This window comes from Ceratosolen solmsi, unplaced genomic scaffold (genome assembly GCF_000503995.2).
Source record: "Ceratosolen solmsi marchali unplaced genomic scaffold, CerSol_1.0 scaffold4, whole genome shotgun sequence".
NCBI classification, from domain to species: Eukaryota; Metazoa; Arthropoda; class Insecta; order Hymenoptera; family Agaonidae; genus Ceratosolen; species Ceratosolen solmsi.
Window position 1 is genome coordinate 1,013,740 of NW_011948449.1, and position 70,658 is coordinate 1,084,397.

A 70,658-nucleotide genomic window follows, 5' to 3' on the forward strand; every position below is an offset into this window, starting at 1 on the left:
GTTATATTTTTATAAATATATATGATATGAAAATATATGTATATATTTTATTTTATCAAAATTTTTTAAACTAGGTATTGCTTAGGCTAAGAAAACTGATAAGGATAAATTAAAAATTCATTTTTTATTTTTACAATTTCTATATTTTACAGATTATAAGGATAAATTTTACAAGTGGGACTTTATAAAGCCATCGCAATTATACCATTAAAACATCGATTAAATGATTGTTTTACAATACCGTAAATTGATTGAATTTAGCATTGAAAAATTTGATGATCTAAAAAATAAAAAACAAATACTCAATTTATTCATTACGTAAACATAAACTTTAAATTTAATCGAAGGAGATGAGTTCAGCAATCTCCGGTGACTTTCTTTCATCTTCAATTTTCGGTGTTTGTATTACTTGTTGCGGGGTCTGTTGTCCTTGCTGTTGCTGCTGCTGTTGTAATTGTTGCTGATGCTGTTGTATTTGCTGCTGCATTTGTTGTTGCTGTTGTTGCTGTTGCATAAGTTGGGTCTGCGTAAGAGGAATTCGCATGCCTTGGAGCGCCACCATATTCGTCCCGGGTATTCCCTGAATCTGCTGTGGTTGCTGCATTGATCCGTTTGCCGATAGTACCATTTGGCCAGGACCTAAATAAATGTAACATTAACATATTCATTAATATGAAAAATTTTAATTGTTCGAAATGAACAATGGCTGACGATGTAAATAATTTTGAAATTCTATAGTCACATATGATCTCCAGTATAGAATTTTGGTAAAAGTAGATAAGATAGAAATGAAGAAATGATAGTAAGCAAATGGTTCATTTTTTTCAAAAATTTAAATTTGGCAATTCATTTTTCGGTGTAAAATTAATACAAATAGAGTCAAATGAGTGTCGCAAAACCCATATTCTGAAAATATGTGAAAATAATCATTACTTCTGACTAACGTTTTAGTTTTAATATTTTAGTAAAAAAACGATAATAAAAATAATGTACGAGATTTTTTCTAAATTTATGTATTATAATTGAAATTGAATTTATTTGCTTTCATTTTTTATTTTCAGAATGTAAATTACAAATTATAACAATTTATATTAATATTTAAAAAATTTTATTTACATGGAAAACAGAATTAGAAGATGAGTGCACACTACATAGAATTGCTATAAAAGTATATTGTGTGGCAAATAAAAAATACTTTTCAAAATATTTATACAATTATTATTGACAATATTAATAATATTAATTTTTCAAAATTTATTTTAAATTAAAACTATACCAGAATCTTCAAATATAATATTTACCGTTTGAAAATTTGTAAAAAAGTAAACGCTGAAAGGAGCGAAAAATGAGAAAATAAAAAAAATACTTAATTCTATTTATTCCTTACTAGGATTTTTCAAATATAATAAAAATTAATAAAATATGTCATCTCATCTAAAAAATAATGTTTATGTTAATACAAGAAGAAAAAAACGAAAATAAATTGATAAAATTCCTGTACTGTGCATTTATTTATAATTTAATAGACATTTATTAAGAAGATTAAGGCATTTATTAAAAATGATGTTATAATTGATAAAAGTATTTTAAAGCAAAGGCAAATTAACAGAGTATTTTATCAATGACTCACCTGCCATGGGCATCCCAGTGCTAAGAGGATGGGATTGGCCCATTGGTCCGGCCATAGGCATCTGTCTAGCTATGCTCTGAGACATCATTTGTTCATGACAGGATTGTCCGATGATGATCTGCTGTCTCTGTAGGAGTCCATTGGGAACCATATGGACAGGCGCTTGTGGTCCAAGAGAGTTCGGAACCGAGTGGCTCAGCATATGACCCGTAGTGGATTGACTCTGACCCAGGTGTTGAGGAAGTAATGCCTGAGCAGCAGCCATGTGGCCTGTTGATTGTGGCACTGTTGTCGGTATGTTGCCTGACCCTTGAAGCTGCTGTTGTGCCACTGTACCCGACATCACAGGCATTTGCTGATTATACCAAACACTGTATTATTTATCATTTTCATTATTTACGATATCAAATTTAGACTTCTTTTAGTTACACTTTATTTTACAAGTTAATTTTAAAAATATCAAATTCTATCATTTTATATTCTATAATCTATAATTTTATAAAGTACTAAATATTTTTGCAAAAACAACATTATATCCAGTTATGTCAGTAAAAAGATACAATACTATTGACAACATTTGATATTCTAATTTTAAGAAATTGCACTTAAAAATATAATTTTATTATGCTATAATTTCATTATTTGCAACTTCCAATATACATTAGACATCGACTATAGCAATTTAATATTAATGAAAGTTATATCACAAATCTAAGTAATTCTAATATTCTTGTATAATCATAAATTAGATTATTAATTTCATTACAATACTTGCTTGAATTGTATAGTGATAACACGAATTTTCTTTATTTATTTCATAAATAATATATCTCTATTATTTTAGATTTTTTTTAGTACAGAGAAATTAGTCAATAAATATATAAATTATTAATACTTGCATTAATTGCTTTGAAAAAATTTATATAAAGTTTTATCAAATTTTCATTATGGGATATTGTATTAAAGATATTTCATAGAATACGTTAAGTATAGATTTTCTGAAATAATTTTAGTCTATGTTTAAATTTTTAATAAAATATTTTATATATGATTAATTTTAATTTTTTTTATTTTACCGATTGTACAGATAATTAAATTTAAAAAACTGATTAAAACTTTTTATTCGAATTTTAATTTTCAAATAAATGTCTTCATAATTAGTAATAAATAATAAAACCTATTTAATTATTTATTTAAAAAATATGATGAATAACATGAAATCTGTGAAAATAAGAAATAATATTTTTTGGTGGTTTAAGTTATTCATAACCATGAAATAGTTTTTTACTTTATACTTAACGTTTAAACTTAAATTTATAATTTTTTAAATATATTATTTTGTAAAATGCAGAATTAATTTATTTTTCTGTGTGTATAATTTTAACTATAGACAATCATAAAAACAACTGAAAAATATATTTTTTTAAATACTTTCTTTTATAATTGCAATTTATATATATTTTAAATAAACATTTGTAAATTATTATTTTTTTTACTAGTAATTAAAGTTCAACGTAAAAATCAAGCAGTTAGAATCACCAAGTAAAATAGAATTCAAATATATATTGCCTGTTCAATGTAAAAAGTACTTTATATAATATATTAAATTTAATTTCTTAAAATTCTGAAACATGTAACGTATTAAAAATTAATTTAAATATGATCTTTTATGCTATCTTTACAGTTTATTTACAGTTTTTTTATAGTTTATATTATCTGCACTGAGTTTAATTATAAAAATTCCTTAAATTCACATAGAAAATTTATTGATATTTTTATACAATTTTATAAAAAGACTTTTTATTAGATAGTACATTTTTATTTTGCCATCACAGTTCCAGATTAAAAGATAATAATTTAATTTTATTATAGTTATGCTGAAAACCTTTCAACTACGAGCATCATTACTTTATTTCATATTTTGTTAATGTTCATAAAAAGCACATTTTTCTACAGTATTATAATACAATTTATGAAGACATCAAATATTAAAATAAAAATTTCAAAATATTATAATAGTTATTTTCAATTTCTGAATCATTTATGTTTCAATAATAGGTATTGAATGTACTTTTAAAAATCGTTTAATATTTCATCTATATTAATAAAATAAATATCTTGAATCATAAATTGATTTAAGTTTTTCATAATATAATCCATCTATCTATTGAACTACTTATACAACTTTTATTAAAATATATTAATAATTATAAGACATTGAATTTATTTTAAATGAATATACATTGAAATCACATTTTGATTGTAGTTCTTTTTATAGAGAATATTTATAAATAAAAATTTTAAATACTTTATTATATTATATAATGTTTTATTAATGTTATTAATGAAATTAGTCCGATTTTTACTTTATACAAAATAATCTTTTACAATATACTTGGCGAAATGTTTTAAATATTAAATGAGTTATATCCAATATATATTTACATATAACCACTGCTTTAGTTTTAAAATTTGTTCCATTAACCATTCAATTAAATTATGATGCACTAAACTATTTAAAAGTAAGCAATGAAAATTAATTTAGATTATTTTTAAAAGTACTTTTTTTATTTAAAGTAGATATGAATATATAGTCTACAATTTTTTTTATAATAAATGGCCTTGAATATTTATTACTAACAAAAAAAGAATAAAATATATTCAAATAGATATTTTCATAAATTATATTACATTAATTACATTAACTATGTACACTAAATATATAAAACAATTTTTATAGATAATAATAATTATAAAAAAAATTAATATATAAAAATTGTTTACTACATGCAAAGATAATTCATTAAAATTCTATATTTAATTTTAAGTTGTAAGACTTATAGAACCTGATAACGATAAAAATCAGTAAACATGTAAATCTATTATTTTAAAGTAACGTCTGAACCTGTTTAAGTCAATGTATATTATTTTTTTTTTTTTAATTAAATTTTTTAGCGCACATATAACATTTTATTTTTGCTATGAGAAAAAGATCCACTTGCATATTTGAATCGATGTCATGCAGTAGATCTATCATGAATAATATATTTCTTAAATAAAAGACTGGTTTTTAATTTTATAAATATTAATTTATTCCTGTAGCTACATTTTAATATTTATAAAAACCTTTCATCTGTTTTATAAAAATATCGAAAATTTTTGTTTTACTTAAATTACATTTTCATTCATAACTGTAACAATATTACGTAAAATGTTTTGAAAATATCAGAAGTAGGAAAAAATAAACATTAAAAATAATATATATTTATATTTTATTTTACTATTAATAATAAAGATGTTTATGTACACTTACTATCCCTGGTCCTGATACTGTCACTCTACCAAGGCTTTCTTGACTTTGATTAGGTTGACTGTCAACCGTCGGCAGTTTTGATTCTGAAATGGCTGACGTATCTATAAGCTGTGTCTGATGCGGATGTTGTATTATAAAACCCGTTGGAACAGAATACGTGCCAGTGGCTCCGGCTGCATAAGTGTAAACGCTCTGCGTCTGATTAGTCGTAGGCATGGAATTATAGTTTCCTTCGGGTCCTGAATACTGAATTTGTCGAATAGGAGAACCTTGACTTGGCGGACCCATGAAACCAGCAACCGTTTGATAACCAGCTAAAATACGAAAGAGAAAATTATGATTAACCAAAACTACGTAAAATTAAAATTTTTAATGTAATAATATTGTACCGATTTTGTATTGCTGTTTCTGTTGTTCCTGACGCATTTGCATCTCCCGTTCCTGCTCTTGAATTCTACTCAACGCCAACTGACGTTGGTATTGTAAATACTCCTGTTTTTTCTTTCGCATGATCTCCAGTTTTTGAGCCATTTGCATCTGCTTCTTTCTATCAGCTTCTTGTTTTTCTCTCAACAATGCTAATCGATGTTCTTCACGAAGTGCATCCAAAGCACCCCTTGCATCCTTTATTTGGGTTAATTTATCTTGCAAACCTTCAAAATATACTCTTTTATCTTCTTGTTCTTGAATGTATCGCAAAAGTCTAAAATGATTTTAAAATTTATAAATTTATTAACAATAAATGATTTATTAAACTAAACATGATTTATTAAATATAAAAAATTTGAAATAAAATCTTATAATTTTATATATTCATTTAAAAAAAAATACCTTGAATGTAAAGCAGTTATATTCATAAACAAGGTTTGTACTGAACTATCATTGGCTATCGATCGTCCTCTGGATGAATCACTTTTCATTCGATTTACAAAAATCTCTACTTGCGACCTTAAATTATCTACAAAACTTTTCATCTCTGGGTCAACTTCACCATTTTGTTGTTTTATAGTAACAACTTTTTGAGGCATTGGGCTACTTATGTTAGGTGCTGAAGGACTTGTTACATTTAACCTTGAAGTTTGCTCTTCTAAAGCACTTTGTCGTTGCTCCCAATATTGTCGATTTAAATATTTTGCAAGTTCTGGATCAACATCTTCTTCTTCTTGAATTTTTGAAGGACTCGGAATCTATTATTTTAGTCAACCATAATTTAATTTTAAGCACTTCAAAATAACAACTATGATTTTACTTACATTATCATTCTTTAAACTTATAGGAGACGGTGGTGGTGAGTAATTAATTTTAGTAAAAGCACTAGAATTCGAAATGATTGCACTTGTAACTCGCTTTTTTTCTTTCTCTTTATGTTCAGCTTCACTTTGACTCAAAGCAAGTGCAATTTGTAATTCTTCTTCTTCTCGTAATTCTTCATCACTTTTCCTTGGTGGCACCTATTATTTAAAAATAATATCACTTTTAAAATTTAAATATGAAAACATAAATTTTAATACATTAAATAATAAAAAACATCTTTTTTAAAATATAATATATTTAATGTACAATGTTAATATACAATATTTACTTGTTGTTGTTGAGCTAAAGAACTAGTAAGATATTAAGCAGGAAGATCTGTTTCTTTTGTTGTTATAACAGGTCTGAAAATACATTAAATAATAACATCAAAATTTAAAAACTAAAATATAGATTTTTAATTTGTAAATATTTTTATCTATTACTGTTGTTTTCTATCTATTTATTAAAGTATAATAATGAATATAATTATAAATATGATTATGAATAAAAATTTAAGATTATGATAAATATTTTATTTTATAAACATTAAATTCAAAATTGAGGAGCCCTTGTAAGATTACAGTAAGATTTTACATTAATTTAATAAATCATTTTTATATATCAAATAAAAGTTAAAAAAAAATACTTTTAAAATGACTTAATCTAAAAACTGATGCTACCACAAACTACAAATATATATATTTATGTTTTAGCGTGTATACAGAAGCGTATAATAACTGACTTGTTCACTTGATCATAGCATGTGTCACATACGCGAACTTCTTTTTCAATGCCATATTTAGGTAAAGTAGAAGATTTGGCTGAACATTGACCACAAAAAACCTGACCACATGCTCTACAGTGGTGCTTTCGCATAAAAGTACTAAAAGCTACTCTACAGCGATGACATTTATCTCCATCAACCCATTCTGGTGCATTATCAGCAGTGAACATAGCATCACTTTCTTGAAAAACAGGGAATTCAAAATTTTCAGTCTTCATAATTCGCATCGTATCCTAAAAATAAATTACATGCGTTCAATGAAAATAATAGTGCTATATCAATGATAATTATAATTTATTTTGAGAAAATAGAAATTTGTTATAACACTTTATCAATTTTAAAATGTATGAAAAGTACCTGCACTGCTCTGTATTTAGATGAATTTCGAAAAGCATAAGCCCAAGCTTGAATGAGTTCTAATATTTTATTCCTCACTGCTTCTTGCTGTGTAGTTTTTGCTATTTCCTTCAATTGTTCCATGTATGGCTTTGTACAGACTTCATCATGAATTAGAGATCCACAATTTTTTACACAAGATTCCAAAACCTTATAAATATAAATTTCTCAATTAAATATTCATAAACACTATTATTATAATATTTATTTATAAGTAAAAAATAAACAAACCAACAAACCAAATACAGCTGTATGTGGGTTATCATTTGTAATCTTCTTATTTATTGCAGCAAGTGCATTTTTTGGTCTAAAAAATTGTATGTATATAATTTTATTTATAAAAAATAAATATATGTATTTTCATTTAAACACATACACACACGCACACACACACACGCGCGCGCGCGCGCGCGTTTATATGTTTTTATATATATTTAAATAAATTTATACTTTTATCCAAACACATATGTTATTATTAAAATTATGAAGCTGCTTACATTTATTATTAGGAATGAAATAAAATATAATTATATATACATATATATAAATATATATATTTATATATAATATAATATAGGTTAATAAGAAAGCAATAGTATACACAATTATTGAAGGTTATAATGTAATATTTAGAAAAAAATACAAGATAACTACTTACGGAACGTCTCCTTGACGTATTAAATCACAAATGCTCATAATTGTTAACCAATCTGATTCCAGATTGAGGTTACTTGTAGCTTTTTCTACAAATATTTATAAAATATCCAAATGTAAATTTATAAATCTTAAATAATTATACAAAGGATCTTATCAAGAAAATTATACAAACCAAGCAGTTTATTAAAATTATTACTCAAGCCGATAAGGGGCATCATTTTCACAAAGTTCGATTTCAATTACAAACGAGTAGGAATATTAACAGATATTTCCTTAATATTATATATATTCTGTAGAATAATTACTTAATTAACTATAATTTTAATAATCCTTATAATTCGATATGAATCACTCTTTTGCAACAGTATTAATAACACAATTCATCACAAAATATGATCTTAATATTTCGAATGTATACGTCACTAATCTCGGTTCTCAATTCGGCCATCATAACTGAACGTAATTCATCTTGGATTGTATAAATCTGTTTTATCGACTGTGTAACCATAGACAAATTTAATAATTACTTTCAGAAATGAAATAATAAAATTTTACATTACAAATCTAAAAATGCAATATATTTACACAGTGTTAGATATTAAATTTAAAAATATATCCATTTTAATAAAATACTTATAAAAATAAATAATACATTATTAACAAACACTTGATATGTAATTCTTCTTTAATTTTATAGAATTCAAAATACATTGGTAAATTTAATTATACCATATATTCCTACTCTTTATTTTTTAGGTTTGTATTTGTAAAAATATATAATAAAAATAAATAGACGATTTAATCAATCAAAAATAAAAAAAATTTATAGAAATATTTTAAAAAAAATAGTCAATACGTTTAACGCATTTTTAATACCAAAACTTTTACAGAAGTTGTTTTCCGGCGTAAAAGAGAAAATCAAATTGAAATAATTTTAATTAACTTGTGTAAAGCTTTATAAATAGCTTAGTAATAGCATTTAAAGTTAAAAAAAAGATCATTACAATGAAATATAAAAATATAATATCAAATTCTCTTTGCATAATTATTTTATAAAGAAAAATTTTAAGAAATTAACTATCTATTTGTTAAATATACATGTTCTTAAATTAATTAAGCATTTTTATATCGAATCAATATACAGAAACAATTAACAAAATCGTATTCACCAGGGTGTTCTACATTATTCAATTATACTCCTACATTTTTTTACTCGAAATGTGTTACTACAAAATAAAATTTGAATTTTATTAAATTAAAATTTTTTAATTTATAAATACTTACAAGAATTTCTTTTTAAAACATCTTAATAATAAAGTAATAATTTGTCAAAATTTAATATTAATTGTTAGTATAATTAAATTGAATATTTTGTAAATAATCAAACGTAAATCTGTTTGAAGTTAAAACGAATTAACTAAAAGTCTTTTTGAAATTAATTTAATTTAAATAACATATGAATATAAACATTTTTTGATAAAAATAAGTGTTTTTAATGAAGCTTTCTCAATTGATTAATAATGTTCTACCTTATATAGATATAGATAATATTATTTTAAAATTCAAAACAATTATTTATAATTTATAATTTATAATTTATAATTTAACATATAATAAAATATATATTTTATTTACCTTTAATTATCAAATGAACATTTAAGTAATATTTCTGATTAGTTTGTTTCTATCTTTTGGCAATAAGTTATAAATAAAATTATGTATTTAAACTACTAATAGATTCATAAGCAGTTTTACACATGTGCAAATCTTCGATATACGTATTCATAAAATTATATGAAAACATTTTTGAAATATTGAATATATATTGAATACATATTGACATACTTTTCAATATATCATTATTATTCATGTTAAAAGTGTACAGGATGTAAAAGTTAGACAAGTATCAGAAATATTTTTTTACTCAATTTTTAACAAAGAATAAAATTTAAGTTTTTTAATTGTATATATAAATACAAATATAATTTATATGAACATTTTTAAATAATAAAGTGCAAATGGCACACTTTGCGGTTTATAATATTATATAAAAAGAATTATTAATATATTTTTATTGCTTAATATATTTTTAAAAACTATGACTTTTTTGAAAACTTTTTACTTATTTGCAAATGTTCGTATATTTCATTAAAATTCTGTGCTGTATTTGAAAGTTTGTATAGATTTTATTTTTTATTGTGATATCACGCCAAAAAATTGGTTACAATATTTATGATATTTAAAATAATTATACATTAAATACCAAGATTTGATTTTCTTACATTGTTACATTTCTAATTATAAAATTTCATTTTACAATTATTACAAAATATAATTTACATTATAATTTATTACATAGATTGAAGCTGCGTTTGACATTTACAATTTTTATTTAAAAAACAATAATATTTGTTAATTAAACATTTCAAACCTCAGTTTTTATAATCGCTTAAAATAAATGAAAACATTTTTCTAATATCTCAAAATATTTATTTATTTTTGTATTTTTAATGCCCATGAATATGGTATATTAGATAGTGAGAAGCTAATGAATTTGATAATATTTAATTAACTTGAAAGTTTTAATGGATATTTGAGTTTTACAATAATTTTTGTAGATCAAAAGATATGATACTCTTTAATATACTATTTTTATAATTTAATATTTAACTAATTGTAACTTAATTTTTCATTATTTGACAGTTCTACTTAGTTTTTAAGTATAAATATACAAAAATAATTGATTATATAAGTTTTGTACTTTAATACTTATAATAAAAGGTATACGAACAATTTTTTTTCCTAACTTGATATTTACGTATGCTATGATTAGTCTACTTAATTAAATGTATATATACACGCATTTAATGAAAGTTTTGTTAGAAATATGTACGTAAATTTTTTTCTACTAGACATATTTATTATATGTATAAATTATTATATATATGTAAATATTATATTAAAGTTTTTTAACCCTTAACCCTGAATGTCACATTCAATTTTCTCATCTCCACTATTATAAGCAATCGGGAAAATCAAACGGAGATTCATTAAAAACTTGTTTTTTATAGAAAAATTATATAAAAAATGGTCACATTTTCTCGAATTCCCATTGATATTTATTTTTTGAATTTTCTTGATTTAATTTAGTCAACTCTAAATTTACTCATTTTATCATTTTCTATACAATTTTTCCATTATTAATTGACGTATATAAAATTTCGTGATTAATTATATTTAATTTAATCTAACTATTATAGATTCTTTTTGTTAATAAAACAATATTTTATACATAAATACACTATTGTAAATTCGACATCTTTCTGTATCGTAACAGAATTGTAATTTAAACAGAAACAAGACTGTAAGAATATACTATTTTTAACAAAAACCTACAAAATTTGTAACAACTAAAAAAAAATATTTTATTTTCCATTTTGTCAATCAAAGAATAAATAATAATAAATGGAAATTGTATGCAACTTAAATAAAATATAATCCATACTATTAACATGTAAAAAAAGTATAGTAATTAAACATTCAATGAACATGTGTGTCAAGTTGCATATATTAAACTTCGCATTACTATTCCATTATAAAAAATTATTTATAAGAATAAATTAATGACTTTACTTTAGCAAGAATTTATTTTTGTAAAACCAAAGTAATTAAATAGTACTTTACTTTAATCTTTATACATATGCAACTGATAGTCACTTAGTAATGGAAAAGTGACCTGGCAGAGAGATTTCGATCTTCAACCGGGATCTCCCAACGATTCTTCCAGTTTTCATTTTCGTTCTCAATTTCATTTGACATTTTCGTGCACATGGGTAATCTTGATATTCGTTCACAGCGCCTCGACACCGACCAATACACGAAGTACTTCGGACACTTAAAAAGGTAGCCTTCAAGGTCATATCTAGAGTTACGTCCACATTTATAAAAGATATTGCTGCAGCCGTCTCTGTACGGAAAGTGGCCTTCTTCTGGACACAATGGCTTTTTTGATACCTCGATCTACAAAAACATATTTCTTTATTTTATAATAAAAATTATGTTAATTTTTCAATATGGAAGAGTTATCTTAGCCATTGAAGCCGTTTAAAATTATAATTAATAAATTTAATTAAATATTAAATTAATTAAACTTAAAAAAAATTTTTTAATTAATTTTTTTTATTAACAAATATCTTATGAAATAATATAATGTTATTTTGAAATAACACAACTACAGATAGTTAGGAATAGAAAGACGGAAATAGATAAACATAGATTTACTCATGAATTAATTTATTCAAGATACTAGATAAAAAATTATAGTGTACTCATATTCCAAAATTTAATTCAGTACGCTTAATAACACATGCATGAACGTTATACGTGGTTATTATTAATAAATTAAAACCATTTCTTACTATTGAAACGCTGTATAAAGTAATAATGTTAGTTATTTTAATTAATCAATCAAGCCCGTTGTAACCAGAAAAAGAATTTAAATACTATTTTGAATATAAAGGAAGTATACAAATATTGGAAAAGAGTGGATTACACAGAGAAAAGTTTCTTAAATGCGTACTATCAAAGGGTCAATCGAGGTGGTCAACCTTGTATAATAATGACCATTATTTCCTTAGCATACCTACCTCTATTAACAATTACTGAAAAACTTTATTGTCTTGTAACATCATCTTAAAATTTTGATTACACACCGTTAATTTATTTATAAAAAATGTATTACAAATTTAATTCATTTAATATATTTAAATAATTTAAATTTATTTTTCATATTATTTTAAATTACTGTATTCAATTTTGAAATAATTTAATGTTTATTTAAAATTGTATACTTCAATGCTTTTAATATTATAATAAAATATAGTATAATACAAAAAAAGTAAATAAAATTGATTTATAAATTGCAATATTTTAGTGTTTGCAATTACGGAGTTTTTATATTTATCAATCGATACAGCTAATAAATTACAATAACTTACCAAAGATGTAAACTCCTTATTAACTCCTCTTTGTATTCTCTTTCCAGTAATTGTTCCTTTGCAAGGTTTACTACTTTCAGATTCTGGCAGACATTTGTTCGTTTCTTCATCAAATATTGTACCTTCAGGGCATTTGAGTATAAGAATCTTGACTTCCGTATTTCCAGACATTGTACACTGATAAAATAGGTTACATAATTTAGGATGTCTTCTGAATCCAGTTGGGCACACAAGAACTATTTGTTCATCTGTGAGATTTGTTGGTGTTGGACAATTATCTGAAACTGTAGGCTTTTCGTTGGAAATTATTGTTGTTGATTCTTGAGACCCTACTGTACCCGAAGAAGCAGATATTGTTTCTTGAGTTGCAATATCAGTTGTAGATTGTTCTGATACAGATGAATTATCGGTTATACTAACTGTTGTTTCTGTACCTGCATTAGTTGTCATTTCAATCGAAGTTAATGGAAGTGCTGTTGTAGTAGATGTTTCTTCTAATACGGTTGTTTTTGTATTAGATATAGTTGTTTCGAAACCCGATGTAGTTACGTCGGAGCTTGTTATTTCAGATGTAGTTCCGTCTGAATTCAGTGTTATTGATTCGGAATTTGATATTGATTCAGAACTGGATGTTGTTTCTTCTGAACTTATTGTAGTTGTTTCCGAACTTGATATTGTAGCTTGTGATTCCAATGATGTTGATGTTGAACTTGGGTTTGTAATTTCCGAATCTGATGATGATGTTTCAGAATTAGATATTGTTATTTCTGTATTCAATGTCGTTGATTCAGAATTCATTGTCATCAAAGTAGGGCTGCCTTCTATTATACCAATAGTTGATGGTTCAGTAGTCACTAGTCCTACTGAAGAAGGTTCAGATGGTATTTCAGATGTAATAGTAGTTGTAAAAATACCATTTTGAGACTTTGTTGTAGTTTCTATACTCGTAATTCTTTGCGTTGTTGATGACTGAGATTGCGAAGAAGTACTACTTTCAGATTCACCAGTTCTACAATCTCTAACTGGATAAACAGATTCTGCATAGTTACATACTTCAATACTTGGATCAAAAATCGTTCCAACTGGACAATCAAAATAGTAGACATTAAATCCCTTCCCATTATCTACACAACGATAGAATTTATTACAGTGTGTTGGATGAGGATAGAATCCCGCATTATTGCATACAATTGTGTTGTTAGTTTTTGGTGTAACACAATCTAATTTGGTAGATTGTTCAGAGCTATCTTCTGTACGGCTTGTAGATATAGTTGAAGATGAAATTCCTGTAGACATTGATGTAGTAAAAGATTCCTGTGTACTATTGAAATTTTCTGAACTAAGGTTGATATTGATTGTAGATTGAAAGGAGTTCATTGTACCGGGTTTATATTCTGTCGGTCTTTGAGTGACAAAAGATGATTGTAAAAATGGTAACGTAGAGGATTCGCCAATAGATTCTGGTTGATTAGAATTAACTACATTTTGTAATCGATTACAAGTTGTTATTAGAGCAATATAATTACATGTCAAGAGAGATTGATCCCACGCTGTTCCCGGAGCACAATCAAAGTCATATTTAACATAACCTGAATAGTGACTGACACACCGATAGAACTTCTGACACTCATTAACATTAGCGAAGAATCCTTCACTTTGACAATTATTCTTATTAAAAATTTGAGGCTTGTTACCACTACTTGGTGAATTGATTTGCTGTTCAATACTTGGGGGTTTTTGAGGTTGTTGATGATTTGTAATTTCAGATGGTAATGTTAAAGTAGTAAGACTTGGTTTATTACTTCCAGAGTCTATATCAGTATGAGGATTTTGATTTACAGAACCAAAATCTGGTAAATTTATTCCTGATTCAGAAGGTCCACAACCTGAAATAGAATTTACGAAATTGCACGTTTGCAATTGTTGGTTCCAAGTAGTTCCTGTTCCACATTCAAAAGAGTATTGACGAAAAGATCCATTTTCGTTAACACATCGAAAAAATTTATGACAATCTTCGGGATTAGGAAAAAATCCCTCTTCTTTACAATCTTTTATAGATCCTGTAGAAAAGCATGGTTTAATGCCAGTATCTAATACTTCATTTCCATTATTGCTATTAGAAGACGATGAAGTATTTATTGTTGTTAATTGAGGCGGAATATATTCTGGACCATTTGTACTTTGAAATTGCATTGGATTTACTGGCCCCTGAGTAAGTGAAGAAATAGGGTATGTTGAATAAGTGGAATGTTGCGAATATGTTGATTGAATTGGATATTGAGTTAATTGTGGAGGAAGATACGTTGGATTTGTCGAGTTTTGAATGGATTGTGGGAAAGGATAGGGTATACCCATAGATGTCAATGTAGAGCTATTAGAATTGGACCATGGAAATTGACTAGTTTGTGTAGATGGTGGTCTAAATGAAGTATCAGATCCTGCAGTTTGGCTTGCAATTACAGATGGCTGTGTTTGATTTTGAGTTACATGATCTAAACTACAGTTAGCAACATTATATTCATGATTACAAGTTTGTATTGTTTGATCCCAAGCTGTTCCTACGCCACATGTAAAGTCGTATCTTTTTAAAATGGAGTTTTCATTAACACATCGATAGAATTTATGACAATCTTTCGGATTAGCGAAAAATCCTTCTTTCGCACATTCTGACGATGATGTGCATGACACACCTTTTATTCCACTACATTGAATTACCTCAGGTAAATCAAGATTAGATGGATAAGTTGCATGTTGAGAATCTGTTGATGATAAATAATTTATTTGCTGAGTTGTTTGTGTCTGTAAATTAGGCTCCTTCTTTTGAGTTTGTAAGTAAGAGGTTGACTGTTGAGGTTTTTGAGCTTGCACTGAATAATGCTGATATTGCGGTTTTTCAGTTTGTGAAGGATAATTAGGATAGTAAGGTTGCTGAGTCTGAGAAGGATATTTAGTTGAAGAAGGATTATGAAAGGGAGAACTAATTTCTAATTCATAATTCCAGCTGTGACTACTGCTTGATTCATTAGAATCAATTTCGTTACTTGGTTCACAACATTCTGGCCGATTACTATCGTTTGGATGTACACAAATATTGCCCTTAGATGGAGAAAAGACTGTACCAATTCCACATTCAAATTTAAAAGGCGTTAATGGACTATTATTTCCCCATTCAACGCATCTATAAAATATTCGGCAATCATTACGGTCTGGATGAAAACCTTCAGATTTGCATTCATATGAAACGCTGGTTTCAATAACATCTTGATTGCTACTTTCTTGGCGATAATAATCATAAATTTCATTATCAAAATTGTAGAAACCTACGATAAAAATATTTTAATTATTATAAAAACAAAGTGTGAGCTTTAAAATAAAATCCAAGCATATAAATTAAAAAGTAAAATAAATTGATCGTAAAAATATTGCAAGTTTTTTAAATAAAAAATTATTCTGAAAACCATAACCTTTCCTATAATTCATGAAAATCTAAAAGGGTTTAATGAATCACTTAATTAAAGTGATTAACAGTAAATAACGCGCAGCAACATAATGATAGGTCAGTGTCATGTGTAATGAATATCGTTTTGAACTCAATCATTGTCGTAAAAGAAAAGGAGAGGTAGAACAAAATGCAGACAGGGGAACAACAAGAGCCAAGTATTCGTATAAGAAAAGGTAGGTAATCGCAATCATATAATCGTAGCTCAGGTACCGGGAGTATCAAACATGAATTCCTGGGAGCGTTATCTCGCCAAGTACTGCCATTTGTGCAATGAAGATCTTGTTCTTTTTCCCCTTTATGCGTCGACTCGTAAAAAGGCATCTATAGAAAACCAGTTTGACGACAACAACGAGCGCAAAAGCCTCTCGGCTGCTACTACTAGCGGACGCCTACAGTAATTGATCGACACGAGAACGAATACACATGGAGCGTCCCAGACGTCCTTTTAATCTTTCTTTCTATACTCCTGTTCTTAAGATCATTTACGTTTGAACAATTGTACATTTAGAATAACTTCTATATAATGCTTTTTCATTACCTCCTTCTAGATTTCGTTGTTAATATTTAACTTTTCTTTCATTCAACACTATTAAATGTAATAAATATTCAATTAAATATGAATGGATAAATTCTATTATTAAAATACTGATTTGGTCGTATAATTAATGTATTAACTTTTAAATTTATATCTAGAATTTATTATGTAATATATTATTTATGATCTACTTACATAAATACTATAATTAATAAATTAATTCATTACATTATAAAAAAATATTTTCAATTGAATTTTTAGAAAATTTAAACAAAACTGTTGAAGCAGTGCGATCGCAATGATTGATTTCACTAATGAACAAAGATCATAACTGATGGAATAGTGGATATTTGTTATCAATATATATTTATATATCTGTAATAAATAATTCGAGAAGTTGAAATATGAAACTATAGACCCATGTTTGAATATCAATATAAATAATGAAGCCCTGGATGCATTATTGAGTGAAATTACCAATTCTGTTACTATGTACAGTCAATTAACATTTGAATAAACATCCATAAAAAATACTGAAAGTTTGCATACAATATTATTTCAGGGGGGAAGATTTCAAACTTAAAAGCTAATAAATATTTTAAAGCTTTATTCAGTAAATAATAAAATATTTTCAAAAGCTATTTAATTAAACAATATAATATTTTACATACTTGATAATTGATTGATTGACATAAAATGATAATTTTTAATGAAAATAATTTCTTTATACCTGCAATTAATTCCAAATCAATTATTGTTTTAAATTAGTGAAAACTTCATAATTTCAATAATGATATTTAAATGAGTATTTAATATATTTTAATATTATTTGATATACGAACTTTATATATAAATAAATTTTATTACATAAAAATAACTCATTAAAAAATATCCTATACGTTAAATATAAATTATTATTCTCTTAATCAAAAATAAAAAATGTTATTTTTTATTCCTTTTTTTTCTTGTTATTCTTTCTTTTATTATTCTATATTAATTTGTAAACTATTTATAGTAAAATATATACCCGAGTGTTAAAAGTATAAATAAATAAATATAAAATATATATAAATTAAAAAAAATAACTTCAAATACTTTAAAAATTGAAATATAATTAGAAATTGTTTGCTATGCTTACCGCCACTCTTAACGGGTCGCAAGAACGTAAGAGCTCCGAGGAAATATAGTAAATTTAGAATTTTAAGCATGATGTAGAATTACCACTTCTGTAAAGAAAAAAAGTATATTATTAACTAATAAAGAATTATATTTAATTGAATTAAGAAGGATGAATTACAGAATTATATAAACCAATGTATATCAAATCAACATTTAAATCAAAACATAATTAAAAATATAAATCTGCTGTGTAGTTAAGTGTTTTGCACAAATGTATAAAGCTTTTTAGTATAGAATTTGAAATTGAAAAATGTAATATAATTTAATTAATCAAAAGAATCATCAAATAAATCATAATTAAAACAAGTATTATGAAATATAATAAAGAAAAAATAAACATTTGTAAATGTATTTATTATGTATCTATGCAATGTATTGTCTTGAAAATTATTAGACATTTATAAAAATTTATAAAAACGAAATTACTTGCAATATTAATTTTATTTAAAAAATTGTTAATTATGATTAATTATGATAAAAATAAAAATAAAAAATAAAAAGCCATTGAAAAATATATTATTTATAAATCAAATTGGTATATAAACAAAATTAATTTAAGATGCCTATAAAATTTAAGATTACATAAATGAAACTGTAATTCATTTTTTAAAATATATTTCTTAATATTCATATATTATTCATAATAATTCATATTCATAATAATGAATATTCATAATAATATATTCATTTTTCTTATTTATTATTTGAACGAAACTAACTTTAATAGGCGAACTTAAGAAATTTGCATTGATAAAAATAAATATCTTTATCAGAAGAACTCTAAAAATGTATATAAATGTAACATAAAATTTATATATATAAACATATATATTGTATAGACACAACTTTTCATCTCATGAATAATAGACGTATCGATTAAATATTTTATAAAATAAAAAGGGCATATATATATATATATATATATATAGATTTGGATAAATATTTGTATTAAATTTGTTATTTTATATTAAATAATAATTATTATCTAGGTTTCTGCTTTTTCTTTAAAATAATATACATCGTTTGTTTCCTTTTTTTTATTACGTATAAGTAAGTTAAATTGGTTAAGCTGACTTCGAAAAACAAATCTTTAATCATAGTAAAACTGAAAGTAAGACTTCGGCCAATGCAACACCACACTCAACTGTTTTTAATTCTTTGAAAATAGTTCATTGTGCAGTAAATTAGACAGAAAAACTATTGTGATGCATACAAAGTATGTTACGGAGCTCTTCTGTAATTATTCAAGTTTTCAAAAATCTTGAAGTCCCAACTTGTATACGAGTTCAGAATCGCTAACTCTGCTCTAATGAAATGTCGCGATCCGCTTGGCGTTAGTCCAGCCTGATCTTATCTACTTATCGTGCAACGGTGATTTTTTGCTTCCTTCTGCACCGTCTCTTCGTCGTCTTCGTTGTTTTTCTCCTATACTTCGACGTTCGTTAAGCGATATATCGTGCAGGCCTAGCATGATGCATGAGAGGAACGTTATTGGCCATTAGAGTCGTTATGGGGAGCCGATCGTGTCGCTTGAAAATTCACGATTAACACGCGCTTAATTTAATTCTAAAACTCGTAATCATGTTGCCGCATCAACAGTTGAATCGGTATTAATTATGTTTAAGATCAACACATTGCTTGACGTGGAGACAATTGGGCGCGACTTGATGAATCTTCAAAAGTTTGACTGCGTAATGCCGAAATTATTAGATTCAAACACAGTACACACACGCTTGGACATTTATAAATATTACATTACGATAATGAAGTGATAATGTGAACATTTTACTATTATCAATCTGTCAACAGAACTGCCTGTTTGACTTCACATTCCCATTTTTTTATAGAAGAGGGTATAGAATTAGATTTTAATTAATGAATAATAAAGTACAGTTTTTACATAAAAAGATAAATTTTATTGAATAAAAGCTTTAATGATAACATGAGATTTATTAAATTTACATTTTTAAATATTAATATGAAAAATATATAATTACTCTCTAGTCTGTCAATAATACAAATTACTGTATTTTAATGGTATTAAAATAATAAAGTTAGCTATGAAAATTAAATTTGAAATGTAAGTCATACATATGTAACTGAATATAAAATATGTCTATAAATATATATTGATTCAATTTTTGATTCAATTATTATAATGAAGTACATTCAATTTTGTAATATCTTAGTAGAATCAAATCAATCAAATTTTGCATTCTCAGTTTTCAGCAATTTCACAGCAAGCATATTACCAAATATTGAATTAAATAAAGTTGCCGATAAAATAAAGTGTCGGGAATGAGTTATTATAAGGACCGCGATCAGCATCAGTAGCAACTCGTAAAAAACAAAGACCAACGAGCTCTGGCTAGAAGCTAACAGTAAATACGAAGTCCAGAATCCAGGTAGGATGAGAAGAAGTTAGCAAAGGGAGCAAAGGACTCGGACAAAAGGACGAACTGATGGGAAGACCTCGATAACTATTCGATAGCCATATCTTTGATGTTTCAAGCGGAATTTATGCGCCAGCATCTGTACTCGACCTGGTCTTCCTAGTTTCGGCACGGCTCCGACTATCATCGACGATCGCTATTAACATGTTTCACGCTTCTCAATTTTACGTTACGATTCACAACAGCTTCCGATACTACCCGGAATTCACGTAATTGTTAAAAACCTATGCGAATTTCAAAATTACAATGAATATATTGTAATATCAATAGAATATCACACAATTGTGATAAAAATATAAGAATATTCTCCTTGGAATTCGAATACTTCAGTTTATACTTTTGTCAAACTTAGAAGGAACTAATGCATATAATTCGATAAAAAATTGAATATTATTTCTCATAAATGTTAAGTAACACAAATATTACTATTTTAATAATGTCATAGTTTTATTTTATATTTTATCTTATTTACTGAAATAAAATATCTGCCATTGATGATCGATTTTTCAAGTTATGGTAACAAAACATTCTGGATAAAATGATGAATAATTATGACATTATATACTTACTGTAATATAAAAAATACATTAGGTAAGTATTGTACATTCAAATAAATGTAAAAGATAATTCGAGATCATTTTATTATAAGAGAAAATCTTACACTTATCTGAATAATATAAGCTTTTATAAATCCAATACTAATGGAAACATAGGTTTTTTTGTTTTTTTATTAATATTACATATTATCGGAACTTATTTTGATTACAAAAAAATTTCATAATCGAAATTATAACTTTTGGTATAAAGTATAAAGTATTCTTAAAAATGGTTTTAATAAAAAGTGAAATATTAAATAAATTTATGTACTATGATTAATAATGTAACTGAATATTAATAGTAATGATTGTTTTTTATTATTGATGTAAGTAATATCTATAAATAATAATTATCTACATTATCACGTATGACTTTATTAATCAATAAAGCATTTATTGTCTGAATTATCTTAATTTATAAAACGCTTTTTTTTTAATAAAATAATTCGATCTTCTTTCTATTTATTAGTAATTTGCCTGTGGTAATTATACCACATCATAAATTTCCAGAAATTTGTCCACTAATTCATTAGTTAATTTTACAATCTTTTAACTCATTAATTATTTTTAGTATATATTATGTATGAAGTACGTATGTGCCTAGAAAAAGGATCGTTTTATATACGAACTCAATAATATACACTGAGACGTATTAGTATTCTTTTCCTAATAAATCTTTGTTATTAAAAAGTTTTGCATATTACGAATTTGCATTATAATATAATAAAATAAAAAGTATAAGTAATATTTGGTTTAAATATAATTAAAATAAAATTATACCCGCAAGTTGGTCTATGAGGAAAAACTGAGCCGAAAATTCACTAATCACTCGTATAATTGAAACAATCATCAAGATAGTAAATATTTATTGGACTGACCACGTAATAAAATTTAGCAAGTTTGGTATCGAAAAAGAAAATTTTTCAAGCGACTGAAACATTCTTGCCTAATTTTAAGTTTATTTATAATATCAAAATCTATAACAATTTGAAAAAAAAATTATAGCATCAAAATCGTTGTACATTGAATTGTTATTTAGATGCACACTATATTAAGAATGAGTCTTTTAAAATTAAAAAATCTATTCCTTACAAAAGTATTACTATTTATATATATTTATGTATATAATAAAACTCAAATCTTAATAAACCGTAGTCAAATATTTAATTATAATATTTATTACTCATAAAATATATTCAATTTTTGCATTTATAATAAAATATTCATTCGTACTCTAGCACAAGATGAAGACGAAGTAAAGACTGAAAAAAGAAAAAGAGATTTTGCAATACCTTGAATATTTATTTCTTTATGAATGATTGATTGATTCTATGCAGAAATGCATATAATGTAACATAATTCGAAAATATCCATGATATCAAAAAATGAAAACTGTGCTTATTTTCCGATTTTATTATCAAAGCTAAAATGTATATTCTCTCTTTCTCTCTCTCTCTCTCTATATATATATATATATATATATATATATATATATATATATATATATATATACTTTTACGTTGATTATTTATATATTTAAGTATCAAGTTTTTATGTACGCACAAACTACAGATTTAATTCATTTCAATGGATTATAAACATTTCTAGAAAAAGTAATGAATACTCAATGCAATTAGAAATTTTTAAACAGCATAAAATTTCGAATTTTATTCGCCAATAAAATATAATTATTAATATATATATGAAAATATTGAGGAAAATATTTTATATAATATAATTTACGGTTAACCACAAAGATATAAAATTAAAATCGAAAATAAAAAGAAACTTTTTATACTAAAAAAATATCAGCGTGTTTAATAATTCATAATTTGATCTACTTTAGTTATAATATTTATTTGATCTTATTTTGAAATATTAGTTTAAATAAACAATGTTGAAATACATATTCACGAAGTAATTTTCAAAAAATAAGAAAATGCTTCTATTAATTCTGTTATTTATATATTCTCTTTTATTTTCATACAAGTATACAAGATTCTTTAAATACGTATTTTGAACCTGTTAAAAATTAGAAATATTCTATTACCAATTTATGTTTGTATTATTTGAATGATCATGAATGTGATGATGAATTGATATATTTTGTGAATGCAGGTAATAAAATAATAAAATATTTTTTAATTGAAAATATGAATTGAAGGAATAAAATAACTTGTTTGCAAAAACTGACAATGCCAATATTCAAAAATAGAAATTAAATCAACCAAACAATTGAAATTGCAACATTAAAATTGTAATGTAGTTATCCTAAAAATTGTAGCTTCATATTTATTAAAATTATCAGACTCCGTTATAAACTTAAAATGAATATAATATTAAATTATTTTTATCAACAAATAATCAAATGCATCAACTTTTTGGTGTAATAAATAAAAAAACTAATTATAAAGGTTTACGTTGAATTAAAAAAGGATCAGATAAAGTTAATCTATTTTTAAAAATTCGGTTAAATGTTCCAATCGAGAATTAAATGTCCATAATATAAACCATCAAGTATTTATATCATGAGAATGTCAAATGTGGTTAATGCCGCTTATTACTCTAATTCATATTCAGTACTTTACAGTAATACAAATAGATATGAGACATGCTGTAAAATGTACTATTTTAATTTTTGTTATTTATCTGTATCGATCTCTTTTGTTTTTTCAAATTCAATAGTGAGGATATAAGCTTTGCTTAAATATATTCTAAAAGTATCGTGATACTCATTATAGAACAATGGTCATCTATAAAAACGTGAAGATTTTTTAAAAATAAAAACTATACGTTCTTAAGTTAATTTTCCGTTTTTATTTATTCAGAATTATATAAGTTATACACATTGATATTTATAAAGTTATATTATAATATTGTATATGAAGTAATTGTATAATTTTAATACTATATAAATACAAATTACTCACGAATCTCATATAATTATACATAATCACAAATAAAAATTTTTATACTTAAAGTATATTATTGGTTTTTCTATTTCTGATAGATTGGAATTTTATTTTTTGTTAATTCATCATAAAGGAATGTTATAAATATTTTTTTCAAGCTCACAATAAAAGAAAATATGAAGAAGTTTAGAAAATTATATATCATTGATTTTTTTAAGATAATCTAATCATGAGCTGTAAAGTAGCATTGCCTTGTGCGTGCGCCAATTATATCATAATTGTTTTCTATAAAAAGCGATCGCATGTCATCTGATGAATATGCACATTTGTAGAAATGAATATGAATACATTTTTAATAGGATAATACATTATTTTTGTGACTAATGTTTATTCGTAATTACGGGCATATTTTTATAAATGTTATTTATATAAATTTTACTTTTTACATAAATAAATGATAGTGTATAAAATAATGTAAATTTTATAAATATTTAAGTTAAAAAAAAAAATTAATATATCATTATAACCACATTAAAAACTTTTTATCAAAAATTTATTTACTTAAAATGTGAATATTTCTTTTTATATTGTTCTGTTTATTCAATAATTCAGTTTATATTGTGAGTTCAAATAATAATGTTTTGGATTTTGTATATTAAAATATATATTATTAAATAATTTTATTAGATATTAGATAAAATATTATATTCGTAAATAGATCGTAATTATAAAAAAATAATATATTAATTATAAATAATGTATGTATTTATTTATATATTATTAAGCAATATTACTAACTTTTATTGAGTTTACTTCTAACTAATTTCTAAATTTAAAAGAGTAGAAATTGTAATTAGTTGATTTTTATAAATTTAATAAATTAATAAAATACAAATCTTTGATGTTAATTTATTATTTAAATAATGGATATAAAAAAAACTGGTCAAATGAAACGAGAAAAATACAAGCAACTATAGTTTTATCAGAATTGTAGATCTCTAGTATATTTACAAATTCATATTCACATTTACTAGTACACCAATGAATCATCATAATATTTTTATATTCAATCTGTATAATCAATGATCAATTTATTAAAAGCCTTTATTTCTAGTTAGATGTATAAATCTGCAAGGTAAATCATCATATACCTCCAGATTCTTCATCCACACAATATTATGCATTTACAAATTTATTTTAAACGTTGATTTTAATTATGTATACTTACATTCATCTTTCTATCATAATTAACATTCATACATTCTATCTTTCATTTCACACTGATGAAAGTTTTTAGTAATTGTTTTTAATTTAAAATAGTCTTAGTAGAATTCATAAAACAGCGCAACACGAACGCAGCCATTGTAAAAATGACAACCTCTAAATATACATTGAGTAAATATTGGCGATGATTTTCCATTTGAGATATTGAATAATTTCTTCGTACTATGCCATTAATTCATCGATAACACATGTATACCTAAATGAATACCACTAAATAAGACTGCGTCCAATAATATATATTGCTATTAAAAATAATAATAACAAATAGATATGGTAAGTTTAACGAACTAAACAATTATATCATAATAATGGGTGTGTGCTTATTATGTATTGCACGGAAAAATCGATAAAACTCATAACTGATTTTTAACGTAGCCTACTTACAAGTACGGATAATAGAAACAATGCCTTAGCAATTTTATTTTCGTTAAGACTTAGTTACTTTGCAATCTTTAACTGAAAGTCATAAGTTTGGACCTAAAGAGTAGGTATCAATAAGTACGTGGTTTTCGTACAAAATTATAAAAAAGAAAAAAATGAGATAATCGTACTTTATAAGATACGAAACTGTTGAAATACGTGTCTATATAAATTTAGAATATAATATTACAAAGAGATCTCTGAGACTAAGCAGGAGCCACGCGATTAAAATGTTCATTACATGCTCTCGGTGATAGTGCCATAGCCGACCGTCAATAATATCTATAAATAAACTTTATTTAAGTTGTACTTCTTTTATGCAACTTTTTCACTGATAATGTTTTTACAGCGTTACATAGGTGCGATATATTTGATTAAAACAACGGTATCTTTTCTTAGAAGTTGATTTATTGATTATATCTACATTGAAAAAATATAAAATATAAACTACAGTTGCAATATTTTTTGTTGATAATAATTTTTATTATTTTATAATGGTATTTATTATATTGCAGTCAATGATATTAATTATACATTTATTAAATGTTTATTATTATTGTCCGAAATATCCTTTTAAAGTAATATGCTTGAGTAAACTTGGTTAATGTAACAAAAATATTATGTTCTTAAGTATCACTATAATAAATTAAATTTAAATACAGTGGGTGTATGAAATAATGGTTATTAATATGCTCCTCAAAACAAGCATACTTTATATTAAATGGGAAATATCAATAGACAGTAATAATTTTATTCGTTCTCTTTATGTGAAAATTCAAATGATAGAATTATAAATTACACAGTTAATATGATTTCATTTTGTATATAAGAAATATATTCCTGCATCTCATACATTAACTACCTAGAAAGTTCTAAACAATAATACTGTATAGTGTGAAATTATGATTGTCCAAAGTATGCTTAAATTATATGCAATAAAACAGAGAAATATTGGGATATAAAAACTAATAATATTCACAATTATTATTTTCCAATTGATTCTTTACTTTGGCAACGAAATTGAATGAAAAATTAAATGAATATTGATTACATTGTTTATATACTCATTTGGCATGTGGATAACTGAGTAATATTTGATTTAGTTAATAAAGATAAAGTTAATACAAAGAAATAAAACTATAAAAGCAGATGGTCACTCGTTACATTCTGCCTCTTATAAATAAATGCTACTATTCTCGCGACTTCTCAATAACTTAATATTACACACAAATATTTTTCTGTTTTATTCTTCCTCTACTAGTTATCATAGTATTATTATATTGGTATAATTAATTAATGAAATACCATTGGAAAATGAAAATGTTATTACTCGATGTCCCTCATTACTGGAAAAATTTTTTTTAAATAGATTGGAGTCGCACATTCAAAAAGTATTTTAAATTTAGTATTAAAAAGTGTTGAAAGTTGCCAATGGAAGTGTTAAATAATTATTTATTTACTTTTTGCGATGTATTGCGATCGATTCATTGTATATATACATATATTTATATAAATTTAAAAAATAATTTCATAACAAAAATATATAATAAATTATCAGAATATATTGAACATTTATATCAGTTTTTAATTTTATAGAAAGATATTTTTTTAGATTGTATTTTTTATAATTTAGAATAATTTAAACTTTATGTCAAATTCAAATACTTTAAATGGTTAAAAATAAAATAAACGAATAATAGACATAATTAAAAACATCTAATATTAAACTTTTCTAATAATTTGTACCTTGTTACTTACTATATCATATCATTTGTTTATATATATATATATATATATATATATATATATACTAATCCTAAATATATAGTAGAACAACTTTTTTTTAGTATAGTATATTGATAAATATATTTATTCGTCATTTAGTTTAAAAAGTTATATACGATGTTATAGCATTAATCTTTACATTCTAAATTATATCATTTTATCTTACATATTTTTAAACATTATTGAATAAGAGTCAAACATAATTTCATCTAAATTAGAAAGCTAATATTACAAGAGAAAATATTGAATGAAAATTAAAATTATCTCAGTAATATGGTTGCGTATAATATTTTTAGTATAGAAAATAATCGTACAGACATATAAGCATTATCTTAAGGGAAATGAAGTTTTATAGTTAATTTATCGGTATATCAGTGAGTTAAATAAAAAATATTTAGAGGATAAAAAACGAGCTATTCAATGTTTTAAACAAGGCACTTTTTATTTCCCTTCTTTGCTCTATCTCACTACCACCCCCTCCAAATATGTTCTACTACAAGTCTGTTTTCCACATAAGAAAAATCTTGATTGGCAATACATCGTATTGTATCAGTTTAACTTGCAACACAAACTCATCTCTGCAGCTCAACTTCTCTCACGCTGTTTGCAAAAATGCAAGAAAGAAATAGACTTGCACTCGTCAGGTGCAGTATTCCAGTCAAGGTTGCTCTTTGTCCACATCCCTGAAGATTTTCCAAGAAATAGAATATATGAAACTTTATTTTAGTGTATGCTTTTCTATTTACTTTGTTTTTGTTTTTTCTCGCGCCATTTTTTTTATTTTGTATTCAATTAACAAATTTTATATACTTATATAGATAATGGTCTTTCTAATTCCTCGTATTTTAACGTCATACACTTTTATGAGGATGCACTTGTTACCTATTAGCAACATACCATCGTTAAATTTTTTCATTACTATTGTTGACTATTTAGTTTTTTTTTATCTAGTTTGTTCCATTAATTAAATATCAATTAGTATTAAGGATTCGCCTTAATCTTTCTTAAATTTAAAGATTGAATAATCATGTACTAAATATTTGATATTTATTTCCATATTTTCCTAAGAGTAAATAAAATACGGACTTCGAAAAATATATACTTTTTATTTTTTTTGTTTTTAAGAGGAAGATGGTATGTTAAATCTGTACTTCTCTCAAAAATTATAATAATCAACTGCAAATTATTTCTGTGAAATTTTTAGAATCATATACAAATAATTCATATAATAATCATATACCAATAATGGAAGTTTAAAATTTAGAGTTCATTCAATAACTGACAGAATACAAGTACATTAAATACTTAAACAATATTTGACTATATTATTTAAATAAGAGTATTAAGTCATTTTTCTTAATCTTTAACTAAAATATATTGCACTTTAAAATAACATTACTAAATTTTTAAACTAACGTTAATTAAATAGTATATTTTATCAATAACTTTACGTTAATCATTAGGCATTAATCGATTTATCAGTATTTTTTGTAATTATATTAATAGTTTTTAAAACATTACAATATTTTACGAAAATTTATTTATTTATTATGTTCATTAATTTATTTCAATTATATTTTTAAAATATGTATTACAAATAAGTTTTATATTAAGTAATAATCGATTAAAACGTTGAATATTAAGAAATAATGCAATGATAGCCATATATTTAATGTCGTTTACATTGAAAGTTTTATGTTTCATGCAAATAATTTTAAATTTACTCTATTATAATTATATTAAATATTCTTTTATATAATGTAGAAAGTATATAAAATTCAAATGTACGACATAAAGAATTTGATCGAATATTTCGTAATGATTTTCTGCTTGTATTTTTTATGTTAATCTAAATTTTGTATAAAGTTACATGCAATTTAATTAAAAGTATAGATTAGAAACAATTCAATTTATAGTCAACTTTACAACATATATACGAAATCTCACGTTGTACTGAAAAATACATGTATGCGAAAAAAGCATAAAAAAAGTAGTCTTGTATAAAAATAACGTCCAAAGGTTTAGTTTTTTAGGAAGTAGGATAAAATGAAACGAAAAAAGAACAGTGTATTCAAATGCCCTTGAGATGTGAGTTCATCGACTCACCAGTGAGAAGAGCTCTTCTCTAAAGCAATTTGAGTGAGTTTCTATAGATTGATGGATGAATTATTTATTAGCAATGTTGTCCAGGCGTGCTTGCAAAAACAGAATTAACAAGGACTGTGTCAAAGATTTTCGTTTTCACATTGTACACGTTAAGTTTTAATTAGTAACCTCGTCTTCATATCTTTTTTCTCTTAAATATTTAATTTCGAGTTTCATTTATTGTGTTGCTTTTTTTGTTTTTCGCTACTATTTTTCATCATTTGAAAGAATCATTATAATCTATTTTTTATGAAAAAGTAGTCAAGTAAAATAAAAATTCGTGTAATACTAATTGGACAAAGTGAAGAATATGGATTTTCAAATTGATTCATTTATTTCAATACATATTTAAGAGAAACGTAATTATTGCATCGTAAATGATGCCTAATAGCTCTTATTAAATAAATAGATTATAATTGTATTATAAATAATTGTACGAAAAGCAATTAAGACGTGAACTATCAAGCTAAATATATAGATACAAATGATAAAAAAGTGACACGACTTAAATAAATTTTAATTGCTTTAAAATAGATGATATTATAAATTAAGCATTTAAACCATTAACGAAAATAGGAATATAGCTGATAAATTATAATATTGATAACGAATAGTTATAACATATACCTATAAACGTATTCGCAAAAATGGCAAAAATAATAGATCGATATAGGAGCAATTGACTAAATTTTTGTCACTTCATCTTTGTTTTCTTTTCTAAGATTTATAATCTGAAAATGTTGCTATTAACATTCCATGAAAAGTGAGAGTTCCAATAAAAGAGGAATTATCAAACACCATAAAGTAGTTTTCATGTCAACGGAATATAGAAGCTTATTGATTGCTCCTTACTCTGATACAAATAAACATTAGACGAGTGCAATGAATTTTCATATTGGCGTGCAGTTACGTACAATTATATACACATTAAATTTTTCGGCTAATAACATAGTGTGGTTGTATTATTCCACATAGTTCCATCATCACGCATTTAAAGTACGCGAAATTACTCCGACAGAACGAGCAAGAGAGCAAAGTAAAATAATAGATAGATGGACAAGAAGACGGTAAATGCCAAAAGAAAACGGCGCACCGCAAGAGCGTGATGAGGGGAAGAAACGGCCTTGCAACTTTCAACGGCAAGGCTGCACTTACACACACCCGGCATCGGAATAGCCAGAAGAAAAAGAAAAAAGGGCCTATAGATAGATAAAGAGAGAAAAAGAGATAGAGAGAGAGAGCATGAAAAGGGACAGAGGTAGAAAAGAATCTGGTTGCCATGCTTTGGTTTTGTTTTACCATGAGCGAATACGAGTCGACGTTAGAACTTCAAGCTTTGCCATAATAAAGAAAAATTGCTTAGTAACATTCCCGGTTTTTAATGTGTAATAAATTTAAAATCTTAATACAAAAAATTTAGTATTATTTTAATTTGTACTATTGATAAGAATTATAAACATATTTTTTTATATGAAATGTTGAAAATGCCCACAGTAAAATATTTGTTTATAAAGATATGTATGAGATAAAGATGAGTATGAGTACTTTTTAATTAATTTTCTCATCTTCCAAGTTTTTGCGTAGTTCCATTATAATTTGATGAATAATACCAATATAAAAAACAAATAACAATTAAAGTGTTTACTCATTATAGAGATTCTTCTACACTTTTTTATTTTATCATTAAATGAAAATACCAATAAATCTAAGATTTTTAATAAAACTTCTTTGATAAAATTATTTCTTTACCGTCGGTAATTAATACTATTTTTAGATATAATTGATTCGTGTAATTATTCTCTATACTAAAAAATATCTTGGTGCACATTATATGATTTTTATACTACTCAGTATAAACATAGCAACTCATTCAACTACTTATAACTATCATGTAATGGATTCTTTAAATTTTTCTCGAAAGTGTATTTTTCATACATTTTTCACTATGAAGATCTTAATAAATAAGAGCTTTAAATAATTCTTAATATTCTTATCCGATCTATTAAAAATCTATTAACAGCTTATACATCAGAAAGATTTTAATTTTTGACCAAAAATAGTTAATTTCACTTGATGTCTATCAGGATAGAAAGTAAGTTTCTTTGCACCTCTGTAAATTATATTCATATTCGTAGCTAGTAACAGGCCATTTTTTCTTCATCATGTTACATTAATATAAATTATATTAATCATAAAGAAATGTTTTACTTTCATCTGTGCTAGCTGTATCTTTTTCCTCTTTGTATCCAATTAGTTATAAATTCTTTCTAAATTAACGTCTGGCTTGGAATAGGTTCTACAAGCGCCTATCGTGCTTTGCCTTTTGACAAAAATTAATTTCTCAAAATGAAAAAGCAATATTGAAATTGAAGTTTATTAATAATTAAAATAAATCATAACAAATCACGCAATTTATAAATATTGAAATGACTGGATTTATTTTTGTTCTCAGTGTCTTTTCACTATTATTTAGCATATTATGAATATAGCCCATATTTTCAAATTAAATAAATTTAATAGAATAGTACATATGCACTGCAATACATTCGTATGAATTATGGAAACATTAGAAATAATTACGTAACTAATTAAAATTACCCCGCGAGTTAAATTCTACATATAATTAAATTAATAATTATATAAAACTTTACATATACACTTCCAAAACCTCCAACATATGGGATAAATGTAAATATTCCATCATAAGTTAAAACGGTAAAAGTGATCATGTTATAGGAGCATATAGTCACTAATAATATACTCTGACTACTAATTTTTCCGTTTTTGAAAAAGTGTTTTTCATCACTTTGCGATAGTCTGACCAGCGGTGCCGCTTTTCTACTCGCTGGAGTTCCATTATTTGTTACTTTTCTTAATAAGAATTTTATTTAATTATAATAAAATTAAAATAAAAAATATTATTCTTTATGTTTCCTACATTTCTTTGATTTATTTTTTAATACAATACCACTGTTATTTTTAATGTGCCACCATCAATAGATAAAAGTAAAGCATCGACAATGCTTTAATTTTATTATGATTTATGAAAACCGCAGACAGTAGTACATGATACTACTGTCTTTCTACTGTACATTCTAGCATACATATGTATATGATTTACTTATTTTTTTGTGATTTACGTATTTGATAATGATAAAAACAAAAACAAAGATAAAAGTTTATTTAGAAAAAAGACGCTACACATAAAAAAATAATTTGTGTTTAACTTCTGCGTAGTCAAGGAATTATATTAGCAGATACTTGATTTTGAGTATTGCTGAGGAAAAAAAAGTAATAACAATTTAAAAAAAGAATTTTAATACTTGATGATATATCAAATACATATAAGTTATCTTTGCATTTTATTTAGAAACTGAATAAATTTATATATTTAATATTTCTAAATTCTCATTTTTTTTTAACTACCATATAAAAAAAATCAATAAAACTATTATTTGTGAGAAAAATGTGATTGAAAGAATAAATGAAAATAAGAAAATTATTTTTTCCTCTATGATTAAAAAAACTTCAGAAATAATAATAATGAATATAATAAAAATAATTACATTATTATTATTAAAAATGAAAATGTAATAATGAAGAATATCACTATATTTAAATTATAAATTTTAATATCATTATTTATTATGATTAATCTTTACTACAACAAGAAAATAATTATCATATTTTTTTAAATATAACGTTGTAATAAAATAAACTTATATAATATTACATAAATAATTTGATTAGCAGGTTTGCAACAATAAAGCTTCTTATCTTAAAACCAAGTGATAATAGAATCACCTCAACAAACTAAACATATATAGGTTAAATATGAATTATGAGAAAAAAGAATCTAATTCTTCAAAATGAAAAAAATCTTGGAGCCATAGTTATTATTATTAATGATATATAAAACCATTGTTTAGTTATTAATGATAGCTTTATATGTAATTACTTTCTATCTGTTATTATTATGTAATTAATCATTTAAGTTTTTATTATAATTTTCATAATTTATAATATATTTTTATAGTTTTTAGATCGAAATATATTTGCAGTCAATTTGCATAGTGATATCGAAATAATATTATTAAAATTTCTTAAAGAATTAAATTAAAATTGGTTATTTTATTATGTAAACAAAAAAATTATGATATAAATTGATTTACGTTACGAATATCTTATCTTTAATAAGAGACATATACCATTGACGGTTATGGTCATTTTTAGAATGATATAATCGTTACAGTTTAATTTTTTTAATTTACAAAACAAGTACATTGATATACTGTAAATACCGTAATAGTATGCAGTAATTGAATGTTAGAGCTAACGAGATTGCATTATTCTTTACGAGAAACAATTAGAATTTGAATTTTAAACTATATATAAAAAAGAGACATTTTTCTAGATTACAAGCGACAAGTAATCATATATCGAATAATTTTTCTTCTTTTTAAAAGCTATAATAATAATTTTTTTCTTCTTTATATAAACTACATTTTAAAGAAGACTTAAATAATACATATATTTATTAAAGATCGAGAATACATGGAATAATTTTTCAAACTACAGATGTACCTTTGATAATTTTTAAATATTATTATTGTGTAACTAATGAATTATATACTATAAACTCAATAATAATTAAATTAATTTCGAGAAGTTAAAGTTTAAACTCAAATTATATATTGTTAAATCAAACTGATAAATAAATTTTTACAGCTTTTATTAATATTTAAGGCATGATAAAAGATAACGATTTAGCCATATTGTTAACTAAGTATATACGGATTGAGTTGTATTAATTCAACAAGAAAAATTTCTTTTGTATATCTTCTCTAATTTATTTGCTTATTTTTATTTTAAGAACAAAATTCTTTGAGATTAAATTATTTTGAATTGAACTGAATACTATTTAATAAATAAATAGAATCGTGAATAAAACTAAAAGGATTGCATAAAAATGTTAAGGACGGCTGAAAATATATTATATTAATTATCTTATTTTTATTACGAAATCAAATAATCGCTATTATATTAGTTTCTTTTTATATTATACTTATTTATGAGAATCATATTTTAATCTGGAATTTTTCTCCCACTTTGCATTCGAAGTTTCAATTTATAAAAATATAATGCGTATTATTGCAATCGAAATTTTAATAATTTCATTATATAAATATCAATTCATTTATAACCATATATATTTTTAGTAAAGTATATAATTGAATTCCAAACATATACACTAATACAAACCTATATATACAGGAACTGTAAAATTATCAAGTTTTTTTAATGTATAATATGCAAAAGTAATATTTTAAAATATGAAAAACTTTAATAGGTATACATTGTAATTGCAAAAAATATGTAAACGAAATTTATAGAAAGGTAGCTGTGGGCTTTAATTGTAATTTACAAATTCTATCTAAAAAACAAATTATAAAAATCAACAAAATAGGTTGATATTTCAATATTTTTATAAAATTTTGAAATAATTCTTTTTATCGTCATAAAGAGACTTATAATTTAATTCCATTGCTATAATTTTTAAGTGAATAGGAAGTTGAAAGATACTCGATTAAATTAATTTTAGTATTTTATATAAGTAAATTAAATTTACTAAATTTATGATAGTAGAATTTACTGAATTTTGAGAGTAAATAGAAAGTTATTAAAACACGAGCTCTTACATTATTAAAAACAATAAAGTGTGAGTGCGAATTATAAGTAATGTTTTATTGATATTTTTATAATAGAAAATTAAAAAAAGGAACTAATTTAAAAAAAAAAATTTAGCTTCAAGGTTAAGTTTCATTGGTAAACTCATCCGTAGTCGGTATATTAAAGTATTATTGTTATTCTCGAAAGATGAGTTATGGATACGTAATTGGAATAATAAGACCCACATCCTGTATCCGAATAAAGATATTTAAATTAATTGTGACACGCCGATCAATCAGTTCAAAACCACCTAGACTCGATCACCTTTTGATCATGATTTATCAACAATCATCCTCCATGAAGGCGAGAGGATGTAATGGTTAACCCGCAGCTCTTTACATTAAATACAGTTCAAAAGTAATTGTAATTGCTTAAGTTTTATTTTGGAGAGTTCACTCCAAAAAATGCACTCCGTTTTCTAATTTGCGTAACACAAGCCTAATACGCTTTTACTATTTATACTAATCGCCGAATTTAGAAATATATTGATACTATAGTTTTAAGTATGTACTTTGAGTATACATAAAATACATATACATATATCTTGCCTCCCTCAGTTTCAGCAAAAAAAGGGATGATTTGGATATAACCTTATACTCAAGGGCATCATTCATCACGGAAGCACTTTTATTAATAATTCGGTCTTTTAATTGACGCACAAATTGGCCTCAACGCAGATGGAATATCAATTGAAGATACTATATTCATACTCCCAGATAAGAATATTAGAGGGGAATATTAATAAATAGCGATTGCTAGAATATTTACATCATCGACCAACAAACAAAAATTTACATCTTATCAGGAGCACGTAACCGTGTAAAACAAGAAACGAGATTATTACTTTTACTAAATCTGCTATTTGTCTGTTAGAATTTTAGGTGAATATCATCGCCTTGCAATCATTTTTTGTGAATTTTAAATTTTAATAGATTGTTGATAGATTTTATCATGCATTTAATTTGCCTAGATTTGTTAAACTAATTTGAATAATAATAATCTCGGAGAATCAAGAAACTAACAGTTGGTTTGTACAAAATAAATTTAATCCGTTCACTATGATAGTAGTGATAAGAGAAATTAAGTAATAATTCTTCATATTTAATTTTATATAACTTTAATATTATTAACAGAGTTTAGAGGATAATTCTTTTGTACATTAATTTGCCTCTTTGTAAGATTGCTGTACGTAAGTAGATTCTTACTCGTTTTGACTTATTACTCTTTTACTCATTATTTCATATTTTTTGTCTATTGTAAGGCCGTGAGAAATTGCAAAAAACAATAATATATTTTTAAAATTTAAATATATCTTTAAACAATAAAATTTCGATTTTGTTGAGTTACTTGAGCATAAATAAAGTAATACTTAAATTTATCGTTTATTTTAAATTTTTGTAAAGTTAAGTTTTTTCCAGCATACGCAACTTTTTAATGATAAAAGGCAAATCACGAATACTCACTCTAAAATAAAGGCTAAGCGAAGCTTGCGCCTATGTACTGATGTCACTCGAGCAAGTTTCTCATGTCGAAAAGCTTGTCGCGTGATGTATCGGAGCTTGGAGGCTCCGGTCTCAACACGAAGTGATGAGGAATCCAAGTATTGTAGTGAATAACGAGTAGACAAGACCCAAAGTAGTCGTATGCAGCGTCTACCCGATACCGCGACGCACACGAGTTCTCTTGAGGGAGTAAGTCCCGAGGACGCAGATAGCTCCCACTTATAAAGACTCTCTCTCCTTTACTCTTTCTGCTATCTCACTCTCGCAAGTGCACGTTCTTCTCCAATTGGCGTGTGTCCGCGTGGAGTCGCGTTTGTGTCCGGAGGAGGGAGCGGAAAATGTAGTTCCTTGTAGCGTGTGTGTGCGCGTGCGCCTAGGGAAACCCCCGCCTTGAGCTCCTAGAACTACAACCGAGGGTGAGCCCGAGTTTCCAACTGCACTCCGAGGAGAATTTGGTAGTATCAAACAAAATCATCATTTCAAGATGATTAGGGTACGATGTAATCGCATAGACTGAAGTTTATTTCTATCGAGTTCTGAAGGACTACCTTACAATAAATGTACATCATTATCGATAATAATAAAAATATCCCTTTTGAAAAATTCTATGTGGAAAATGGATAATTGTTACTAAGAGCAGAAAGAATCTGTTTATTAAAATGAAATTTTAATATTTATATGCAATTTATATGCAATATAAGTTACAATTGGTTTTATTAATTAAAGAATCTCTTATATCCATAATATTTCTGAATACGTACAATTAATAAAGTGCAATAAATATTCGAAAAATATAGGAAAAGTATAGTTATAAATAAATAAATTACCAAAGTACAAAATAATGTAATAATATCCTTAACAAAATAAATAATACTTATATTAATTGTATATAATATATTATTACTTTCAATATCATTGTTTCATTTCATATTCAGATTTATTTATAATATCTTACCTATAAATAAAAATTGATTTTAAAGTAATATTAGGTTTTCAAGAAATAAAAGCGAATTAGCTTGATTTTTTTATTTACTAAAAATGAATTCGATTGGCTATATATTCCTTTAAAATTCTCATGAAATATTTATTTAATATTTTATTTAAAATCACTAATTTGGACAATGGGAAACTTTTTAATGATTTTATAAATAGATGATGCATTCATCGCGGACCTAAAAATTTATTTTAATTATATTAAAAAAAGAAAATTACAAAATAATATTTTAATCTTGTGTAATTTTGACATTTTTAAGTTTATAAAAAAATAGTTTTATCAATGAAACAAATGATGAGATTATTAATGACTTACTATGATATATATAGATATATATATTTAACAGTTGAAGTCTTAAAAATTCAAATTTTTATTCCGTAACATTCCGTAACAATTATGCTTGGTACATCAAGATAATAAAACTAAGTTCTTAATTTACATAATTAAATATAATTTCATTAATCATTTACATAATAAAATATAATTTCATAAATAATTTATATAATTAAATATCATTTTATTAATAATTTACATATTTAATTATAATTTCATAAATCATTTACATATTTAAATATAATTTTATAAATCATTTACATATTTAAATACAATTCCTGAATAATTTACATAATTACATATAATATAATAAATAATTTACATTAATAATTTAAATTTCTTATAAAATTCTATATCACACTATCTATGTATTACTATGCCGATGTTAATTCATAAAATATGAGTAATCAAAAGCAAAATTATAAATGTAAAAGTTTAATAAATAAATATTAACATTTAAGTATAATATCTATTACATATTATATAATTTCAATTTTTCTTATACACAAATTATTTTTATAGTTTTTAATTCTAAATATCTTATGTTTTCATATTTATTAAATAAAATGTAAAATATTTAAAATTTTATTTATCTTTTTAATATCATACTATATAATATATTTAAATTTTAATAAACGAACTTTTATTTATATTGATTTATTATATTGATAATAAGTAATAGAAAATGTGATAGGAAAAATTTTCTATAAATTTTGATTGAAATAAAGCTCAAAATCAAATTACCTTTTACAAATATTCAGATGTGCGCTAATTAAAAACCTAAGTATAAAAACCAAATATTATTAAAAACTATTAAAAAGATATTTTTATTATTGGCGCGCTTATACATTTAAAATATGTTATTAAGAAAAACTTTACTTTACATTCATTTTGACAACTATCGTCATTGATAGGTTTAGATTAAGGTTGTTGGTCTTGATAAATTGTACCGAATATATATATATATATATATATATTTTTTTTTCAAGCAAAATTTTTCCAAAAAATAGCACTCATTCCTTACTTCATGGTATAGATATTTATATACGAAAATTAATGAATTGATATGTACATAGTAAAAAAAGAAAAATATATATTTTCTCATATATACAATTTTTTATTATTTCGTCCTACCATTTACACCATCATTTATCATTGAATTACAAATGTACACTATTTTTCATTGAATATAAAAATGAAAATATTGATTATGAATATTTCTACTATTTTTATTAACTATAATGTTAATTTACTTTTAATTTTAGAAAGACGAATTATTAAATAACACTTTTATTTAATAGTATCACTTTAGAAGTACTCTATTTAAAAATTTATATATACTATTTTAATTACTTTTTCTCAAAAAAAAGTGTTCTGAAATTTTTTATAAATTTTTCAGATTCATTATTTATTTAAAGTCATTTATAAATAGTTTAGATAGCGTACCTCCAAAAATCACACAACGTTTTTTTTTTATAAAAATAAGATATAATACAGTAGATATAATACAGTATACCTAATTATAAAATATAATGACGCAAATAAAATTATAGTTTCTAGAAGAAAAATATGAATTCAAAGACATCTATTACTATAAATATATTACGATAAAGATATAATTAAGATAAAATCAAAAATTTATAAAAATATAAAATTTATAAAAATATAAAATTTATAAAAGTATAAAATTTATAAAAATATAAAATGTAAAAAAATATATATGATTACTAAAGTTTTGATTAAATTTTACATAGAAAAAATAGAGATTTTAAAATTAAAATGACGAATATTCGATTTTAGTTAAGGTACATATTAAATAATACAATGGTACAGGAAAGTTTATATAATATTTACGTGTTCATAAAACACGAACAGCATTAATTATTAACTTTCGGTCTAAATTACTCAAAAGGTGATAACGAGTGCAATAAAAGTGGTGAGTTCAGATTTTTTTCTACTACATGTTGTGGACAATGCTTACGATACCTGTACCGTAAACCAAAATTGTGATGTCAGCTTAGAAGTCAAGGATAATTACATCCAAGCGACCCTGATCCCCAGCTAAAAGTATGGTCTATTCTTTTTGTAAACTTTTAAATTCACTGAAGATTTACTCCGTAATGCATAATATTACTTTGTTGGCATTCATATCTATAATGCTGGTTACGAATTGTTGATTTAATAACACATTCGAAAATAAATATTATTTAGCCAAATAAATTTTAAACCAAAAATTTACATATACGAAAATTTATAAACTTCTAACTAACAGAATATCATTATATAATTTTCTTATTACATTATGTATCAAATGATTTAGAAAAATATAGATATAAAAAACTTCATACTTAATTTGAGAGTAAATAATTTTGGGAAAATTTAATAATAATGAAAAATAAAAATAAACATTTGTTCTTTTGAAAGAACATTAATAATTTGATTAAAAATTATAAAATCACAATAAACTAAATTAAATTTATAATTCATAAATCTGAAAGTATTTCTTATAATATAATACAGATAACTGTAGAACTTAGTATATGTAACGTTAAATATAAGATATATATTTCCCAATATTATTATCATAAAATGAACGATTACCCTTAAAATTTAAGAATAACTACAAAAAAATTATTTGAACAAAAATAAATGTTTAAAATCTATCATGAAATGACTAGATTTCATTAGCAGTATATTAGTAAAAAAAAAAATAATAAAATTACAGTAACAGAGGATAAAACAATGAATCAAAGTACTTCGGCTAAAAAATATCAATGTCATTCTGACACGATTGAGATATGTTCATATTTTATGAAACGGCATTCTGAAAAAATCAAATTTCTACTCTCAAAACTAATATACCGAACGTATCAAATTGATCCACATAATGCTTTACGTTACCTTATAAGTCCCTATATGAAATATAAAGTAGTTTGTATTTCACTGTTGAATTTGAACTTTCAGTTTTGTAACTTTTTAGAGTAATATTTTTTTACTTAATAATTTTATTTTAGAAATTTTCTTTTAATCTTTATTTTTCTAAAACTACTAGGTCTTGTTACAGTTGTCGTGAAAAGCTTCATACATATTTTTTCTGTTCTAGAAAAAATGTATATTAATGCTTTTTTTGTTTTCTTATTTATTATGTTATACATAGTAATATAACACATTTTTATCCAACTATTGCGTAAAATCGGTCATTTATTTTATAAAAAACCTAATTTATACAAGCATTCGTATATATTTACATTAATCAACAAAAATAATAAAATATACTCCAATATAAAGGCATTCAAAAAATGAAATTAAACCTATATCACCTCAATATAAATCGTTTTATAATATTATTATAATATAATGTTAGAACAATTCATAAAACTAAACTATATAAATGATAATAGATCCAATAATTATATAATAGTTAAATAAGCAAAGAACTGAACATAATTTTATACATAGCAACGCAACAATTTCAATCTGGAAATTTCCTATATTTAATAGTCTAACATAAATCACGATTTAAGTTCATCTAACAGAATTTTCAATAATTTCTGTTATTTACGTATTTTAATTCTGAACACAGTTAATTTAAAGGAAATATATATTTTTTAGTAGGAAAATACGTTTAGGGTATTGCCGAGTCGTTATTTCGATCGAGGGTTATTTTCAAAAATGAAGGCTACAAGCCACCATCATAACATATAGTGAAACATTTCTCCACAAAATCACTATATTACAATAAAATAATGACTATATTACAATACTACAATAAAATAATGACTATCATTTTATTTATTGCTTATCCCCCATATGTAAAAAATATAAAACCTACAATCAAGAAATCGAGTGCTAGAATGTGAAAATAAATGTGCCACTAATAATTAAAAGTAAATACTATAAATGTAGTATTATTCATCAATTTACTTTATATTTCAACTTATATTAATTTTTAAATACATGATTTTTTTTCCATTTTTCTATGTAGTATATGATGACTTTTTGTTCAAGTTATCGTGGAAGCATTTTTGAAATTCGATACAATTACAAATATAACATAATCATTTGAGAACATTATTAAAAACATAAATACTTGATAAAAATACTATATATTATAAATGATATTATACATTCCTTACAAAATTTATATTTTATTTTAGTTTATAATTCGTTTATCTTGAATTCTTTTGTTTTATTAAATTTTGTATAAAAACAGTCAAAATATATAACTGCATTAACCATTATTGAAATATAAATAATAATATCAATATGTATATATATATTAATATAATAATATAAATAATAATATAAATAATAATAATTACAAATGTTTAATTTAATACATTATTTTAAATAACTATATTATTAATCATGATAAATAAATTAATGTTAAGTTACTGTAATAAATGAATGACAATTTTCTTTTAAATTTACATCATCATAAAAATGCTATAAGTCTGTGTTAAAAATATGTATTTTTCCATAGCATTTGCAGACAAATTTGTTATATAATTGCTATATAGTTTATATAATTCTATATAATTCATGTTACAAATTTTGCTTATCTGTTAAAAGTTTTTCCAAGGTAAAATATATTGAATAGTATCTTCATTATTTAGTAATGAATATCATAAAAAATTGACCTTGTGACAGAAAATGAAAATGTATAAGATGAGCCTTTAAGTAGTAAAATATGCAATTAATGAAATAGAATTATATGTAGTTAATTTAAAAATTATATGTATTGATTTTTATGAATTAAATCAATTACCATATTTCGGAGAATTAAATTTCTATATAAATATGCTTGATTGATATATTCAAAGAGTGTGATGAGCGTTTTAAAAGACTAGATCCAGTGAAATAGGCGATAAGGAGCGTTTCGAATTAACCAGCAAAAATAAAATTGAAAAGAAAAATATCTAAAATAAAAAGAAATAATAACTGTTTCTTTCTCGCCTTATTTTGATATTAACCTCTATTTTTCTTCAAATTAAAATCTTCAATATTCAGTTCTTCTTTCAAACATATACCGTCGTTCACTATACCTTCACATATACCTAAAATTACATTATAGACCGTCTGCAGTTCATAAATTATTTATTAATATTAAGATTACGTAAATACAAAATTAACAAACGAAAAATATTAAGAATTTGTTATTCATGAAACTTTTTTATTTATGTTCGTTAAAGGAGATTTATAAGAAAATATAATGCGAGATGTTAAAAGCACACGATCTATTTTTTTTAAATAACATAATTTTTAATCTTGGACAGTCCGTCAGCCTTTTCTTCATAGAAAATTGAGCTTAAATTCTAAGACTGAAGACTGTTTATAATTTTAACCATTGTTTATGAATATATTGGATTCTGCAAGGCTTTTGAAACCATTTTTGAGCTACTCATGAGTATTACGATAGTTGATTTTAGACTTCCGTAGCTCAAGTTATTTCCTCTAAACTATTGCCTTACAGAATTTAAATAGTATACAATTTTTAAATATTATTTAATTACATTTTTTAAGGTTATTAAATTTAATGAATTTAATTTTCCCGTAAATAAAAATTTAAAGTAATGAAAATAAGTAATAATTAAAATGAATTCAATGTTTTCTATATAGTACAGTATTGTTTTAGAAAAATTTTAAAATCATAAATTTAAAAACATATAAAATCATTTTATGTGAAAAGAGTACAATTAATATGAAACGTAAAAGTATCCTTAATTGTATTATTACATTTTGCAAATCGGATTAAATATAGTGAATTGTATATTGAATTGATATTGAATTGAAAAAATGCTTAAAATTATACAAAGGAAATTCTATAAATTATAAGACGATTATGAATATATATATTCATCATAATTTATATTTTAATATAAATATAAACGAAGCAACATTTAAATTTCAAGTGTGGTGCTATGGATATTATGACAATTCTTATACTTCAAAATTATTGCAATGTAGTTGCGCGTATAATGCAAATGTATCAGAACTGTATTCATGCTTATTCAGAAACTTATTATTATGTAATACTTATTGTATATTATGTATATTGTAATATAGTTTTAATGTTATAATTGTATCTTTTAATAACAGAAAATAATGAATAATTCAATATAAAAATTCGAAAATTTATGTGAGGTGTTATTTATGTCAGGTAACACAAATTTATGTTTTTTTATTATTAAATGACATAAAACTTTCACAATCTAAAATGAAATCAAATATGTCTATCTTCCAAAAAATTCAAATACAATATAATTATTTTACAAATTATGAAAAGGTATTTATATTAAAATAGTACATACGTAGTAAATGTTATTCATATTAATACAAAACAAAAATATTAATATCAGTTAAAAAGAATAACCATATTAATTTGAAATATACGAATTAAACCAAATTCATGTAAATCGAAGAATTTTTTAAACATTATATGAAAATCAAATATTTATAATAAAAGTAACAAGTAATACTATAATTTTATTAACATCGTTATTATTATTCAATATTAATATTTTATTTAATAAATAAATAATTTTGAAATTTTTCAATCCATCATTGCTCATAAATAATTTTTATTTAAATTTAATTTATAATTATTTAATTTAATTTATACTAAACTTATATTAAGAGTCTATCGGCTATCTATCCTTTTCTCTCTTCTTTTAACAATTAATCGGTTTTATCACCATCCACAGCAGGGTAAACAATTGTTGCGGATAGTAAAGTCATTGCCACATGTTTGGCATCTATTTATTTACTCGTTTTTCATCTCTTCCTTTTATGAATACAGAAAGCCGATGTCCATTAACATCTTTGCACCTATCCAATTATATTGCTGTATGTATTTTGTCTATATATCCTAAATACCTTTTGTGCCATATACTGTTCGATCAATATTAGCTTTGTTCTCGACTTCCGAAACTGTTTAAAACTCAAAGAAATGAGTTTTGACTTGTTGATTCCATAATTTCACACTTTTAATACTTTTATTTTCTTATATACATATTTGCGAATAGGAATTACTGTACGATTTGGTTTCAATAACTGCATAGCTGAACAATGAATCTTAGAGTGTAAAAGCAGTTAACTTATTCATTGTGCCTTAATTTGCTTGCGGAAAAAAATGAATAATTAAAAGATCATTAGGATTTCATAGTATTATCGCCATAAATACGCAAATTCGATCATTAATTTGCGAATTTCGAAAAATTTACGCACAGTGTATTATGATTGTTGTTATATATTGTGTAAAATTTGTATAATTTATTGGACAATGTTTCATTCATTGACCAAGCTTTATTATACTGATTAATAAAATATTGTAATAAAATATTATATTAATCAATATAATAAAATATTACAAAGTTAATAAAATATTGTATTAATCATTTATATTGTAATTCTATTTATTATAATTTACATATAAATTTCAAATATGATTAATCAAAGTAATATAATTAAATGTATAAGAAAAATTAAAAATTCAAATGTGCTAATATTTATTAATAATAAATGAGTTTCGTTTCCTTTATCCAAATCTGTAAAATACGGCGATATTATTTAACTCTCAGAATCAACATTGGCGAAGAAAAAAAGCAAAACATATGATCAACAATGAAATATAGAGATAAATTTATTTCAATGTACTAAATGTACAGGCATTTTAAATGGTGTATATAAAATAATGAAAGAAAGAATTTTCTTGGAATTTCCAAAATTAATTTTTTACTTTTAATCATTCATAAAAACATATCATATAGATAATTTAGGCATTTAGAACTAGCGCTTAAATTCGAAATTATAACAAACTATAATTTCTTAAATTTTTATTCATTCATTGTTAATTTTCCTATATATCTACGTATTATATACAACTGTCTAATGAAAAATATTTAAAAAATAGAAAAAAGTTCCTAAAAAATTATTATCATCGAACTGAATCTACTACAAAATACCATAAAACTACCATGAAATCCTAAAATGAAAATGTAGCTATTAACATACGCAAGAATTGTAAGCGGAATTAAAGACAAAATAGATATAGAGCAATGACTTTCTGTGAAGAGAATTACGATTTACCGCAATTCTATGACTCACCACGACTCGTGCTGTGAAATTCGATCGTCATCGCCAAAACATTGAGTAGAACATACGGGATGTAGACATCGCTTATCTACTCATATTTTTTGTTATTTTAGAATCGCTATAACATCGATTCCATTGGTGTGAACATTAAATCAGAGGAATCGATTTTATACATTAAGCATTACAAAATAATTCTTAATTCAGCCGTATCATATTAAAAACGTCCTCCATTCATGAAAAGAAAATATTCTCGAAGATCGATATTATCAAAAACAATTTTGAAATAATGAGATTAATTCAGCAGCTTTAATAAATTCAAAATCGTATTTAAGTTTCAATCGTTTTATTCATGTAACTATTGTTTTTAAAATAAATAGAGTTAAGTGAAATGCAATTTCATTGGTAAAATTACAGGTTTTTTCAAAAAATTCATTAAAAAGAATCTTGCTATTTATATTTTAGTTCAAATATAAATTTAACCAAAAATTACATTCAAGGGTACAAGCAAAAAATTAAAAATACATAATAGTTATAATTCATACATTTCTTTCATTAATACATTTCTTTTTCAAAGTCATATCAATATTTCTTTATTTTTCGTACGTATTGGATACATATTTTAAATTAGTTCAATAAATACAACGTATTATTTGAAAGTATTTGAACATAATTAGTAGTTTAAATCATAAAAATAATCACATAAAATTAATATTTATAAAATTTAATTCCAATTTTCTTACATATTAACTTTAGTTATACTATAATTTAACAAAGTAATTAAAAAAAAAAAAACAAAAAATAGAAACAGATTAAATAATTGAATTTACTTTTAAAACGCTCGATATTACAAATACGAAATCGTGAATAAATAAAATTCTGATTATCATGCTATTTAAACACTTATATATATAATATATATATGAATAATCAGAAGTGCGTACAAAAATATATTTTATAATATTATGCAATCTAATTATAAATACTTGAACAATAAAAAGGAGGCTATAATTATGGTAAAAAAATGAGATCCGTCGTTATAGAATAGAAGTAGTTCTCGTATTTCGTGGACCGAAATAATAGAAGATTTGATCGATCCTTCGAGGATTACGTTTTGGAGGCCGTTGTTCCTCTTTTTTCTTCATCCTCATCTTCATTGTTATAGTAGTTCTTGTTATTGAATTATTGCCGACAAACAATCAAATACTGAGGTTCCATTGAATTTATAATTCACTTAGAAAAACAAATTTATTAAGAATAGTATCTCGTATACACATTAAAACATTTCATTTCTCTATTGTGTATCCATTATATTTTATTTATTTTTTATTTCGTATTTGTATATTCATTTATTTTTTGATATTGATCACAATACAGTCAGTGTACCAGTGAGATTTTTTAGTAAATTTGTAATTATAATTTTGTTCACAACACAATGTTATTCGATCATATTAAATAACTATTATAGTTTTAAATCATTTTCCTTACTTTAAATGTTATAAATATATATATAATAAATACAAAAACATAAACAATTTTTTATTTTTAAATAAAAACAAATTCTTAATTGTAATTTTTAATGAGAAAAATTGAATAATATATTCCAATTTATTTACATAAAAATATATAATTACTTTTTGGAATTTTATAGAATTTGCATAATAATTTAATTACAATTACTTTGCAATTTGCAAACAAATTTACAAATTTGCAAATAATAAATAAAATATCCTTATATCAAAATAATCTTATATGACATAAAGCATTATTTTGTATATTTATTTATATTCAACAATAAGGTTGGATAATTATATAAATCATATTAATAAATTATATGTTTATGTCCAAAATAGAAAAAAAGTATCAAATAAAACAAAATTAAATACTAACAATGAATATAAAGAATATTAAAATTTAAATATTTTTATACACATTATTTAAACTCTCATGAATTAAAAAATACTTTTTGCATAAGTGTGCTATTTAAATTTCTATAAACAGTTTTAAAATAATGTATTTACAAAATTATATACAATTATTAAATTTAAAAAAAAATTATAAAGAATAATAATAATATAAAAATTATTCAATCATTCAATAATAATTTTTTTATTTCTATATTAGATCTATATTGGATTTTTATAATTCATAGAAAACTGATATTCCTGTTTACAATATATTTATAAAAGAATGATAATACTTTATGTGCAATTTTTAATAGAATTTATAAAACCAATTATAATACCCTAATTACGTTTAAAATTGAATTAATTAATTAATACAAAATATAAGTATAATTAAGTTTCATTTATTCTCATGTTATAAAGATATTGAAGATCATTCAATGTTCTCAAGTTATAGCTTTTAACTCTTTAAAGTCCTAGAAATATATTCATTTTGATTAGTTTTCAATTTATGTATTTTTAATTTATTTTTTTTTAATTATTAAAGTAATTTGTTATTCAATCATTTAATATTGATTACATATTTAATACATTTAAATTATATGGAATTTAAACAATAATTTTATTGTACATATTTTCAATAGTAATTGTATCAATATAAAAAGAAATAATAAATTAATTTAAATAATGTGAAGTATAACACAATTGTTGTACAATATTTGTACTAGTACCTAAAAATTAATACTTTTCTTAAATAATGATGTAAATAATTAATGAAATTAGATCATAAAAATAAATTAATTTGAGAAAATTGCAGATATATGTATATTTATTTTAGTATATTTAATAAAATTTATGAAAAGTCTAACATAGTACATTTATATTTTATAAATGATAATATATTATATTACCATATATAATGATATATTATGATATAAAACAATGTAATACTTATGATAATTTATAATTTAATAAAATTTAACAAAACATTTATATTTCTTTTTAGCTAAAAACAGTAAAACATATTAATAAAGAAAATAAACAAGCAAATTTATAAAAGAATTAAAACGATATTAATTTAGTTCTTTCTCAACTCAGAATAATAATTAATTTTCTTGATAATATTATAATATTGCTTTAGCGGTGTTTAGACAACAAACGAACATGAACTGTGTATAATAACATGTTGTAATTGAAAATTAAGATTATATTTTTCAAACATTTTTATATAATTTATCAAAGATAAATTTCATTAATATAAAATATATTTTATTAATTCATCTAACTTTATTAAATAATATCAAATTTAATAATAAAATCTTTAATAAAAATATTCTACTACCTTTAATGACTATTGTTAAATGATTCACTTAGTAAATACTTTTATTTTGATCCTAAACATCTTCATAATCTAATTTTGAATGCTCTTTTTATAATAGAACATATTATAATTTATCGCTTATATATTTAATAAAAGAAATAAGTAAAATTTCGTTCTACAAGCAAGTACAAAGTAAAAAAAAAAAGTTAAAAAGTTAGTTAAAATATTAGTTATAATTCTACATATTACTGTTGAGAACTAGTTATAACGTTTCAAAAAATTGAAAAATATATATTTATAAGCTTAATATCTTGAGAATACATTTTAAACATTTTTTAAACTATAACAATTTTGTTAGCTTATTTGAGCAAATTGAACATAAAATTAAAATTATTGGAAAAATTTAAAAAATCCTTTTTATTAAAAATACATTAATAAATAATTCTTCTATAAGAAATGTATGTTTCATTACTTGAATAAAATATTAAACCGTATCTTTCATCACTCGAAAGAAATAAAATATGAGTAACAAAAATGAAACAATCAAAAATTCCAATAACAACAAATAAAGTTTAATATAGTGCATATAAAAAGTAACCATTTTAAGTAGGCAAGCACTTAATAATCAAAAAGTATCGTTGATTTTACATCCATCCGACATTCCATATAATGAATTCGCAACACAATATCCAAAAATATCTTGAAAACAACAATAGGACACAACCTACTTGTCGACAAGTCAGTACCCGTCGTGAATGATGTGGAGCGTATTGTGGCTCCGTTCTTCTTTGCACTCAGTGGTTAACGGCATCGTCAGAGCTACGGTTCGCATGTCAAAAATACAGCTGTGATATACCTAGATATATAAATACACACAATGTTTTTTCCGTACCCGTGTTCATTTTGCCATAACTTCGAATTCTTTTCTATCGTCTTAATGCTTTCTATAATATTGCTCATTACAAAATTCAAAATTTTTATTATTATTTTTGTAAGTATTTGAAACAATCAAATTATTAAATAAAAATATCTTATTCATACATTTACAACTTTATGATATTAAAACTATAAAAAGTGGTAAATGATAATCAATAATAATTTTTGCAATTATTCAAACGTCACTGTATAAATTAGATTATATAAGAACACCGTACAGATAAGCAATTAAGAAATTTTTAAAACAGTACAATTTCCTTCAAATACTGAAATATTTTTATTTCTTAATGAATACTATATCGGAATATTATTTGCACTATTCATCGCAAAAGAATCGAAAAGAGATATTGAAGATACTCGTAATGTTAATTATTCGAATTCGAATCACAATACGCCATGCCATAAATTAGCGACATTTTGCAGTGTTCAAGAAATTATCCGTGTAAGTTCACACAAGCCTTTCCCAATTAAAAGCGGGGCCATGTCGTAATAGCAACTCAGCATCGAACCTCCGGACATCCTTGAATGGAATGCGGACTCTGTGACTCAGGCACACTTAATTATCGGTTTGCGGTTAGCGTCTCTCTTTCTGAATCACAATACAGTGGCGCTCAAAAGTTTGCGTCACTCACTAGCTTTGACCTTTAGCCTACGGATTCACACCTGCTGGATCAGTATCTTTCAATGATTCAATCAATTTGGTGTACAAATTAAAAGGATTACTTCAGCTATTAAATATTTTATATAAGCTAATTCAATAATTTTGATAGTTGAAAATATAGATTATTATTTATTTTATATAAATATAAAAATATAAAATATAAATTTATATAAAATATAAATTTTTTAGAATATATTTATATCATTTAATAATTACGTACAGTTAAATAGATTTAACAAAACTAAAAAACAACGTAAAACTTAAAAACGATTTCTTAATTTTCTTAATTAGCGTTGATTAATTACAATTAGCGCAATGTATCGATGCATATATATATATTTTTTATGCGCTAGTAAAAATATGAGTCTTATATCTTGAAGTGACTTATTAATAGACTCCTATAACTATACTTTTCTCAAGTAGACAAGAAACATAAAAAATGTCAGTACTATGAATTTATAAAATATTTTTGAAAAATAATTATAAAAAATAAAAGATTCATTTATTAAAAGTATTATTTTAATTAATGTTATAATTACTTCAGTTGTTGCATTACAAAAATGCATTAAAATACACATTAGTATTTATTTGAACTAAACATTAATTTTTATTTTTGATGCCACGAGATGAACTTAATAAAATCTTTTTCATTTATTAAAGGGCCTAGATCGCGGAAATATAAATGACTTTGAAACAGTATTGTGTTTTGCAGTATAAAATGCTATGAATAAAAAAAATATATTTTCCAAGGTGAGTCGCATTTTATCAACTTTCCTTTTCTACTGAGAAAAACATTAAAATTGATTTCTCCCGAAGCATAAGTCTGTTTTTCTTATTTACGAGCTATCATTGTTATACACATCCTCGTTTATTTGTAATATTTATTTATATTTATAATTGTCTCTTTTTTCGAACAACAAATAAATCACCAGCAGAGTGATTAAAAATTGATATTCCTTCTAATGTTAGTTACTCAACTATTTTTAATATTTGCATATTTAATTCAAAATTTTTTAAATTATAAAATTCAAATAAAACAACCGAGATTTTAATACTCAATGTATTACATCCAAGTTTAATTATTATCGATCTTTTAACAATTTTATAAAATAATTTTTTTCAATTATTATCAATTTTTAATAATAAGAAATCTAATAGAACATACACTATCGATGAATTTCATAAATAAGGTCAAAAGAACAATTAAATAATAAATAATACATGATAAATTATGGAGCTACGTATTTTTTGCATTGTTAGTTTCAAAATATATTATATTTATCTGCAAGTATATTTAACATATTGAAACCAAGAAACGCTGACAAACAGTAATTCGTTAAATTTATTATATTGCAAAAAACGAGTAGAAGTATAAGAATGCATAGCCTTTCGGTAAAAAAAAATATTTTAGAAATAATAAAAAAGTCAATTAAAATGATGATAATATAGATTTCTTACGCATACCATAGATTGAAAACTAGTTCACGATTTATATATATCTCCATCAATAGATGTTATTTAGATAATATTTAGGTTATTTAGATATTACTTGTGTAAACCTATTAATTTCTAGATTGAGATACTTAATTACTTAATTGATTGAGTTACAAATTAATGTATATAAATATTTGTAACTTAGAAAACATATCCATGTGATATGTTATATAAAAAAATCACAGATAATATTTATGTTTTTTCTCATTTTTATATCCAATAAAGAACCATAGATGATATGCTTCGTGAAATACTTCTTTTTAATTGAAAATTAATAAGTATGCTTTAAATATCGAAACAAAATTTTTGAAACTTATATAATTGCAAAATGCAATATGTAAAAAATATATATACAAATATGTATAAAATAATTAACTGTATTTACAAAATAGATTGGCTTTACTTAAAAAACAATTGAGTTACGTGATATTTGCATTCAAGAAATTAAATATTCAATTCGTGTTTTAATATGAACAAAATTTTATAGAAATAGGTTCAACATATAATACACAAATATGCTTTTAACTAATTTCTATTACGAATAATAACTTATATCAAAAGTCGAAAGTACTCATATTTAATCATTAATAACTAAAACGATAGATACTATCCACGTGTAATTTAAAAAATTGAATAGAAATATAATCGAAGCCTTATTAGAAATGAAACAAGTTAAGAATTCTAAGCGGAAATCATCTGAAACGATTATTATAAAATGTCCATGCATTCCAATAATGATTGTCATACTTTAATTATACGCTACGATTTTCAAGAAATTTTTATTTTTTCAATGACTGATCCTTGATCTAATTCGACAAGACCTAAGATCTTGAACTTGTTTTACAAGAATTCCATAATGTTAAGGCCGGAGGCGTTCTCAGTATCATGAATCTTAATACATTTTGGATATTTTTTAATGTTGATTTTAGAACTAACGAATGCAGAAAAGCAACGTCGAGAACTTGATTATTTATCTGAACTAAAAAATTTTCCCGAAAATTGTCTTTTGAATTAAACTTTCCTTTCAATAAGTATTGTTCAAATATTATACTATTAAAATAATAAGTAAAATTTAATTTAAATATTTTGTACATACATGTTTTGTATTGTGAAAATAAATTAATCAATATACTACCGAATTTCATATATTGATATTTCAATAAAAATTTCAAAGTAACGTATTTTAATTTTAATAACAATTACATTGTATTAAAAAGTATTGATAAATAGTAATAATAACAAAAATACATATATCATTATAAAAAATATATCTTTGTAAAAAGTATTTTTATAAATTTAAAAATAATATTTAATAAAATTAAATAGTCAATTAAATACATGTTGAAAAATTAAATGTTTTAAATTAAATAAAAAACTTCATTTGAACGTATGATACGATGCATTAAATAAATGATTATGCAAATAAATATTTTATTTATTTATTTCATAAATATCATAAGTTATAAAATTATTTATATTTTAATAAAACTGAAATACTCATATAATTGGTTGGTATTTATTGTTTTAGTATTGGTAAACTTAATCTTTATCTTTCAAACATTGTTTCTGATTTTCACTATACATCGAATATATTATATACATATATGAATAATACAATAGAACAAATTAATGTTGTTATTCACTATTAGATAAGTTAAATAATTAAAAATTTTTTTTTATTAATAGTAATAAATAATTATAATTATTTTAAATTGAAGTATTTCAAGATATTTTTTAACAAAAAATTATAAATTAATTTTAGTAATTGTTATTTTATTAATTTTGTGATTATTGATGATATATAATATACAAAAACATAACTGATATAAAATTATTCTTGTTAAATTTACATTCGAAATATATTAATAAATTAATAAATAAAATATGCGAAATAATCTTTTCCATTAGTAAATTTACTTGAAAAAGAGTATTCTTATAATATTATAATATTATATATTCTTATAATATTACTTATAATATAAATTTAATTATATGTTCAAAACGATGTAGATTTATTTTTTTTTATAATAATTTTATTGCACCGGAGAAGAGACCATCATAATTTTTTTCCCACATACAAATACAGTAAACAAGGTATACTACTATATTATTCCATATCGTATGATTAAATATTTATGTGCAGATTTGTTAATTATACATATATATATATACGTATTATAACAATGAATTCAATCTATTTTATGTTACAATATATGTCGCTCATTATTTTTTTTTATTTTGATAGACTATTATCAATTATTTATTACATGACTGTTCATATGTTAATATAAAATATATATATGTTCATATATAAGTTCTAAATATTCTATATCTTCTGTTACATAAAAAAAATGCTACTGAAGTATATCGTGAACATATGTTAACGTCTCCTATATATAATTTTATATTGATTACACTTACAATAAGTCTATATTTTCGTAGGGTAATAATACGTTTTTTTGTTTTTTGCAATTTTCAAAAATACCATACTACGTTATCATTATATTTTTTATTACCAAAATTATAATTTTCAATAATTAATAGTGCAAGCATAAAAATATCTATCAATAAAATATACTATGATCCTTAATTATTCTTTTTTTCGCACACATTTAAATATACAAAAATTGTAAACAAGTTACAAGTATTTAAAAAATCGATATTGTGATAATAAGTAATTGAAAGGTCTTACTATTTGCCCTTGAAATTAAAAAACAACGAATAAGATTTGAATAAGTTTAATTGCCTAAATTTTTGTGACACAGAATACTTAACAAGACAATTTACAGTATCGTAGCACAAAAGGTTTAAGATTTATGCAGACTTGTTGAAAATAATATTCGTTACATTTTTTGTACATATTACCTGATTATGAAGTTTGATTAAATATAATCATATCTGATTGATGATTAATTGAACCATTTCTGCCTATCAGTATCATTGCTAATGACCAAGATATCTGATAACTTTGAGAAATTAATTAAAATATCAAAATTTTAAAAAAATCACTTGACTGAAAAATATACAATACCTTCAAAAAATTTTGAGGTGATCATATAATAATTTTGGATAGTAATACATCAGTTTTACAAGTTCTTTGTAATATCACGAGGAAAAATTATTTTGAATAAAAAAATTTGATTCTTACGTAGATAAATGAATATAATTAGAAAATGTTATTATTTTTTCATCTCCGCAATGTATTTGAAATATATATATATATATATATATAATAAATGTTATATAAATTGAAATTATTTTTAGAACCAAATGAATATCATATAAATTATATTATATCTACAAATTAAATATATAAGTTATACTTCATTGGTAAAGATATAGCATATATGCGACAAAGTTACTTACATCGATTATAAGTATAGCTACACATATTAATAAACAACTTTCTACTATAAGAAAACTCTTCCATATATATATTCGCAATTAATCGAGTTCCACTAAAAAAAGCAACATAAAAAACAGGACTTGAAGATTCTATAATTATACTCAACTCTATTGTTTCCCTATGTTTAGTTACAATTCTTAGTTAGTTACAATTCTGATTACAATTTTCTAACAATATCGTTATCTTCAATGACATAAACTCTCCATTTCGATTTCATCAAATTCTTCAATCTATAACTACTAATTAAATTTTTACTGAAAACAGTAATATACTTAGATGGACAATAGTCATTTTCTTAAATACAAAAACTGTTAAATTATTTTTAATTCACTCGTTAATTAAGCATTAAACTGAATATATAGTTAAAAATCATAAATTAACCCTTGTTTTTACTGAAAAGGAAATTAATTTATATATGATTAACACATCATAAAAATTATATTAATATGGCAAATATTTCGATTAATATTTTACTTTCTTTTTAAATTACAAGGATAGTGTAAATATACATTTGTAAAAATGTGATAAATTTTGAAAATATATAAATGATTATTTATTTGTATAAATTATAATATTATTAAAAATTATATAAGTAAATTGACATTTTTATGAAAAATTTACAATTTCTAATGATTAAAGTAATTAATGAGCATTTCTGTATATTTTAATAATAATTTACTATATTTTTCATGTATGAAAAATACTCCTAAAATTGTATTCACTAAAACATGATTAGTGATTTATTAACAGATAATGAAAATAAAATAAAGAAAAAGTTTATTAAATGAAAGATAGGATTATAAATATTTGAATTCATAAATAATGTTCACGACAAATATTTTCTAAATTAATTCAAATAAATGAAAATTATAATACATATAAAAAAAGTAATGTTATATCAGTTACGATTCATGTATAAAAAATATACATCTTTTATCTTTTATCCTCAATTTTAATAACTATATTTAAAATTGTTCATCGTCCTAAATAGGTAAATAATCATCTCCTTATGTAATAAATACACATATATATATATACATATATATATCTTTGTTTCTGCATACAACATATACAAGTATCGAAATTGATAAAAATGTAAGCATTCAAGAATATTAATTTACAAATTAATTAAGCAATACTTTTAATATATAATGTCATTTTTATATTAAACACATAAAATACGAAGATGTGCCTATATTAGTGTAAATAGATGCAGTATCTTTTAACGAAAATTCTTTGAAAATTATTACGATATTGTACGCATATGTAATTTAAATTTAAAATAAATTTTGAAAATGAATTTCAAATAATTAAATTTTTTACGCATATATATGAACGAAAAAATTTAGTTTCTGTAGATCAGATTATACGTACCAAGTACTTCCTTTTTATAAAACAAATTAAATCATTATAATGTTATTGATACACGTTATAACGGAAAAATACTTTCCTCTCCTAATTATGATTTGTCAAAAGGTAGTAAAAAATAAAATAAATATTAAACAAAACTATTACACAATTAGTACACTTTTTGAAAGTCTAACTTTGTATATGTAATTTAGTTATGCCAAATGAATTAACATTTTTATAACTTATTTTAGTTACAGTAAAATTTATAATCTAATTATTTTTGAAAAAAGCATAAATTATAATCAATTTTACTGAATAATATACGACCATTCAATATATTGTTCATAAATATAATACAAAAATTTTTTATTTAAAACTTTTTTGGAAAAAATTAGATATACCAGTTTTCAAATCAAATTATTACATTGATCTATATTTTATGCAAAAATATATTTTTCTAATAATTAAATGACTAAAAAATTAGAATTTTTTATAATCTTCGATATATTTTGAAATTATTTTTATAGAACGTTAATAAGTTTATAAAATGCACTTCATAATTAACATAATTAAAGTACAATTTTTCTATATTAGTTGATAGTTACAGCACAGATATGAAAGACAAAGAAGTAAAATAAATAGTTATAAACTAAAACATGAAATATTATTATATAACAATATGCAAATTACTGAAAATTAAAAAAAAATTGAAATGCAAGAGCCTAATTTCTGAATGCTTTCAAAAATACAATATTTTTTAATTTTTTTTATTTTTGAAAAACATTTTAAAAAGTATATTAAATAATATTAATAAATTACCTGTGACTAAAATTGCTAATAACTTCCCTTCATAAAAAAAATGCTCGTAATAGTGAAATTTCCCTTGAATCACTTATTTTTTTCGAATCGCTGTAAATTTTTTCAAATAACTCTCTGACCTGTGTAAATATCCAATAATTTTATAAATATACAAATACTTCATATTACGTCGTATATAAGCCTATAAAGTAATAAATGTGTTTCAATGTATAATGTTATGCACTGAACGAAGTAGCTTAATATCATAATATCTGCAGCTATTGTCTTCGAAAAAATTATGATATTGGTACTCCTTGAGTGCCTCAGTCCCAAGGCCTATTAACTACATATCATTAAAGGAGTTCATTACTTAAATAAACAAATATTGCCATCGGTACTATCAATGATATCGCAAATAATTTGAAGAAAGAGCCGGCATAGATCAGCGTCATTTCCTTCAGTTGTATCTACAAGAATTGATAAAATATAATTTAATATTTCATTCTTCCAATAACTAGTAAATTAATTTAATTAAGGCTATTATTATTATGCATCGATTGCTTAGTTCTTAATAATTATATACTTGAAACTTTGTAATGACGATACATTTTTTAATTGTATTTATACGCTTAAATTGTAATATTTCTTTATGATAAACATACTACCTTATTAATTTTTTTAAGTAAATTTTTTTAATTGATTAGAAAAATAGAAAAACTTTGAATACAACTTTTTACCTAATATCTATTGATATTAAGGTTAGAAATTTTTCTAGATATCAGAAATTGAATAAAGTATCTTCATAATAGATTTTATAATTATATAGTTACATGGCCAAATGAGAAAAACTTAATAGAATTGAATAATTTAATAAAATTTATACTCAAAACTTTATTATTGACCAATAAATTTAAAGGTAGATACGAAATTATTCCATAAGAACATATTCTATAGTTTAAAGATAAATTATACTATTAAGCCATTTTTTAAATAAATGTTTATCTTAGAAAAAACGCAAAAAACAAATTAAATAATGAAAAAATTTTCGAACTAAAATGTTTAAAAATTGTACTTCACGAAATATATTCAAACTCTTATTGCTGATAATATTATTTATTTATAAATCTTACTATTATGAAATTATACATTTCTATAACTAATATTTAGTTTTCTTTATTCGTGAAATACAATTTCAAATATTATATTGAATTTAGTTTCAGTACAACACGACAATTATTAAAAATGTGATAAGTTATTAAAATTTCAAATAATAATAAAAAAAATTTTATTTTACAATAATAAGCGGCAGCTCATTTATACGTAAGTTATAAAATGATTAATATAACTGTGCTATTAACAAAGGACAATAATCATAGAAATTTGGGAGATTTGTAAAATAATGAGTCCATGATATTTCCGTAAGACCTTTTCAATCGAATTATGCGAAATAATCGACATTATACAAGTATCTCATATATATATATATATATATATACAACAATAATAACAAAGAAGTTTAGTTAATAAGCCTTTCACCTTGAATTAACTTTATTTTTTTCTCATATATAATATATTTCATAATATTATATCATGATTCATATAATAAAAAAAGATATATAAAATATTTAAACATAATCAAATTAGTTTAAAAAAGTAAATCTATGTGTAATATATTATTTCCATTCGCTACAAATCAATTCAAATTGACTGTATAAAATAATTTTTTTAAATATGCTCGAATGAGTAATTGATTAATATTCATTAAGCATACATTATTACCTATTCCTAAAAAATATCAAACTTGTCAAAATATATTAAAAAGTTATCGAGCAAATCAAATTGCAAATTCTAAGAAAGTAAATCCATAAACGTGTATTAGACTTTCATTCTAAAATGAACTATATGATTAAATGAATTGGTAATTACAAACGCAATAACAGAAAATTTAACCTAATTTATTTGGATAATTAAATTTCCTATTTAAATGCTGATATTCAGCATTACTAAATACGTAAAATATTAATCCACACTTGTTCACATAATTTGTGAATAGAGACTTCATTCAAGCTTTTATTTATATATTTTAATAATAGTAATATTAGAAATATAATTACCTGTATAGAACATGCATCTGATGTTACTAAATATGCAAAAAAAAATAATATATTTATATAAACATAAGTGTAAAATTGTGTTCAAAAGACGATTCTTTTTTTTCTAATTTTGTTATTTATAATTATACGTTAAACTATTTATAATTTATATTTATTATTTATGTGTATATATATATTTATAATTACATTTATTATTCAATAGTGAAAATATAAATAGTTATCTATAATGTATGCTCGATAAAACCATTGGTCTATTAATGTTAACTTTAATTTAGTTTAATTTCAGATCAATTAAGTTATAATTAAATAGAAATTTTATTCAAAATTAATGAATATAAATTCCTTTTTTATTTTGCAATATTAACTTACACATAGGTTCTACCAAAATTGAATAAATACCCGATTGTGAAAATGAGAAATATAGTATTGCACTTGCATTTTATTTGTTGAAGACATTACTTTTTTAATATTCTATTTATAGTTTTTGTATGCAAATGAATGTGAAAAATACTCTAAGTGTACCAAATACATTATAAAATTTATAGTCCTTTAATTTTTGTATCTTTATTACTAATTTTAAATTCACAGTATACTTTTACAAAAAATAAAACAATAAAAAATCATTTTAAAATTAACTATATAAAAGCCTATATAAAAATATAACTATATTAAAACTATATAAAAAATTAACTATATAATATGAAAATCTACTTGAAAATGAATTTATATGATAAAAATGAAAACTTTCATTTGTAAAGATTTCTAATAAACTACTTAGTTTCTGTTTTAATTCATCAGTCGTCTTGTATGTTATGCCCAATTTTATGAATAATATACATGATAAAATACAAAAAGTCTTGCGTTTTATTCTTGTCCTTTTACTGTGAATAAATAGTTAATGATATTATGAACTGTTATTAAACATCTATTTTTTTAAACGATAATTGTAAAAAGTTGATAGATCGTAAAATTATTTCAAATAATGATTGGATGATCCAACGTAAGTAAATATATTTGAAATAAAATGTTAAATTTTCAAGTTATGTTTAGATATTATTCAATTTATAATTCATACTATTGATAGATAATACATAAATCATCATTATATTCATACTATCACTCTGTTTTAAATTTTAAGAAATAAAATAATATTAATAAATTTTTAATTTAATTTTTACGCAAAGTTAAAATTTGTTGAGATGTAATTAAGTACTTAAAATTACACATATACATAAATTACATTATATATATAGTTAATAAGAATGACCTACATTTTTATCTATCAAAATAAAAAAAAAATTTTTTAATTGAAGGACATTTATGGTTAGAATAATTTAAACAAATATATTACAAAAATGATGATACATATATATATGAGGTTAAAGTAATTTATTTAATATTCATTTTCAGTATTGTATCTATTATTTTCTGTATTATCGATTAATGATAAAGTAGTATTGAATTTATTGAATTGAATTTATCTACTGAAGTATATAAAATATTTTAAGTTACTATTTTAAATACACAGATGACATATGAAATAGAAATTTGTAAAATATAGTAGAATAATATTCATTTCTTTATATAATTAAATATAGTTATAATTAGAGTTATAATTAATAAATAATTTATTATGAAATATTTCCTTAAAAACTACCTATAAAGATTTCATTGACAATTGACAAAATTTATGTTATTTCCAAAAAATATATGTTTTGAAATCACATGTACATAAAAATCACTGCTTAAATGATCTTTAGAAAAAAATTTAATTTACTCATCCATATTAAAACGTACATTTATATAATTGAAAATCTTATAAAAATACATTTATTTGGTAGTTCGAAAAAACGTAAAAACTATTTATATATTGTAAAATTTTTCAGAATGTTACACTTTGGTTGGTATATACCATTTATGTAAAAGTCAATTTTATTATTTTATTTTTCAACATGATATTCTAATATTATTGTCGTATTGTCTAATTTTAAAAAGGGAATCAATGACAACGAATGTAGGTTCCGCAGCCTTGACAAAGTAATCAGTACTAGCTCACAGCTATTTTGGAATAACTTCTTATTTCGGGTGTTATGGTCAGACAACAAAAATACTTGCAGGAAAAATTCTTTTAACAAATTTATGCATAAGACATATAAAAGCATTAATTGTATAATGCCCATAAGAACTAATATGATTATATATTTTATAAAAACCATGAATATTCAAAATGAATGTAATTTTTAATACGCAAACGATGCATTCTGGAAACTCATAATTTGAAAGGTCATTCCTGCAATAAGAAAATTAGTCATTAACACTGTTATAAAGATTGTTTCATGAAAATACTTTAACATTAATTATGTCATATTTACCATTTTGTAGGAATTTAATTAATTTGTGCGTTTTCATGTTTAAAATTTCAAAAATACGAAATATTATTTATAATACTCAAAAACCAAAATTAATATTTTTTGTAATATAAACTTGCTGTAATAGTAACCGATATAATTACAAAACACATTGTATATTTTCTGCTGTATTTGCTAGTGTTATAAATAAGCAAAGATTTATAAAGTTAACCTTTACATAATGACTTATCCAATATCGAATCTACACCAATAACAAATTTTATTTAGTTTTATTAAAGTTCACTTAAAATAATTGATTAAAAACACAATTATATGTTCATAAACCGATCACGATTGTTAGAGATCTTAGATCATAATTAACATCTCTGTTTTATATCCACTTATTTTCAATATATATTTCAATTGAATTTTTTACATACAAATTAATAATTCTTATTGTTTTTATATTTGAATAAAATGTATTTAAAAATTAAATTTAAAACATACAGCTTGTAAAACTTTCTTTAAAATATATATTAATACTTTTTTCTCTATCATACAAAATTATACAACCAAATATTTCTAAGATACTACATAAACAACATGTAAGACATATAAAATTATTGCCTCATAATTTTCTTAAATCAGAAATAACGAGTATTATCGCATTAGAAATTTAGTGCTTTTGTAAAATATCGATCAGCATCAATAGTCGACTAGAAATGAAAATAAACCTATTGGGTCGAGTTACTTAACCCGTGTCTGAACGAAGGTGCGTCGCTCAAAAGAAAAAAAGGAAACAATCCATAACTACTGATGAAGGTATTAAATTAACTTGAATTAATTAACTTTCTTTTTCATAATAAGAAATTCAATAAGAACGATAAATTATAAATTGAAAAATAATGCAGTTGCGACAAGAAAACAACAATTGCAAATTATAGAAGCGCAACCGCTACATCATTGAATTACTAATAAAATCATTAATAAAATCATCTAATAAAAAATTATTAATAAAATCCAAGTAAAAATGTCCATAATTCAAATAAATTTTAATTTATAGGTTAGTGAATATTACGTCAACCATTTTGTATATAATCTGGACAATTATTCATGAGATGGTTCCGTGTTCCCTGTAAAAAAAAACTGCTAATGCACAAATACTACTCTCCTTAAGCCCCGCCCAATTTTCGAATTCCACGCCCAACATATCTTTATTATCTTATATTTCTCGATTTCTTCTTTGCAGTTTAATCTCTAAATTTAAATTGTAAATATGAACAAGTTTAATAAATACTGTTGTAACAATGTGAAATCAAATAATACTGATACTTTAGTATAATAATTACATGTGTAAGCTTAATCCTAGTTATCTAAAAAAAGAAAGCTTGAATTTTTAAACTAAAATATTTTTTCATTTCCAAATCTTTATATATATATATATATATATATATATTAATTCATTCATTAATAAAGTTTAGCTATTAAATTTTTAATTTATTAATTAAAAATTAATAAGAATTCGTGTTATCTTTTCATAATTTCATTAATCGTTTTTACTTTATTTGGATTATATATATTTATAGAAAAATAAATAATTATAAGAAATATTAATTTAGGATAATACAAAATATTTTCCAATATATTATTTCTCCTATTATTTTAAAAAATGTTTTGTGAAAACTATGAAATTGATCATCTTTTTTGCAAAACAATTTTTTCAAACATAAGCGATAAAAGGTAAAAGTGACTTACCTCACAACATTATTGCTTGATATAACAGATTTTTACAAAGATAAAAAAATGTTAAAAATAATAGTTGAGATAACTATTGTCCACTAATGCAAGCATTAACTCAGAAATGATCATAGCTAGGGTTACAGGTAATGTAAATTATATATATAGGTAATTTACATTGCCTGTATCCGTAGCTGTAGCCATTTCTGAGTTAATATATATATATATATATATATATATATATTATATATATATTACATATATATATATATATATATATATGTTTAACACTAAATATACACAAGTGGCGCGTATTCTATTTCATAATAGACTTTTAACAAGTTAATTTTTAAATACTAAGCGAAAAGTGACAAAATAATAGATAAATACTGCTAATTTTAAGAATCGACTAATTTTCAGTCACTTATGCTTTGTTATAAATAGGAACGATTAAAATTGCTGTATCCGAGATATGTAGTGTGAAATGCTTTTATTCCATACATCTGAACTAGAGAGAATTTAGATATAAAAAGATACAATTGCACAAATTTATATAAAGATAAAAAATCAAATTTATATAATATAGACATTTTATTGATATTACCTTGAAAATATGTCTTTGAGATTTTATAAATTGTATAGGTTCTGCGGCTGTTACAAATATATCTCTCCGTATTATATTATAAATATTCTGTTTGCAGGCCTCCATATAACAATGTATTTATTATGTTACGCAAAATGTCTGCATATTGACTAAACTTTCCAACTTTCCAGAAGTAATACGGTTTCAGCTTTGAATAAAAGAACTTGAATAATACTTAAATAGGAAATTTAAATAAAAAAAATTTAATACTAAGACATTAAACCATTTATTGAAAAAATATTTTACTATAAATGTGCATTTCAAAGTAAAAGAAATGACCATATTAATCTTACAAACGGATGTATTAGAAACCTTATTGGTTCCAGAGACAATGATTCCACAAATTCTTTCTGCGGTATTGAAAATGAAAATACAATAAATTTGATTTCTTTTCTTCGATTATTGGTTGTAAACTGGTTACATTATATACTTCGTCGTCAGCACAATCGTGTTTAAAAAGAATTCTTTTATAACGTTAATAGCAAATAACCACTTTCATTAATTTATAAATAAACAATAAATAAATATAATAAATGCTATTATTCTTTTGTATTTCTAAGTTTTACCTTAAACTACTAAATTTTAATTTTTTATATTTATAAAAAAAGATATTCATAACCCATTACTTCATATTTATATTCATTAAAATTAATATTTATTACGATATTAATATTTTTATATATTTGTAAATATAGTCATAATATAGAAATCTCAGATAAACTATTATTAGTGATAATGGACTAACAATTTAAACAAACAGGTAAATATTTTCAGAAAAAGGAATTGTGAATGATCACAAGATTTTTTATCATTAATTAACTAGAAATAATTAATATAAGATTTTATTGAAGGCGGCAAATACTTTCATACTATACAAATTTACTTAAGTATAATTAAATGCATATACATGTAAAATCTTAGAACGCGAAATTAGAGTTCAATTTCGTAAATATAGTATATCAAAACTATATTTTTTCATGTATTGCTTTAAATATTGTTAAGTTAATACAAATAAATCTTAATTATCTTTATTAAATCTATTAAATTTTATTTTGTATAAATAATTTTATGAGTTATGAGCAATAAATCGTTTAACCATTTTATTCTAATAAAATATTGAAAACTTGAAATTATTCAAATAAAAAAACTGTAATACAATTAATTCTTTTAACTTAATTTTAACTTAATTTTCAAAACTACTTAGGTTTCATTTTATCAAATTTATATAATTGTATAGCTGTAGATGCGTTAAAAACTATTAAAAATAGGTTTTTACTTTTTTATAATAATAAAATTTCATTTTATATTATATCTGTAAAAAAAAGTAATGATATTACTATTATTTATAAAAAATTACTGAAATAAATTTAATGAATTATATTTCAATTTTATGAAAATTATTTATAAAATTATATTTCATATATAATTAATAAATACGTTAATACAAACCATCTGCTAAATATTCTAAAGTATAATTTGAATAAAACAGAAAAAATGTTCTTAATAATATAATAAATATGAATAACTAATTTTAAATTATAGTAGATCAACTAATTTTAGAAATTCAAAGAATTACGAAGAATTTAATTAATAAATGAATATTATAATAATGATAATTATGAAAATTTATATCTACTATTAAAGAAAATATTTACCTAAGAAAAGGTTTTTTATTCAAATTTGAAATTTAATATTCTTATTTAGAGACACATAAGTATTTAAATGAAAAAAATTATTAAATATAGTTAGCAAATTGCAACAAATTTATATATTACATAACATCAGAATGTACAATAGTTATATAAATTAATATAGAACAACATTATATATAATTACAAATGTTTACAAATATTATTAATAAATATTTTTTGAAATCTATTAATTAATAGAGACTCAATAATTAATTTTTAAATTTAATTAATTTGAAAGATTGAGAATGTGATATAAAATGTATTTCGAGTTATTTATTTAAAATAAATATTTATAGTACCTAACAATTAATAGTAATAATTAAAATGAATATTAAATATCTAATATTTTAACGGATAATGTCAGTTTTAATAAAAAATTTATTTGCTTTTTCATAATTTTATACTCTATATGCATTTATTTCAAAATAATATTTTACAAGATCTATGTTATATAACATAATTTAGTATTTAATTTTTATGACCCATCGAATAAATAAGATGCAACTTGCTTAAAATATCTTTTATTAACCTAGCTAATTTCATCTGCATACTATGTATAAAGTAAAATTGTATTTAAGAATATTTTGGTTTCTATAATATTTATAAACAATTAAAAATCATATTATTTTAAAAGATAATTTTAAACAAAATCAGTTTAAGGTTTTCTAATGTAATTAACAATCTATACTATGTGTATTAATGATAATTGGCATCATATATCTACACTTTATTTATACTATATAAATTAATAAATAATATATACTATATACGTAGATAATATAAATTATATACAATATAAATAAAAAAATATGTAATTTATAAATTTTTATAAAAATATATTAAATAATTTTGTCTACCATGGTCTTATTAACATCTATACCTGACGAATCCATAATTTGTATGTTTTTATTTATGTAATAGGTAGTTATTTAAAAAACAAATATCGACATTTCAAATAGCTATCTTGGAATTTTTAACTAAAAAATATTTTATTGAATCAGTCTTGGCAGATTCCATAATGAAATCAATCATATTTATTAGTGCTCCGACTTCAAGGGTAAATAAATTTATACCTTACACTAGAAATATAGGTTTACGAATCTACTATAAATGAACTAAAACAGTATGTATTAATATTTACTTCCTACCTCCTAACTAAAACTTTTATCTTAAGCGAGAAAAATGTGCAACAAAAATTACGAAAAGAAAAAGGGAACAATGGCTTCGTTCTCTCGGTTATTTCCGTTACGCCTCGCCTACTATGTATTATTACAAATAGAATAGCACACTGATCACGCAATTTAATTAACAAATTGACTCGGTAGGATAATGTGTTAGTTTTTACAAAATTAGCTAAACTTAAAACTGGTACTGGGCTTGTTATTAGAAGTATTTATTCGAGCTATGGACCGTTCTACGTGACTGCAAGTTTATATCAGAAAACAGAAAATAAATTTATATATGTAATTAAATCCCTTTGAGAAAACATTAAAGTTTAATTAAATATAATATATTAAAGTCTAATGTATAATTTTTAAATACATTTAATTTTATGGTTCCGTACAATTAGTAATTTTTGCAAATTATACAAAATAATCAAAATCGATCTATAAGTTTTAAAATTTATTAAAACAATATCGTCATATTACTGACAATTTCATATCTGTGATTTACATTTCTTAGCTTATAGCATTTTTGAAATGTAATACACCTTTTTGAAATATATACTGCGACGAATAATTATATTCGGGCTACTAGCTATTTTACTTGAAAATTCAGTACAACATAAAATAACGATACCTGACAAATGATGTGGAGATTACTTTCATCAATCGTAATTATTAAAATTTGAAACTGAATAGAAAATTAAATGTATTGATTTAGTACAACATTTGAACACTAGCAACTTAAATAAATTCATTGTCTACATTTATACAAACATTAATTTGTTAATTATCGAACATTATTTTTATGAAATACTGTATTTCAAAAATGTAGCAAATTGATTTATCAATATGATGAATTTAAAATTAACTACGATTTATATAATTTAATTTATTTCTAACAATTTTTAAACCTAGATAATGTTTAAATATTTTTTCTAAACCCAGTTTTTAATATATTTAACTTGAATTAAATGAAAATATATTATACAAATCTTATTCTTTTAATGAATGTGGCTGTGTGTACAAGCACGCGTGCTAATATATTATTTATATTTTGTAAAAGCTTATGAAACGTTTTCATAATATTATTAATAATTATTTTATAAAAATTAATGAGTTAAATTAAAATGAGTTAAATTATATTTAAACATAAATATAACAGGTTATAATATACTTCTTGTTTTAAATGAGAATAGTTTTTATGATTTAATAAATGTATGCATGCTCCTAAGATTATAATTATTATAAAAAGTAATATAAGAATAATAAATTAAAGAGTAAGTTTTGCCTTCAATAAAATAATTTTTTTAGAAAACAAAGTTGAAAATATATTTTTAAATGGGTATTTAATTTACTTAGTCACTATAAAACTTATCGATTTATGGTAAGCATAATAACGCTTCAGGTGGCATAGTAATCTAGTATGCCTAATATAATATGAAAGAACAGTTAAAATAACAATTTGATTTAACATAGATACAACTGTTTAAAAGAAATAGAAGTCTAACTTTTAACTGTTTAGTCTAACTGTTTAGTTTCATAATTTAGTTCGATTTTAGTTTAAGTTTTTTCTCAATTCATAGTATCTTCACAGATTCATTACTTTTCACTATTGATCCATCCCAAAATAAATACATTATTATATCCAATTTTAATATAAGTTCAAAGAACAAGATTTCAAAGACAAAACCTTGAATATAATAAATGTACTGTCAATATAAAAAATAAAAAGTAAAAGACCAACTTACATTGAGTGAATAGTTTTTTATTTCCGATCATTTGTTACTACAACGATTAACTGTCTTACATCTTTGTTATATAAAAACGGTTCACACCCATAATTACGTTGATGGAAACAAGATTTAGTATTAAGGTTAGCATCAAATTCGTTCAAATTCAGCTTAAAATTATCACTTATCGTATCAGCTAATACTGTGAATAAATATCTAATATCTAATCTAATAAATATATTTTTATATTAGATTATAATTTTAACACATTTTTGCCTTTTTGTTTTCATCAGATTATTAACTTTTTTTAATCTAAATTAAAAATGGAAAAAATTTACATGTTATCTCAATCTATTAGTAAAATTTATTTAAATATATTTATTATTTCCCTAGTATTTACTTAATTATACTGTAATTAATATATTCGAATATTATGCACATTTATCGTCTAAGAAAGTCAATACCAATAATAAAATTAAGAAAAGTAAATAAAATATGCAATATTTAAATAAACTATTTCCGATTAGTTGTTATAGAATTCAACTGGTAATAAAATAATCTATTATGAAAATAATATATCCGAATAAAAATTTATGCAGCGAATCCAATTTATATTTCCTTAATGTAACTGGGTTAGTTCCATTTCCTAGAATAGCAACGAAAGATGTACGGTGTTTACAGACGAAAAGCAAGCGCTCTCGGCCTAATACATACAAACCTAATTCAATTTGAGTCGGTACTACTAAACTATCGCACCTCTATGTATGAAGACTAACGGAAACTGCACTCAGATACGAACAGTCGGAAAAGTAGAGCATGCGAGTCAAA

At 22.9% G+C, this 70,658-nt stretch overlaps 2 protein-coding genes across 2 annotated transcripts; both read right to left on the reverse strand.

Annotated features, from left to right (window-relative positions):
• Nucleotides 1-337: 337 nt before the first annotated feature.
• On the reverse strand, nt 338-8,521 carry Hrs (Hepatocyte growth factor regulated tyrosine kinase substrate). The gene is given in 12 exon segments (XM_011504955.1): nt 338-654; nt 1,631-1,985; nt 4,944-5,257; nt 5,333-5,646; nt 5,775-6,130; nt 6,197-6,394; nt 6,526-6,598; nt 6,979-7,253; nt 7,378-7,566; nt 7,648-7,723; nt 8,075-8,159; nt 8,246-8,521. Coding segments are annotated over 12 exon segments (2,598 nt in total). The 5' UTR covers nt 8,292-8,521.
• A 3,210-nt stretch (nt 8,522-11,731) lies between these two features.
• Nucleotides 11,732-16,668, reverse strand: LOC105366499 (uncharacterized protein YMR317W). The gene is made up of 3 exons (XM_011504956.1): nt 16,661-16,668; nt 13,071-16,374; nt 11,732-12,093 (listed from the first exon to the last, which is right to left on the reverse strand). The coding sequence occupies exons 1-3, from the start codon at nt 16,666-16,668 to the stop codon at nt 11,791-11,793; spliced, it is 3,615 nt and encodes a 1,204-aa protein (XP_011503258.1). The 3' UTR covers nt 11,732-11,790.
• Between the last annotated feature and the right edge of the window lie 53,990 nt (nt 16,669-70,658).

Excerpts from the sequence above, each read along its gene's own strand:
- LOC105366499 (XM_011504956.1), bottom strand. Across the intron at positions 12,094-13,070 it reads ATAAGGAGTTTACATCTTTG|ATCGAGGTATCAAAAAAGCC; the intron begins GTAAGTTATTGT and ends ATGTTTTTGTAG.